General features: G+C 44.5%; 1 long non-coding RNA gene across 1 annotated transcript; it reads right to left on the reverse strand.

Moving 5' to 3' along the window:
* Nucleotides 1-42,679: 42,679 nt before the first annotated feature.
* On the reverse strand, nucleotides 42,680-60,483 carry LOC119434995 (uncharacterized). The gene is made up of 3 exons (XR_005188723.2): nucleotides 60,396-60,483; nucleotides 54,827-54,939; nucleotides 42,680-42,847 (listed from the first exon to the last, which is right to left on the reverse strand). It is a non-coding gene; the product is annotated as an uncharacterized LOC119434995 (long non-coding RNA).
* Between the last annotated feature and the right edge of the window lie 2,692 nt (nucleotides 60,484-63,175).

Consider the following 63,175-nt stretch of genomic DNA (forward strand, 5'->3'; position numbering starts at 1 on the left):
CTATACAGTTGACCCATCCCTTTTCCCCTGCGCCTAACTGCAAGTAGCTCACATCAATAAATAGGTCATCTGCAGAGTGTCCCAGAATTGTGTATTGAGAATTCTTTGCATGTGCTAATGTTTCTCCAGATATTCAGCTTCAGTAAATTAAGAAAACTAGGCTAGAACATAGCACTGCTAACTGTCTAAGTACGCAATAGGTTGTGATGATTGTGACATCTCGATACCTGCAAGCACGTGCGACCTTGCACACTCTCGTTTATCAAAGGGACGTTCCTATACCTCTTACCTCTCACAAGCTTGCGATTTCGTGCAAACTGTGACACACACGTGTACACTCAACCCAGTTCTAAAGTGGGTGAAGTCTGCCCATAATGCTATAAAGCAGTGTGTGATTGTTGGTGGGATCGAATCTGTCTTCCAGCACAGTGGCCCAATGTTCTAACCATTAATCCACAATTGCACGCGTACTTCTCTCATGGCAAAGTCACTCTTGGACAGTGGCGTACCACTTATTTCTTGAGTGGGAGGGGGCAAACTGCAAATGATCTCGCAACTCTCTGTCTCTCTCTCTGTCATTATATATATATATTTGGAATTACTATTACAATAAGTGAAAAAGCCCGGAAATGTATCTGTCAGTTATTTTTAGATTCACCAGACATAGATATATCTACAAATCATACATGGTGAACCATGGCAGCTTGAAATATTATTTAAATTTCGATTTATTTCTTGCAACTATATAAAGTCTCAAGATGATGCAGGTACAAAAGGCAGTGAGCGTCCAGAGGTTCCTGATCCCACCCAGTAGCACCGCAGGGCACGTAAAGAAAATCCCCATTTGTTACAGACAATTTTACTAATTAAACAAGAAATTGTACTTGCTGTTTAGGTCTATAGAACAAATGTATCGCTAGTTAAGGTAGTAGTATTATCGAGGTTATACACAATGAAGTACAATCAACATGAATGACTCTCAATATTCACACAAGAAAAGACAGCAGATGTGTGCGACCTTGGAGAATTACAACCAAATTTCCAGCAAAGCTGTTTCTTTCGAACAGTTGAAATGAAAATTTCAGTTTCCTGTAATTATATCACACTGTTAAAAAGTTGCCTGTATATGACTTTTCTGTTGGAAATCTGGCTTGCATGTAATGCTTTGGAGTACTTCTTTTTGGAAATTTAAAAAACCATTAATTCACTTAACACATTACTTTGTCATAACGTTTATCATAGTGTACTACCTCCCTACTCATTCCCCCCCCCCCCCCTGCCCTCTCAAATTTCTGTAGATTTGATATCGGTTGAGTTCACAGTCCTCCCAGGTCAACGGGATAAATTCTGCTTTGTTCGTAAAACACCTTCAGAAAGCTCCAGATCACTTGCTTGCGTATTTTACTGCGACTATCATAATTAGTCCCCTGTCTGAAGTTTACTGACATAATGCCCATACTGCGCTCTTTATTTTCTCCAAATATAAACAATGTGTCTTTTTTAGTTCACCGAGGACATCGCTGAAACCAAGTAGGAACGTTTTAGGATGCATAAAAAATAGTGCGGAAAAATGATGGCTCAGTAATTATTTGCAACGCTTGTAACTAGACCATGAATGTAAAAATTTTGTCGCACATAGTACTTACTTTAACCCCCTCCCCTTTCGACAAAATATAATTTTGTTGTAACCAACAGCTACGTCGGGACATTGGGAAGAACAGCTGAAAGCGGTCATATTATATGCTCTAACGCTTGAATAATATTTTTTTATGAAGACTGTTTGACCCAACCCCATTTAACTCGCACAGAGAGTTTTCATAGCCTACCACCAATTTTCACTAAATTTGGTCTTGGTGGCGTTTACTGTTCTGTCAGGGCAGTGGGCTCAATTCTGCCCAACTCGTTAGATAGGTTCTAGAGGCTATTGCTACAAGCACTCTAGAGTGCTTGCATACGCAATTCATTGCAACAGTCCCAATTACCCATCTATTGTGAACTTTACCTCCAGATCAAACGTTACCTGGTCTTCAAAGTCACAAAACTGAAAGAAGCTACCTCCTTTAGTTCAATGAGGACACCATGCGAACCCGGTATATCACGCATGAAAAAGTTAAAGGCAAAAAATGAGGGTTAAATAAATATTCGTAACGCTTCTAAATAAGCCAGAAATGTTAAAACTCCGCGAGACATTGTAGTTAAAATGCTGCCTATTCCATAAAAGTATAAAATATCGGAAATGCAGAATTCTCTTGGGGACATTGTGAAACCTAGCATTGTGAAACCTAACAACAGCGTGATATTTCCTAATACTTGCTTACAGACAGTTTTTTAAAGCTGTACTTGATCAACATGCATTTACCATTGCACATAAACTTGGCGTATTATTCCCCCTATGTTCGCACAATTTTACCTCATTTGTAGTTGTAATTATGACAGTGCAGCAGTCTATTCTATCGAAAAAGGCGAATTTAACCCACTCATCATACACATTGCCAATATATTGCCTATAACATGCCCCTAATTTTCCCCAGCTATAAACAAGATGGCATGGTTAGCTCACTGAGGACAACGGAGAAACAAACTACGCCCCTCGTATGATGCACAAAAACACATGAAAAATTGAGGGTTTAATAATTATCTGGAACACTTGCATTTAAAGCAAGAAAGGGAAAGTTTCGCTACTCATTGCGCTCAGAATTCTATTTTCATGGAATTTTAAGTCCGTATCTTGTGCAGTTGTTTTAGAAGTCTGGGAAACTATTAGACTAGCGGCACTATGACACCCTGAAACACTTCAACGAGTAACTTTCTACAAAGGCTGTAATGAACCTAAATAGAATGAACATATATCGCTTGTCACTCAGAACAATGCTTCGTACTTCGAATAAATATAAACACCGTGCTGTTAAATGCCGTGTATAACGCGTAAAAAATTGGGGAAAGAGAGTATTCCGTAACTGTTTTTCGAGCACATAAGCAACCTCCACGGTTAAAGTTTTCGGTACACGTCACCAAAAAGTGGCCATTTCTTCAAAACATCAAATATATGCTGCTCTTGCTCCTGCCAGGAAACAAGTAATAGTGTAGCTCTTATTTACAAAGGACCTGAAAATAAAATCGACAAAATTAGAAGTTGTGCTTCGAAAATTTCCTGCCATAAGGCACACCAAGGATTTCATGCCGCAAGGTACACCAATCGTTGGGGGTGAGTGAGTAAAAAACATTTATTGTGGCTATGTACAAAGAGAACGTTTGGGACCAGCCAGAAGGACCCGCCCCGTACAAATTCTAGGAGGGCTTCCTATTCCAGGACCCCTGTGGCTTTTGCGGCAGCCCGGTCTCAGTCCACCAGGGCACATTGGTCCTGTATGGTCGAGCGGCTGATTACAAATCTTTATCAGGACTTCTCCCCTCGCCCGTGGATTATATATGGCAAGCGGATTGTGTTTTCAAATACGGTTAAGTGGTCCCAAAAAACTGGGCATGATGCGAGTAGCACAAGCGGAAATTTGTTACGGCTAGAACAGTCCAGCTCCAGGCCTTCACAATGTGAGCGCGTATGGCGAATCCCGTGTTTCGCCCGCTACAGCGCATCACAAGGAAGCACAAAAGACAATCCTCGCTGCCTAAGCAGGGTATACATATAGTAAAGAAAAGCATTATCTACATGGCCAGTCTATTGCGAAATAAAATTTAGCTTCAGCTGTAGTTTTGTTGGACTGTCCAGCATGCAGCCGAAAGTGCCCACTATCAAAAGTGAGTGTGTGTGTGGGGGGGGGGGGAGTATGCCATTTGCACACCCCCCACTTTTGACAGTGAGGAGGCAAGTGCTCCCCCCGGTAGATACGCCTATGCTCTTGGAAACATCTGGCACGTGCAAAACGTGCCAGTTCTTTCATTCTTCCCTCTTGACAGCTAGTATTTTGAGATTCTGCGCTAAACTGCACTGTCTTTGCGATCAGGCCACATTTTCTGCTAGATCTTTCAAAGTGGTTGAAGTTCACCTATAATGCTGTCGCATTCAAAGTAATAAACTAACATCAGCCCAATAAGATTAGTGGGTCCTTGCAGCTGTTATGTGTTAACATGTCATGCTCATAATACGTCATGCTAATGTTCTACCTGTAAGTATGTCATGCTATCTCTTAATGTGTCAAGCACCTAGAAGTGACACTACCATGTTCTTTAGTTCCAGCCTGTCTGCATAACCGTTTACCAGTCATGTATGTTGGCATTATGAGATAAGCTCACTCTACTTGCACACCAATCTTAGCCTGCTCAAGCTTGGTGGAGCAAGGTATTCCTAATTCATCAATGTATTAAAAACTCCTTCATCAAAATGTGTTCGAACTAAATCAGGTGTCACACTTTCACAATGGATAGAAGGGCGCGAGTGGAAGAATGGTAGTAGTGCTGTCACGATGCCACTTTGCCCAAGCGAAGTTTCATTAGAGCTAAAACCTAGCTCAAGCATGCCTAGTGCGTGAATTAATGCAGCTTTCACTGGGAAATACATGACAGGGCACTTTGTGCAAGCAGAATAGACAAAAAAGCTGCCGCATCAGGTTGTAGGAAATGGCGTCACTGCGGGCAGGAGGCAGTGGCTTGATACAGAAGAAAATGGTTTAACAAAGGATTACTCGGTTACATGGTGATGGAGCTGAGTAATCTCGTGGAACAACAGAATAGTTGATAATAATAATAGTACAACTATAATGTTAGTTTTAAAGTGAAAGATCTCGGTATTTTGGTGTGATCAATGGAGAGAAGCATTTAGCTTTCTGTCAAGTTAATAACCTATCTCGAAATTTTACCAATTTCTCATGAACCACCACTTGGTCAACCAAATTTTGCTCAGATATATAGCACCTGATATGCATCTCTCATAATGAAGTGGTGAGCGTTGGGTATGTCAATGAAGATAATTGCCGCAGTGCGTAGTGTGTTCATGCACGAGTATGCTTCTCGAAAGGAGTTCAAGTATATCCGTGTCGAATCAGGGTGAGGGACCATCTAGGCTTTTTTTCCTTTCCTTCATCTTTCATGTTGGTCCCAGCCAGCTATGCAATTCAGACCAATTGTGTCCAATTGTGTTAAAAAAATTGGTCCAATTGGAGCTGTTCGATTTTTCCAATGGGTGTCCCAAAACACAATTAGAGCAAAAACAGTGGCCGAGTGCGCCCGCGTCTAGGGCGAGCTGCCTCGTTGTTCTCCGGTTATGGATACTAAGAGCTGAATACGTTGCACCATCTGGGCCGGTATGCCCCATACTATGGAAGAGCAAAACCTTCAGCAAGGGCATAGAGTTTCCCTACTAAACTGAGTACAGGGACATCACTTACACCACGCATCGGCACAAATTTCAGTGCGAAAACCCAACGCGCGTAAATTCGACGTTACTTTGCGGTGGCAGCACCATGCACTCGTTGTTTGCGAGCGCAGCAATAACTATTCGTCATTACATGATTAGTGCAGATTTTCTGGGACGCAGTGCCAAATCCCACACTAGAAGTGCTGTTTGCAAAACGTGCTACTTGTCCATCCAGGCGCTGAACAGTTATAGCAAGCCGAAAGCAGTCGCAATTGTTCAGATACAAACATTTTACAACTCATCGTAACCTCAATGTAAAACTCACCGTCGAACACATCGTCGTTGAAAAGCATTCGGAAGCGATGCTCACGCTTGAAGTTCAAATGACGCGCACAAGAGACGCGAACTCACGAACGTTACGATATGCTAGTACATAAGTGGATTAGATTGACTTGCAATGCTTGCCCGCATCTCTATCTTACTTGAACAATGTGGTGTTTTACCGCTGTATTTAGTATATTTGATTTGTTTATTACTACGCGCCGGTTCTGCAAGAAGCGGTGTCAAAGCGAAAGTTCTGCGAACGCGCTGCCGACGTTGCATATCCAATGCTCGGTCAGCTACGTACGCGGCGCCGCGCTAACGCCCATCGTACATTACGTTCCCTCTGGGTCAGTCATCGTTCACAGCTCTTCAACACAAATTCCTGCTAAGCGCTTTTCTTGTGAGATAATCACACCAGACTATTTTGTGAAGCGTAAACGTGAACGTACAGAATGAGTTTACAGAAGCATAATAAAACATCCGAAAAAGCGCCGGCTATGGCTGATGACTGGCGCTGCACGCTTCACAGCATGACTACCATTCATGCTGTAAAGGCTGCCATCAAAAGAAACATGAACAGTATTATTATTGACCCCAAAAAATCACCTATGCCTGTCAAGCTGCGAGTTCAGTATGAAGTTTCATTGCCTCTCTGCACAAAATTAACGCTTTAGTGCATGAAATTCTATCAGACCATGTGATCTTATTACAACTTTATGAAGCTTCACAGCCCTACACGAGCGTTGCGGTAAAGCCCTCGACAGGAGTAAGGCATCATGAAATCATATGAATGCATGCACAGTGCGCCTGTGCTTAAGGTGAACGTAACCATTTGCTACCGCTCCGCTCAAGTTTTAAGTCTCAAAGCGTGAAATTCGGTCATATCGTGCGACATCATTAAAAATTTGTCACACTTCACCGCACTACCTAAGCATTGCGGCAAAGCCCTCAATAGAAGTAACACATCGCGAAATCAAACGAATGCATGCACAGTGCGCTTGTGCTTAAGGTAAATGTAAGCATTTGCTACCGCTCCGCTCAAAGTTAAGTCTCAAAGCGTGAAATTCGGTGATATGGTGCGACATCATTAAAATTTTGTCAAACTTCACCGCACTGCCCAAGCATTACGGTAAAGCCCGCGGCAAAAGTAGGGCTGCATGAAATCGCATGAACGCACAGGCGGCGCTCTTGCGCGTGATGTTAAGTGAAAACATTCTCTGCCGCGCTGCACTAATATGCATCTCAATGATTTCATGTACTCACGCGCAACACTGCTGCAGGTGTCGACGGTATCATAGCATCTCCTATAAAATATGTGTATCATCTCTAATGTCTTCGCTCACATTATCAATAAAATACTTGAATCCGGAATTTTCCCTAGCAAACTTAAAATAGTCAGAGTTTGACCGATTCATAAAGGTGGCGCCGACCATAGTGTAAACAATTTCCGACCTATATCAATACTACCTCTCCTGTCGAAACTTTTGTAAACTGTTCTAAATTCATGGCTGGAGGGTTTCTTAAGGAAACATGCTATTATCGGTACGGCAAACTATTGATTTCAGAAAAATCATGTGAGGATGCGCTTCTAAACATAAAACATAAAATACTGCAAAATATTGACAAACGTTTATACGCGGTAGGTTTATTTCTGGACCTGCGTAAGGAGTTGACAGTGTAAATGATGTTATGCTTCTGTCCAAACTTTATGACTGCAGTATACGTGGTATGGCATTAGATCTGATGAGGAGTTCCTTAACTGATTATTAGCAGTGTGTTTCAATTAATCAGGCGACTTCCTCACTTCTCAAAATACAGACTGGCGTACCACAAGCATCCATACTTGGTCCTGGATTATTTAACCTTTATACTAATGACCTTCCAAGCATTTCTTCCTCACCTAATATCATAATGTATGCAGATGACCCCAATCGTTTCTTTGCAAATTATTCCCTGCAATGCATAGAAAAAGAAATGAATGATTACTTGAATTTATTATCTGAATGGCTGTACATAAACAAACTTCAATTGAACGTCAACAAAACTAAATATATATCATATTTAAACCAATAAATAAGCCATTGCCTGTTAATATCAATGTTATATTTCAAGCAAAGAGGCTTGAACAAGTAAAAACACAAAAGTTTTTGGGGGTGTGGTTTCAGGAGAACTTCGTCTGGGGCAATAATGTCAACAAGCTGAGCAACGATCTTAGTAAAGTAGTAGGCTGTATGCATAAAATTATTGATATAATACCATTATGGCTAAAGAAAGCAATGTATTATGCCCTTTGTTACTCGAAGCAAACTTATTGTACCTTGATATGGGGAACGAGAGCAAAAAAGTATGAGAAGTTACTAAACTTGCAAAAATGAGTAGTCCGAATTTTTGAAAACTACCATGGTGAGCTGCGAGACTTACCCACACCAAATATTTTTAACAAACATTCATTGATCCAAGCAAATCAAGTTTTCTATTATAGATTACTCTTACATATAAAAAAACACAGACTCCATGTTGTCAGCCTACCCATTTCTCCTCCTCTATACCCATTACACAATAAAATCAGAACACCATTTACACGTACAAACTATGGATGTCAGGATCTGAACTATCAAATACCTAAGCTACTAAACATCATTGAACAAAGAATTGATTTTTATGCACCCCATTTTAAAGAATGTATAAAAACCTTTCTCTTACATTCTCAAATTCATTATAAATAAAATGCTATTGCACTAACATTTTGTTATGCACTGTATGCACATGTTTCTATCTGCACTGTAATGTGAAAGTACATACCAATAATTTTTTTTCAAGCATAGAATGTATATTCATGTAATAATTGTATAAATCTATCTTGTTTATTTTGTATTTTCTACGTTGTACTCACTAATTTTTTGTGCTGTATTTGCTTTGAATATGTTTGCCGAACGCGCTTAGGAGCAAGAGCCTCTGTCAGGCCACATGGCCTTTACCTCTTGTTCCTCCTTCTGTAACAAAGAAAGAAATAAACTTCAACTTCAAGCTTCAACTTCAACGTGTCTTTTTCGGGAAGACCATGTGATGTCGTTACAACTCTGTCAAGCTTCACAACACTACGCAAGCGTTACCATAAATCTTGCAGCAGAAGTAGCTAAGGTGTTAGTAAATTTAATAAAAACATCAGCAGCACCCCAAGCGCAGTTGGTGAACACAAACATTCATTCTCTCTTTGCACAAAAGTCTGTGCATAGCTGTTTGGAACGAAAGAATTGCTGAGCAGTGCGATATTACGTATATCAACATTTACACACTTCGCTGCAGCACTGAAGGGTTCTAAAGACAGTGTGCTATAGTTAAAATACAAAAAGAAATAGTGAATCAATAAAAAATTATTTTATTCATGAGACGAATGAAAATATTCTATGCCTTACTGCACACAATTCACAGCACTGCATAAAAAAAAAAAAAAACGGGAAATTTCAAGGAGCCCCTAGTAGATATATGCAACTTGCAGATAATAGCATGTATGCTAAAGACAGCACCAGCTGTCAAAATTAAGACATATCCCTCAACTCCTTACGGTCTGTCGCTCCCTTTGTTCCCAAGTATGCAAAGCACTGCGAGCTCTCTCTGCTGCAGCCTTCTTGGCGCAACGCCCCTCTGTCACTTCACCGGAGCCATTGCGGAGAAAAAAATAAGACACAAACAGTTTTATACCCAAGCTTGATGTCAGAAATCACCATCATCTGGGTGCCCCCAATGCTGATGTCAAGCAAGCTCCACCTCTCCAACTGCTCCCTGCCTCCAAGCAGTCCTACTGCACATTTTTTGCTTATAATATAAGCAGAGAAGTTATGCACATAGTTCATAAGCCCCATTCAATGATGATAAGTGACAGTGTACTCATGCACTGAAACCTAAGCTTTTCATTGTTGCAGTTTCAATATTAAATATACAGGCTTGAATAGTGAAATTTTCTATCGAATTGATACAAATATTCAAGAAAAATTAGCTCTGAATATCGAATCAAATAGTGAATATTCCCTATTTATAAAATTGTGAAATGAAAAATGCAGTACAGTCTGTTCGGCAAGAAAAGGCTTGGTAGCATTATTGGATGCGTGTAATGCCATTAACAACTAGATGTCAGGTCAACTAATAAGCTTGTAAATGAGAAACAAGGGAAAGTATGATCATATCAGGTGCACGGTGACACTAATAAAAAAATTAACAGCATGTCCCAAACACATGTAGTAGACTATAGCAGAGTATATAGCTCATTGAAGGAGCTAAGGACAATACTGCAGTCCCGCATATCATTTTGAAGGAATCCAAGCATATGGTGAGATTGACCAAACAATAAATTGTTTGTATAATTAGACACATCAAATGCAAAGTCTGCCCAAGGCAAGATATGCTTACACAACTATATAGCACAAATGACCTCCTTCATATCTTTGTTCACAAACTGGATCATCTCCACAACAACCACCGTTCTTCTGCACCAGAATCATTCAACGAGTCTCCATTTATATCAGTCCTTCTCCTTCAAGAACTGTTGTTATCCCTTATAGTATTTGAAGAAAACAAATGCACTACTCGACAACTTCAAGTAGTGAATTAATTCTCGAATCGAATACAAATTGAATAACTAAGACTATTTGATTTATAATCGAAATTTTGGATATTCGCACACTTTATTATGAAATCTAAGATTGGCTGTATATGTGAGGTTATGTGACTAAATTTACAGTTTCCATTGATTTCTCTCGACCGGGCGGTCAGCTTATCCTTTGGTAGCTGCTTTCCATGGCCCTCAGGAGTGTGTTCTAGACAAGTGTGTTGACCTTTGTACTTAGGCACAGAGGATGGCCTGTCTGTCATGCCAGATGGTGCCCTGCTTGTCTTCCCTCACAGTCACTAGTTGTGGACGGTGGTGGCAATTGATACAACTACAGCATACAATAATGCGGAACATAATCTAGGTAATTTTTGAAACATGAAAGACTTTTGTCTACCACAGCATATAACAAAAGTGGTACGCATATTTTTGTGTCTGAGAGTTAACAATTTCTGCACATGTGGATTGTTTTCATATTGGATCCTAACTGTACTTTAAACCACAGTGTGCCTCGTGGCTCTGTTCTTGCCCCGTTGCTGTTCATCATTCGTCCTGCATGGAGGCTACATCACAAGCACCAAGTTTTTGATCTAAGCTGATGACATGACAATCTGACCAACGTATGAGAATCTTGATATGCAATGTAAACAGCTACAAAATGCTCTTGTTGTACTCACTGAATATGTACACACTGTTGGTTCCCAACTATCAATAGGAAAGTCCTGCTAAATTCATGTTACTAACAATTAAGACAGGGCAAACTAAGGTCAGTCTTTGAAATTGACTTTGAGCTAGGAATCAACCCATCAGTCATAATAAAAACAAAAAAGTTACCTCTCTTTAGCCTTGAAATACATCATTCAGGTTCAGGCTCGAACTGGCCTAAGCCAGTCTTGACGTCATCGGCCTTGATTCTGCACTTAGTATGCAGAATTGAGCCAAACAGTGGTGGAGCTCGCATTGAGGTGACACACCAAATCGCAACTTTTGTCATTTGGCCATATGTATCGCCTACCAAGCACAGTTTCAGTGACTGTGTGCTCAGCAATGGGCTAGACTGGATGTCACCATCCGAGAAGTGAGGGCAATAATGGACTGAATCCTGCCTTATCTCAATCCAGATACTTAAATTGCATGCTCAGCTTAACACAAATATGGAACTTAAAAATTATTTTTCCTTTTTCTGCGCACACCCGTCCATTTGACACAAAGAAAAGGCATAATGCAAAACTGAGAGACACTAATTATGCAGACTATGAGATCCTGCCACACTAAATTACCTAGGAAAGTTGGCAAATATTCTAAACAGCATAGAAAAGAAGAAAAATTAAGACAAGAAAATTATGGGCAGGCTGGTGTGTACTTTTGGGCTCTCTTTCTTACTGTAAGAATATTCTAGGTTCATATGTGATGTCATTGTGATGAGAAAAGAAAGAAGTTAGGCAAGGTTATCACTGTAGGGTGTGCTTTATTAGAAAGTATAGGCTGCATTAGTACCTGTGCAGGTAAACCAGTGTGTTCCCTGAACAGTGAAGCTATTTTCGCATACAATAGCTCCTTGAGACTGCTTATTTTGCTTCAGTTGTTGGGCGGAAGGTATCTTGCTTTCTTAAAACAATTTTCACAGGGAAGTGCTGCATACTTATAAGGTGCATATGATATCTAAGGCAACATGTAAAGCTTTATTTTAATAGTAACGCCTTAGCCACTATATCACTAACATCTACGCTGTGTACTGATATGGCAGTACCACGCTTACACTTTTACACGTTGTTTGCAGCTAAGCATGCCAGAATGCAGACAATTTTTTTTCTTTCTTTGAAAATCTTGGTCGCAAACATGTCTCATGTACTGGTGAAGTTAAAATTGTTATTGTCCAACATCTCCATGCTACTAAGACTTCAGCTCCATGTGCCAGGTGGCACGTGTGGTACCTGAGCACTAAAGAAAGGAAACTCAGGGCTGCCTTAATAATCACCAAAAATCTCTTGCGTATTCTTCTAGTGAACTATTCAAACATTAGGTTACGTTCACATACTTCTCCATAGCTTTTGACTGACAACATTCCTTCTACTTTACAACATATGGTTTCAGGAAAGACCTTTCGGCTATCACACAACTAGCCATGGAACTTCATAGCTTTGAAGAGTTGTGAATAAATCAGGGTTATTATTTCTGATGTTTAATAGTACAAGGGCCTGGAATGACAAAAGAGTGCCATGAATGTTTCATGATACATACAGTAATTAAATATGGATTGCTGTGAATAATAAATATTGGCTGTATACAGGCCTAAAATTACTAGCTGTATAGGAGCCTAAAAGATATATACTGACAAAATTACAATCCTATAAGTGATGTTTGTGTTTACTAAAATGCATGAGGAGATGAGAAAAAACATTTGAACTGGTGTGGTCTTTTACCAAGCACTCTGGGCCTTGCCATAGTCCTTATGCACAAGGGTCTGGAAGCCAGTGCTCCATGTGCACTGCAGCATTGCAGCTTAAGCCTCCAACTGGAGGCAATGCTATGATTTGAGACTTTGAAGACACGATATATATCTGGCATACCTACATCATTGAAAAAAGTACATGACACTTTTGTTATTGAAAAGCAGATTGTTGCCGAGGAAAAGGGCTGTGTACACAGGTACACTTTATATCCCACTTCCTGTCACAGCCTATGCTAGGCTGACAGCATTTGTGAAATAAATAAATAAAAACAAAAATATAATGTCTGCAATAGAAAAAATACATTGTTGTTATGTTGTTTTATGGATAGACCTTCTATGAACACATGGAGAACAGGTAGTCCCTCCACACTTGTTGCATATGTTAATGGCTCACTGCTCATCAGAAGGTAAGAATGTGTACATGCCACCTATTTTTCATCTACACATTCCAAATTCCAGCTACCTTGCTTGTCTTTCCAATGGGATGAGGCTGCACTAAGCATAAAAGGTAAAAAAAAGCACAGTATGGTTGCCAAACAAAACACGCGCCCAAGTGTATATGCTGCTTACTAGACGTGGTATGCCTGATCGTGTTATCTTGTGGTGAGGTCTAACATGAGAGTGCAGGAGCACCACCGCTCCTTCTCTTCAGCTCAACCACCTTAACATTTGGCCAGTTACTGTCACTCAAGTGGCTGTAACCCCATGCTCAATCACACACTTTTGCTTTCCCGTTGTTGGAGATTTATATGAAAAAGACTAATGCTCCTCGCGCATGCCTTTCTTCTTCTTCAGTCCTTTACTGTTCCTATAAACACCGAATGTGCTATAGACGGTTCCGTGACTCCTTTCATTCCTAAAACCGGTCATTGTAACAAATTAATGAGCGAAATAAACAAATGTATTAGTCAGGCTTATTCTGCAACCTTCGTGACCAAGGAATGTGATTATCTAGAGGACGTGTGTGCGAGAGTGAAATGATTGTTTGTTACTTTTTTACTTTTGTCCCTTCTGTGGTTTTTACAAGTCTATTCTACCATGCTCTGTCATTGTTTTGTTATCATGTGGCTTTGTGAATATACTTTTTAAATTTGTTTTTCTTCTTGTTTACTGTTGCCTTGGGAAAAGGAAAAGGGAACTCCTATAGGAATTGTCTTATACATAAGACAATGTATATATATGTATGTATATGTATATATATATATATATACGCACACGGGATGTTCCACATTAAGTTTTAAGGAATTTTTAAAGATCACATGAGGCAGGTAGCATCATTCTTATCATTGAGCTGGGTTATTTGAAGAGGCAGACATAATTAGTAGCATGAGAAATTGAAACACATATTCAACTAATTAACAAAAATTGACTAATGAAGTTCTTAGTTAAATACTTTACGACACATATTGCAATTTACGAATGGTAGCCGGTGAGGTTGCAAGACGCATCCACTTGAAATGAATAACCAGGATGACACAAGTTTCGAGATATTATTTCCCAAAGTGTGGGATGAAATACATGGGCATTCCAGTTACTTTAGTGCTTCAATGTATGAAACAGCATCTTGGTAAAAAAATAAGTGGAACAACAGTGATTTTTAGGGCGAGTTTAAAATAATAATAACTTTATTTCCATCAACTTGGTGGAGGAGGCTGCAAGTAAAAGCTGCTGCAGTAGAGGCAGCTTGACGAGGCCCGCAGCCCCCTTACAGAATATTCGGCAACAACAATTCATACATGTATACACATGCGCATTATACATATATATATACCCACATGTACTCACACACACGCATAATCATCATCATCATCATCAGCAGCAGCAGCCTAAATATCCACTGCAGGAGGAAGGCCTCTCCCTGCGATCTCCAATTATCCCTGTCTTGCGCTAGCGTATTCCAACTTGCGCCTGCAAATTTCCTGACTTCGTCAACCCATCTGGTTTTCTGCCGACCTTGACTGTGCTTCCCTTCTCTTGGTATCCATTCTGTAACCCTAATGGTCCACCGGTTATCCATCCTACGCATTACATGGCCTGCCCAGCTCCATTTCTTGCGCTTAATGTCAACTAGAATATCGGCTATCCCTGTTTATTCTCTGATATGGGGCAGAAACTTGGAGGTTAACAAAGAAGCTCGAGAACAATTTAAGGACCGCACAAAGGGCGATGGAACGAAAAATCTTAGGACTAACGTTAAGAGGCAGGAAGAGAGCGGTGTGGATCAGAGAATAAACAGGGATAGCTGATATTCTAGTTGACATTAAGCGCAAGAAATGGAGCTGAGCAGGCCATGCTGAAATTATGTTGGCTTCCAGAAATAAGTTTATAGTATGGGAGTTGTAGGGGACATTAAAGAGCAGCCGAACAAACTTCTTTTGCAAGACAAGTAATTTATGTAAATTAACAAAAGTAGTTGTACCCCATATCAATAAGCAATAATAGAGGTATGAATAAAAAAGAGAATTATAAATTAGAAGTTTAACTTTAAACGGCAACAGTGATTTACATTTCCACGTCATGCCAATGACTCTAGATAACTGGATTGTAAGGGCGTCAATATGCTCGTCCCAAAGCAATGTTACTCGAAAACGTTATGCCGAGAGTTTTCATACTAGTAACCATTTCTATTGTTTTGTCCCCATACATAATGTTAACATTTGAATTCACTGGCTTATTTTTAGACCTAAAGAGCACAGCTGTGTTTTTTTTATTTATTTATTTCTAATTGGTTCATTATTGACCAGTCCCTCAGCTTAGAGAGCATATGAGGTTCGTTTCAGACTCTATATCTGTACAGTTTGTTCCTGAAACAAATATACTGGCGTCATCAGCATACAGGACATATTTCGCACGTAGGTAAATGTTCATTAAACCATTGATATAAGCATTAAAAAGAATGGGCCCCAAAACACTTCCCTGCAGAACTCCTTTTGAATACTTGAGCAATGCATATCTATCTGAACAAATTGCTGTCTGCTTGCTAGGTAAGATTTAATTAGTGCTAAACAATGACCTTGAATGCCATAGCTGTCAAGTTTTTCAAGCAATGTTAAATAGCGAATATTATCGAATGCTTTGCTAAAATCCACATAGATGCCAAGCACAAGTCTTCTTTCTTTAAACTGGTATAAAATGAATTCCTTTTGTTACAACAGTGCATGTTCGGTAGATTTAAGCTTTCTGAAGCCGAATTGGGCTTCAGAAATTTGATGGCGCATATCTCCAAACAGGTGCTATTCTGGAAATTCATTCCAAGTGGATATGCCTCACAAGCTCACTGGCAACAATTCGTAAATTGCAATGTGTCGTAAAGGAATTATAACTAAGAAACTAATTAGTGAATTTTTGTTAGTTGAATATGTGTTTTGATTTCTCGTGCTACTAATTAAGTCTGCCTCTTCGAATAACCCAGCTCAACGATAAGAATTATGCTACCTGCCACAGGCGCCTTTTTTAATTCCTTAAGACTTAATGTGGAACATCCGGTGTGTGTATATATATACACATATATACGAGCGTTTTCCTTCAATACAGGAATTTCTTGTGAATACGGTCCATCTGTTTATTTTCTTCACCTTTCTTTCATCTGTGTTGCATTGTGCTGCCAAGGCATTGCTCTAAATCTGCACCAACTTGCCCACCTTTCAGTCATTCTGCCCTAAGTGTAATTAATTCATTACTGACTTTTCTATATTCCATGTATCTTGCCAATAGCTTCTGATCATACTACACAAGAATAGCTTTAGGCCCATGATTGAAACAGGAGCTCCACTTTCATGGTCTCTATAACTGATCGACAGTGGTGCACCGAAGGGGTGGGGGGGTTCGGGTGTTCTATCCCCCCCTCCCCCCCCTCTGCGTCCAGCCCCACCAGTCCAACATGTACCTTCAGTGCTCTGTTGACATTGTCATTACAATTGAGGAAGTGGCTCAAGGTCGAATTTTCCTGATTAACCCAAACAATCTATCACTATCTTGTATTTATTCATTCACTCTTAAATTAATTTGAGTAAAACGCTGAAGAAATCAACATTGTCATCATCCTTGGTGTCATTATATTATTATAATTATTAGGCATTTTATTTGTTGTTGGATTCCTCTCGCTAAAGCAAGCAAATTGCATATTATGCAAAGTGCTTGCTTCCCCCCCCCCTCCCCCCACCACAAGAATTTAACCCCCCCTGGCAGAGATCCTGGGTGCGCTACTGGTGATGGATGCCGCTTCCTGATCCGCAGGCCAGAGGTGGAACCTGGGCAGCCTTCATGGGGGGGGGGGGGGGGCCTCATCAAAATATGCAGAAGAGAAGGGGGGACCTCACTGCATACTATGAGGGCTAAAATGCCTACATTCTAAGGGGATGCCTGGGCCCCCAGGGCTCAGAATCTGCCAGTGCCGCAAGCTCATATCATTGTAAGCTTTGGCGAGCAGGCACCGAACACAATTAAGCCATGCACAGATACTTGTGCAACTAGCTTAGTACCATGTTTTTGTGGTTTTTGTATGTTTCCACTTACTTTCACTGTGCTAAAGCAGTCAGTGTGTAGTAATAGAGCTTTATGAATGCTTACGCCTATAATATATTTTATGGTGAAAGTAACTGATAGTGCTTCAGTTGTAAGAATGCTTGTTTGCAGATTAACAGCCTCACATGAAATAAAAGAAAGTCCCAGTGCTGCAAACAACACTCTTGCTTGTGAGTTTGAGGCGCCAGTGAAAAACTCTGAGCATGCATACTTATATTTCAGTTCTAGATAGTGCAGTCGTATAAATGCAAACCTAGCACATGCTTGGAAGTTTAAGAAATTAGGTGTCACACTCTTTGCACTGCCACTGTCAAGGTGGCAAATGTTTAGCAGGGGTCATTAAACTATTTTTAAGAATCGATATGTCTAAGATCTGGCAGCAATGGTCCTAACATGCATTGTGAATGGCAGTCTGCACGTCAGATCAGAGTATTCGACATATCCTCTACTACAGTGTGGCAGCGGTGTTCAGGATCTGAGTGAAGAAGAAGTAGTTTAATGATTTGAAAATGTAGAGAGGTCGGCCGGAAAATGGAACATCTGGCCTGCTACTCTACGTAAGGGAAGGGGAAGAGGGGAAGAAAGAGGGTCACAATGGGGGATGACAATGGGAGGAACGAGGTGAAAGGACACATTGCATAAATGTTATCACAATCGTGAGTCCAGGCCCGTGTCGCCTAAGAAACGTGAAAGAGCACGCATTGTCTCTATCGTCTGCCAACTCTGTGGCCATGCGCCCAGCAAGAGGTCCTCCGACAGTGGTCCGTTGTATAAATGCCTCAAGGATCTGAGTGAACTATAGCATAAGTCTACGAAGTGACACACTTGACTGGGGACTGGGAGGTGGGGGAGGGGTGGAATGGGGCTTTGCCAACCACAAACATACACAGACATTTCAGGGAGGGGACGCGTCCATTGTGCCCCCCCCCCCCTGGCTATATGCAACTGACTTTGCTACAGGAGCCGAGCACTTGGAGCACATTTCTTAGTCAATTTTAGGCGATCCCTAACGCCAGTGGATGGATGGTGTAAGGGTCACTCCAGGCCAAAGTTTATAAAGAGATACTTCCTGTGCCCATGTAAGATCACAGGGAACGAAGCAGACATACCGGGGAAGTAAGGCGCATATATATGTGTACCACCAGAGGTTAGATTTCAGTGCGTAGTGGAGAGCATGGCGATCAGATGGAAGGAATACAGCTAGGTGTCACATATGAGGCAGGTGATTGAGCCAATTGGTCTGCCCAAGTGGTTGAACCAATTCCGTCTATGCCCTTGTACTCAGTGCACCTCAATAATGAGATGTGAGGAGTTGTAGAGTCTGTAGATTTATTGACAGATTTGTAGCATTTTTAATTGTAACTTATTTGAGGTGCTTCACTGCAGTAAGTAATTGGGCACGTTAAGGCGCTCGAGCGCGCTTTAGCAAGCAGAGTGCGCTCTTTTAAACTTAACAGCTAAAAAGCGACTTCCAGTGTGTAATTACGGAGTGCGCTCTACGCGCTCCACCCTGGAAATGGTGCGCGAGAGAGCGTGCCTGCACGGCTTCCGTAAAAATGACGTTAAGTTAAGCTTCGAAGACGTTGCACTCGAGCGCACTCGAGCGTGCTCCTTTGGAGTTTGGAGCGTGCTAACTTAACGTGCCCATTGAGTCTTTTGTCGTAAGTGATCAAGGAGTGATTTGCACTATTGTGATGTTGGGTGCTGTACTGATGGACTTGATGGCATCGTGTGAGGTTTGCAATTCAAATAGTAGTGAGTTGGGCGTTTCAGCCTTGTACATGATGGAAAATATAACATCGGGGTGAGATGGGCTCACATAGTTTTGCTATGATCAGCATGTCACAGATGCCCATTTCTGGTAATTCTCACAAGATGCCACAGCGCAAAGTTGGGTCACGTACAAGCTTTTTCCATATCTCGGAATGTAGATAGAGAGAATCTGATGGGCTCAGTGTATACCAATTGTGGTTGATCGTCAACTTGCCCTCCCTAACGCCGCACTGATTAAGGATTAAGTAGCTTAATTTCTAGAAATGCATAGACAGCTATAGTAAGTACCACAGCCATGTAGCTAGCTGCCGAAGATGGATCCCTTGCTTCCTTGAGAAGAGGAATTACAATGGCTTTTTTTTTATGCAGTACGAAGATGCCCGCAATGACAGATTTTGTTATAATTTCAAGGATAATTATAGTGTTTCAGGGTTCAATTAAGTGTTTTAATATCTTGTGTATATATAATTAGATCAAGTTCGATCCAGATCCCGGGCAGACCTATTACAGAAATTTAAGAAAGCTTTAAGCTCAGAATGATAATGGCATTGTGGAACATACTTGCAGTTGAGTTGTTTTTGTTCAGCCATTTCATATAAAAGAATCTTATAATGTGCATTACTAGGAAACATGTTCAAAATTTGCAGCTCCCACCCTCCCAGGTGAATTCTTTGCCTGGCCTCATAATGTGTTCCCTTAATTGATAATTAGCCAATGGCAAAGCGCGGCTTCGCTTTCGTTTTAGCCTTTCAAGACCACCAAACAAGACCCACGACTGAGTCACCTTTCAGTACAGTTTTGAATGCATTTTCAAGATCTCCGGGATCGGCCCAATTTACTATTACTCTATCGAGAATCGGCTCATTTTACTGAACGATACGCACGAGGACGCGGCTAATCCCGGGGACGCGGGAAAATAAAGCTTCTGAGCTGTGGTGCAGTGCGTGCGCAATGGTGGCTGCCGCATCGGTTTCTCCGCGGTCCGAGTCAGTAATGTTTGCGTAGCTATGATGGCAATAAGACGCACAGCGCTGCAGCAAACGCGGTGTCAGGAGGCCAGTGGATGATCATACTACACAAGAATAGCTTCACTGGTTGCTTCGATCTCGCAAACGCCTCGCGGTGACAGACTTAGTTTTCCTAAGGTAGACAGCTAGCCAATATGGACCCGACCCTTTGAGGTAACATTCGAGTGACAGTGCAAGGGCTGCAGTTTCACGTATCCGTCACACTGTATGTAAGTCTATATTGCGGCGTTCGGTGAATGCTGTAAACACAGCATGCGGCTGTGTAAACGTCGACATGTAGTGTACGCTTGCAGCGCTTGTTGTCGTCTGCTGCACACACGGTCGCCAAGTGACTTGCGCCTGAGAGAAAACGGGGGAAAAGCGTGCCTGTTCCCTAGGGCTCTCGGGTGCCGCGCGGGGAATACAGCGCGCAAGATGGTCAATAAAATTGCTTTCTTTCTCTGCAGGCACCTAATAGCTAATATAATATTTTGCTGTCTTGTAATACTGAACGCTAACTATTATTATACAGGAACCCATGACTAGTATGGTTGAAAACGTTTTGCGATGATGTCCTTAATCAAAATGTGTATATTAATTAACGCGTAAGACAACTTTCTTTCATATCGATGTAAGTTCAACGCATTGTCTAGTAAGATTTTATATATTTCGCTTGTTTTTAGTTTAATTTATTAAAGTGACGTCACTTCCGTGCGTTGCTGGAGCCGTGTCCGTGTGGACTCGTCTAGAGTGCACTGCGGCACAGGAGACGCTGCCATTTTATGTCCACTGCAGGACGAAGGCCTCTCCCTGCGATCTCCAATTACCCCTGTCTTGTTTCTATATGCTTGGTTAAGTGCAGTGTAGCCTAGTAAAAACGCCAAAATATTTTTTTCCTTGAAACGAGAAAGAAGCAAGAAAAAATTGATAGGCAATAATAAATTGCACAAGTAATGGTGTTAGGTGTGTATAGGCGATAGCTATGCGCGTGAGAAGAATCAAGACACGAAAAAAAAAAAAAAAAAAAACTAGAAAAACTCGTCATTTTAACCCTGCGAAAGTGGATGTCCAGCGAAGCTGTTGAAACCCACCATTACAACTGTTGAGGGGGGTATGCAGTGCTTTATGGCTTTAGACTAATGGTAGTAGTGGTATTTTATAGTAATGGTAGGAATGCGAGCAATGGTAATTTTCACAGTACGCCGTCGTCTATAGCGGTGCTGCAGCAACGAAATCAGTTGCTAGGCTGGTTATTTTAAATACGAAAGGCTAGGGGACGCCACAGCGCACGTCGCAAGCTAGGGTAGGCGCGGCAGCTTGCGCGACGGTAATCTTTGCCGGGAAACGTATGCGGGGAGCGCTACGTGCTTCGCATTGCTATCTCGAGCGCCTTATCATCAATGATGTGGTTCGGATGCTTGTTTTAAACTTGCTCTTTATTGAAACGTATGCCGTTCTGTATGTTGTATGCGTGATTCCAAAGAATGCATGCACTGTTCGCTTCACTTTGCTGAGTGCTTGTAGCCTCTGGCTTATGGGGGTATGAGTCATTGCATTTTTTGCTTCCTTACGGGGGTATGAGCCATTGAGGATGACAGTTTTCTGTCGACGGATGCGAAAAATCCCAGGATTATAGCCATAGCCAGCTTCGCTGTAAAAGAATAAAACTAAAGCGAGAAACTCATGGAAGCAAACGCTATATAAGACAAAGAAAGTAAAAAGGAGGGGAATAACACAAAACTAAAACAAAAAGAACTGGCAACTCATGTGAATGGAAAGGAGGATTCGAGAGGAGAGAGAAACAATACCGAGAAAACCAGCAAACTCCAAGAAAGATTTTCTGGTAGAGGACACGTTTGTAAAATCTAGGAGACTACAAAGCCTCAAATAATGACTATATTCTTCAACCTTCTTAACTACCTTAATAATGATGTGCACGTTGTGCGTTCTTGAATGTTGCACTCTGAAGGCAGCCTGATTAAGGGATCTGGCTTGAATCCAAGGGACACTGCAAAGATGCGTATTCAATATTGAATCAGGTGTCATCTGTGGGCAACCAAAATATATTTTTTAAAAACTTCTAAATAGCCTTCTTAGGTAGCCAAAGAAGGCATTTAGCGCTATAACGGCAATAGTTATAATGGCGTTGTTTGAATATCTTGAACGATTTCAGAGGCGCCGTAATTCCTTACAGGAACAGCAGGAAAGCAGAAGGCAACAATGATGCCAGAAAACGGCAGACATTTCCAATGTTACTGCTACTTGGCCAGAAGCTGCTACGCGGCCAGAAGGCGAATAAGTCGGGAACGGAAATAAATATATTAATTTGTGCGCTACTGAATTGACTGCTTAAACGGTGATCATAAAAACCGTCATAGACTGAATAACAATGTTTTGCATGGCTTGTTCAAAAATTCTGCCGGTTCCCATGAATACTTTTCTTTAAAAATAGGCGATGGGCGGTTCCAATGGATCTGCGTGTTAGACTATCTTCGCACTGAACGCTTTCGTGGTGCGGAAGATTTCATGAGTCATGCTTACCATGTAATTTTGAACACGCGTGACTTTAAGAATTCAGGGCTTAAGCTTTCTTAGGAGCATTCTTGCAAAGTTCCTGTCGCTAAGAACAAACATTTAATGGCACCTCTTCAGTATCGTAGCAGTGGATCCTGCTTTCGGCTAAAGGTACAGCCCCATGCGACTAATCGTACACTCCTGGCACGCATCACGCGTCTCAGCATGTTAGCGCTTCTACGTGTCTAGAGAGGGAAGACGTGCGGGCGACACACCCCATAGACAGTGCTTGATTTTGAGCTACTGCTGCTTCTCCTTCTCTTCCCTTCCTCACATCTTTATCTCGCACTTCCCCTGACGCTGCGCCGTGCTCCCTAATGGGCAGCAGAAATAGGCATCATTTTCCTTAATAAACCGCTACTACTACTGATTTTGAGCATACGCGACGGAAGTGGCCTCTTGTGCGCCGACATCACGTGGCCGGTATGTAAACTTCTAGCGCGGGTTTTGAAACAGGCTCTTGCGGTTTCGGAATCGTGATGAGACGCTGGGAGTCACCGCTGGTTTCTTGTCGCACAAAGACGATGGACGCTATAAATAATAAAAGGCTGGTTGCCTACGTTAATAAGGCTCGGCCTTCACTTTGGCCGGTGAAGCGCAAGCACTGTAAGAATAAGTACTTGACGAGGTGCATGTGGGCCGAGGTGGCGAGAAATGTGATGTCCAACGGTGCCATAACAGGCAAGTGCTCTGAATTTTATGCGGCTGTCATACGGGGTACATTGAATCGCGATTGAGAGCCTGATGGGGATCAGATTTCTCGATCGCGCTTGCCTAGCACTACCCCCCCCCCCCCCCCCCCCCCCTACGCAAGTTAAGAATAAACTTTCCTCAAACCCAAACACGCACGTTTCCGTCGAAGGTGGTCTAGCAGCACTGTGCTACGCGGTGCTCACAGTGTTCACTAGTGCGCGCATAGTGTGGCGCCCTTCCCTTCGTCACATGCGTACAGACTCGTAGACACGTGTGCCCATGTACTCTCTCAGCGAGACGCGTATCGAGCCCATGCTTCGTGTGGTCGGGCTTTAAGGTTGACCACGTTTTGAGTCGATATTGCGCTCTAGCAGTTGAGCGAGGCCTCTAGTTATCTTCTTTAACCCCACAAAGCCAAAACACTATTCCAAAACATAGCGATACTGAACAGCTTGTAAATTTCATAGCTAGCCATGAAGAAAACCATTGTAAAAAATATATTGAAGTGCTACTTTAGCTAAAAATTATTTCATGTAGTAATTAATTATTACTTGGTTTAGTGAGGCATGCATAAGTGAAACTTCGCTTCAGCGTGTTAGAAACACTATTATGGGTTTTGTGGTATGTTTCCTAAGCGCTATATCCAGCTTTTGCACTTGGTGTGTCTGTACTCACTGCAGTCTTGTCCATTCGTTGTCATTGTGCGAAAATTATAGTTTGTTAAATCAATGTTTTGAGGTATTGAACCCTGAGTGCCCAAATGATGCTTGGTTATTCTTTGATAAAATCGCGAAGTAAAAATGGTGAAATGAAATTGCCTGAGTGAAATAAAAGGAATTTGAATTTGAATCCTCGCGTCCCTCCTACTCCAGCACTGTGCTTGCCGTGCTCAACAGCATGTTGCCTGTTTCCACAAACCTGCGTTACTCTTTCTGTTTTAAACATCATGGCTAGAAGTGTAGCCCGTAGGCTACCGCGTGTTGTGATGGACGGAGGACGCCAATATGCCTTGATATTATCTCCGTAGAGCTATTTTCAATATTTCTAGTGAGTGGTCTAGCAATCGAGTGCATAAGAAGTTATCAAATTGCGTATATGAAATAATTGAGAGCGAGATTGCATATAACTGTCCTAAAAAAGACAGAAAGCAATTTACGGGTGGACAATGCAGAAAAATATTTCACTTCTCTGAACGAAACCCGTATCAGAATCTTTTGCTCACAACAACGCAGCGCATGCTTGCCGGTAGTTAATGTCCCTCCACCACTGCTGTGCAGAAAAATGTGATAGGGTCTTTAACGGAACTTACGCCAATGCAACGGCGACTGTAAAGAAAGCAAACATGAGAGCTTTGTGCATATACATTACATACATATACGCCGGTCAAATTCGTGGCAAAAAATTGCTTGCATGAGATTTTTCCTGTGCATGTACTCGAACCAAGACTGAAGCAGTAGAGGCGTGTGCGCGAGGAAATCTTATTTTCAGTGGTTGCTACATCTGTGGCATAGATATTGTTCAAGCCTAATGTCAAGAACAGTTGTCGTCATACAAGTATGAGAATAGCGTATCAATTGTTTCGCAGAGCAGCCTGCACAGCTGGCACATGCAAAAATATTAGGCCAAGGAAAATACGCTTGACCCTTTTGTGGCCAGAAAGATATCGCTTTCTTAAACAAAATATCACAGTTTCGCCATAAGGGCGAAGCAATGAATGCGACAGAAACATGTTAGAATGTTATACGAAGTGTGAGACTCGTAGCTATAGTGGCAGTATGAAATGAAGTAAACATAAGCCAAGTAAAAACGAGCTGTTGTGCTAGGGCTCCTCTGTTTGAATCCTGCCATCGGACAATTTAGTTTACGTTCACTAATGAGAGCCAACGTATTTCTTAGTGACTTTACCACCACTTTTCCGTATCGGCTATGTTTCAGACTTCTTTCTTTGGCCAATCCCAGATGTACTGCACAGCCACGCCAATAAAATAACATCATTTTCAGGTTTGAGCTCTGTTATTTTTTCGCATTGTTAATAGTTAGGTCTGAGAAGATTTAACATAAAAGACATGCACTGTCAGTGTTTTGTTTCATGACAATTGTTTGTGGGCTGCCATTCTCAAATTTCCAAGGAATAATTTTGTCAAGGGTCTAAGACCTGGTGTGAGCAACATTGGTGATAGAATGGTGTGCCAATATAACGCGCATATATACCTCATGTCATATAGCAAGTCGTGGCATCCAGCATACATATACCTAAATGTATACGGAGCCTCGTAGAGACGCCGATGTCGACGAAAAAAATTCGCTTGGAGTGTCCATATAATTGCTATTGCAATAAAAAGAACACTGGCTAAAAGCACAACCAGGGTCTCCTTTCGGCTTTTTCACTGGTACTTTAAACGGATCCGGTAGTGTTATTATGGAAGTACGTACAGCGTATTTCCATTGTTTTACAGCGTAAGCTGTTATGGGCTCATTCCAATAGCTGTTTCGGTTCGCGATGGTGTCCGCCACCGCCGCCGGAGGCTCAGACGACCCGAGCCTCCGCCAGTATGGTGCATTTAGGTAAGGCGCCTGCAAACGCAGCGTGCGCAGGCGCATACGACGAGATGCGATTCAGATGAGGCACGCAATCAACACGATTCCGAGCTGCCCGAGCCTCTGCCAGTGTGGTGGCACCATCTAGTTAAGGTGCCTGCAAACGCAGCCTGCCAGACATGTAAGTTACAGTGGTGAGGCTTGATCGGGCTCAGCAGACTGCTGTGCAGACAGCATTACAAGCCACAGCTCGCCGTCGACACCGGGCGGACAGTTCAGATCGTTCTCATCAAAACGAGGCCAAGAGACTTTGCCGAGAAGACCCTGTTGTGCGTGGTGCCGAAATTGGAGCTACTCTTGAGCCGCTCCACCAGCTTACGCTGTGACTGTGCTGCGTGGGCCACACAGGCCTGTGACTTTTTTGCATGCTTTACGTTGAGATAAGTCGGGCATAAGCACGATGAACAGCTAACTTTATGCTTCGGGCATGTCAAGGCTCATTTTGTATGTGTCGCGGTGTAGTGTGCCCGAGTTTGCGCCGATCAACGTGCTCATCATTGCTGCAACAACTGCCGCATCTTCTTCCAGAGCGTTCATGCACGCTTTCACAAGAAAAAAAAAACACGCATTCCGTTCGGTGTACCTCGACGCGATACGTGTGGTTCACGCAAATAGAGCAATAATGGAATTATGGCCTGCTACCAGTACACTAAAGCGATAGGTGTAAATGCGTCTGTGTCGCAGCATTTTGCAATTACAAAAATGTCGAAGTCCAGAACTGTGATCCACATGTGAACACAAATTTTAACTAACCGAAGCCTACAAACAAAGCTCTACCTTGAACAGTTCGCTTTCAGTTTTCTTTCGTAAACAGGCCCGAGTGACCGTTGTTGTACAATTTGATTTGTCACTCAAGGCAGCTTTTTCTTGACTTTTCTTCGACAGGCTGCTTTAATCATACCGATATGAAGATCACTAATATTAAAAAAAAGTTTCTTTTTTATTTGGTAATCAAGATATTGCCCTCACCTATGTCCCTTCCATGTTATGATACTCTAGATATACGCATACATATATATAGTTAACGGGAGAAGAGAGAAGCATATTTACAGGCTAGTTACAGTGGTTGAGCGGCGTACAAGATGGCGGGTGAAATGCGCTTGATCAGACTTCTTAGTCATCTTCGGCACTATCCTTAATTTCTTCTTTGGCAGCGGCCTGTTTAGAGACCCGCGCCAGCGGACACGCAATCACGGTGCTTGCTTCTGCTGAGCGACATGGCCTGCGGCGGGCAACGTTTACTACGTCATAGGAAGGCTGAACCGTGGCGGGTTCAAGAGGCGCGATTTCATGCGTGACATGAGTCAGTTGCTTCAATACACGGTATGGGCCACAGTAGACGAAATCAGCTATATCTGTTAGCTAAATCTCCAGTATATCTATCAGTCGTTGCGCCTTGTTCGGTGGCGATGGAAGTGGACCGCTACAGGGCGTCTGCCGGAACCGGCGGCGTCAGCGACGGCCGCCTCCAGGAAGCGGATCGCGCTACAGAATGACAGTGACAGCGAAGGCACCCATGTCTACTCTCGAGGACCCTTCCGACGACGACGACTTCTAACTTTTGCAGAGCCACAAGGCGAAGAGAAGGAATAACAGGTCCTCTTCAACCTCCAGTACATAAACGTACTGTTGAGCACACGCGCAACCCTGACACCAACACCATCCTGTTTATGCCTGCGATACCCAACGGTAACATGAAGTGACTTAATAGGCAATCGGTCTTGATGCATCTGGAGACCGTGGTGCCAAACGAAATCACGGGCATTAGAGTGAACACCCGCAAAAATGTACTGGTGGTTGATGTTATGAGTGCGGGTGCTCTTAGCGTCCTACGCAGAGTAAGAGATCTTGATGAAATGCAGGTGCGCTCTCACATACCGCTAGGCTCTGATTTCATCACCGGTGTCATATAGGACGCAGACTTGGCCATCCTCAGCAATGACTTGCCAATTTGGTTAAAGCAGCGAGGGATTGTGACGTCATTGTTGAAATCTACCACCTGGGCAATTCACGTTGTGTCAAGATTGTATTCAAGGGCAACTGTCTCCCGTCGCACGTTAAGGTAGGACACTTTCGTCATCCCCCCTTCTCCCGCCCTTTCATTCCAAAGCATCTGCAGTGCCGCAACTGCATGAAAATAGGACACGTGAGCAGCGTCTGTGAGAACGAAACAGGGTGCTCCCACTGTGCTGAGCTACAAGCAGCGAGTAAATGTGCCGCCACTGTCATGAAATGTACAAACTGCCACGGATCTCATGAGGCTTCGTCAAAAGACTGCCCCACAATAAAAAAGGAAATGGCTATCTTAAAAGCGATGGCAAGGGATCATTCCTCTCATCGAGGAGCCACCACTAAAATAAGGAAGTGACGCTCCTGTCGCCGATGTTCTTCAAGGAAGGCTTCTGCGTCGGTGACGAGTGTGCCACATCCAGTCACCTCCTCCACTGCCACCCAAACCAGTATATCTGCAGAGCTCACTGCATCAGCAGGGGCGGATCCAGGTTTTTTCTGAGGGGGGTCAGCTTCTGTCAATGGTAGTGATCATAGTCGCCTTTCTTATTTACCGAAATTCACCGTTCTGCTCACGATACACGCCCCTCTTATACAGCTAGTGCAACACCTGTGGCCAAGCCTAGTATGGGTTTCTCCAAACTTACAGGAAAAGGACGTTGCTCAACACAGCCATGTGCGTGGCGGCTGTGCCTGATAATTTATCTGAATCTCTAAGTTTAGTTGGTTCATATTCCTAAGTCTTAGACTCAGGAACATGAATGAAAATAAATGGGTAGTCAAAGTGCACAAGTATCTGTACTTGAAAAGGGTGGACACAAAATGGAGGAAGAGGTCAAGAAAGTTGGCAACAAAGTACAGGGTAATTGAAACTGTAAATAGACAACCAGGAGTCATCAGAAAGAAAGTGAGTGAAACAGAGACAGGTAATTAGATGTTAATTGAAGAAAGAAATTAGAAGACAAAATCTTTACGATAACACAAAGGGCAGTGCCTTGCTATTTGAGGCTCGAGCCGGTTGCCTAAGGACAAGAACATACCGGAGCAAAAATTCGGAACTAGATTAGGCATGGATGCTGCAACCAAAATCTGGAGATCACTCAGCACATCCAAATGGAATGCGAAGGGATTCACCCAGTGAGAACCATAGCTAACGTACACCTTCCAGAAGAGCTTGGGTTTTAAGTGGACGGAACCATCAACTGGCCAGCTGTCGAGATAAGCAAGAGACGTTAATAGTACACGTGGAAAAAAAGCAGAGAAGAAATTGATGCAACCGGATCTCTTGCAGTTATAAGTAGCGGTACAAGGTCGATTTCTAAGGAAAAAAAATATTAAGGATGTGTATACAATAATGCTAGATAAAAAAATCACTAGCCCGTCCCTTGTCGAGAAAATGGGGGTAAGCGAAGCTTGTGGCAAGACGATGCTGTCGCAAGCGTTCCGCTTCGTTTGCCCTAAACTCAGGGTCGGCGACTCTTCACTGACGTTTCGCCTCAGCATCGCGCTTCCGCAACTCGAGGTCCGCGGCTCTTCGCTGACGTTTCGCCTGGGCTTCGGAAGCCCTTACGCAAGAATAGGATGACAAGCTACGCTTACCCCCATTTTCTCGACAGGGGAAGGGCTGATGATTTTGTCTCCTTGGGTTACACATGTGACAAGGGTAGTTCAAGGGCACATTACAGGTCCCTGAGCACCCCGGGGTATGTGTCACTGAGCTTGGATTCTTTCTGCACTATCACCAGGATTGGCCCATTTTTCAGTGTGACACCACCACCACAACCACCGCCGATACTTGCGAGCCTATAAAGCTTCGCTCAAAAAAACGGTCAACCCTTACATCCCATGGAGATGGCTGACCAGCAAAGCTGAAAAGGGGCGGCTGCGGTGTTTATCTTAAGGTTTATCACGCGGGTATATTCAAGTGTTTCTGAACAAAGTTAGAAAATTATGTGTCACTTATGCGCCCCTTTATGCCGTGCAATGAAGACACGGACACGTTTGGCGTTGGCGGCACGGCGGCGGCGGGTGGGCTCCCGGCACTGTCCTTTGTACGCGAGCTGCTCCTTGGGAGAACGTACGACACGTGGCTGTACCATTGCGATGTCGGAGAGAGAATGAACCCCACGCGCACCGCTGTGATAGAGGAACGATGTCACCAACCGCACAGCCAATTGCGTGCCAGATGTTCCTTCCCCCCTTGCTCCCCGACACTTGGCGCGTGCGCACTCCCCTCAGGCTGCGCTATGTCACGCCCACACTACGAAAGAACAAGACGTTCCCTTTCCTCTTGCTCCCTCACATTTGACGCGTGTGCACTCCATGCCAACGCTGCCAGCTAGGGTGTATGTACGTACGTCACCAACATGTGTTACTTCTAGCTAAAAGACTCAGACATTCCCTCACCTCTTGCTCCTAACTCCTTTCCAAATAGTTTTTTTTGTGCATGTGCACTCGCTCCTGCGGAGGGCCCTCCTGGGCACGGACAGACGTCTTGCATAGGCTTATACAGCTGCGCTGTAAAACATGCAGAGCATACCTGATTAAATCAAGCAGGCTAGGTGACCATTTGTCAACAGCCCTTTTCAGAGGGGATGCCATTAAATCATCATCATCTGAAGTTTCTCCAGCGGGAGCGACTGCAGACGGTGGTCCGATTGCTCTCATGTGGTCTTGCGATGCAAAAGTTCTCAGCTTTTGCACAGTCCCGCTTTCGCTGTCTGTGTTCACGTTGTCTGTGTTCACATTGCTGCTGTCAACGCCTCTTGGCTTTGTTAGCTTTCTTTCTCTGGCATGAACGCGCTACGCCGCACCTCTGTCTTTTCCAGGTAATGGTAAGAGGCAACCGAAACACCTCGAAGGGATCTAGGCACGAAAGCGCTTGTGCGGACATGGGCTTGCTTGAAAAAAAATTGGAGGACGCTTTAAGAGTAGAATGCGATAGCGTTACTGAGACCCGTTCGCATCGCATCATTCGCATCCGGCAAGTAGGCTTCATTCACTGCAACACAGAACGTGGAAAAGCCAGCTTAGAAAAACCAAGCTTACACTGATCCCCTTAAAGTCGGCTTCACTGTTAAACAGAAATGAGTTGCTGGGAAGACGTTCGTCCAGGGGCAATGCAAGTCGTCTTGTATTAAAATGTGAAGGCCCTAGGATCTTTTTTCATTATTTTATTATTTGTTTGCTATTGCCCCAACGCGCGCGCGTATCTTAAACGTATTTGGCAGGGCAAGTCCCAATTTGATGGATGGATGAGGCTGAACCCTTTAAATCGGGCGGTGGCACACGCCACCTAGCTGTGACTATTAAAATATTTAGTACTTTGTGGTGGGTGAAATTTCCCCCCTGACTTGATTTTAGCCACCAATAAGATAACCTCTGTTTGGTTACTTCTACCTGCTTAAAGTCTATTTTGCCTTCACTGTCCCTAAACCCCAATGCTTTGAAAAAATCAGCCCGTTGTTTTGCACCTGCCGAGGATGCCAGCGCCATCTGGATAAGCTTTTCGCAAGTAGGCTACCCGAGTGAGCCAGTGTTTTTATGGTAGAAATGCTGGCAAAAAAGGTTTGTGTTCGAGTTTCCTCGTAACAGAATTATCTTTTCTCGTACATTGAAATAACAGGCCGACGCCACCATGTCTGTAGGTTGTGCTTAAGTGGTACTTTACCATTTTTCTGACTGATTTCACTGTGAGAAATTTAATTTTTTTTCTCAAATACCTTGCACAACAACAAAGGGCCTACGTGGTCGGGGTGGTTTGGAATGATTTTCTCCTGCACTAATGCATTGCGGTAGGGTTTTCACTTGGGCTTGTTGGTTTTCCATTAAGAACGTGTAGATTGCGTGCAAACAACATGGAAAAAAGAGGGAACACGTATCAGACACACAAACTGCAAGCTATCAACAGTTTATTGCGAGAACGTGACCATATTTATACCTTGCCACAGGCAGTACAGCGCATGACACCAAGGGTGGAACCACACCGACAAAAAAAAAATGTCAACACGCGCGTGACATGCTATTCAAATACGCTATTTCCTTAGCTGATAAGGTAATAGAGGCCGTGCTAATACACTTATCTTTTAAAGTTGTGATGCAGTGGGCCTCAATAATGAGGCATCTCATCTCATTGTTCGACTTTTCAATGATCATGCACTCTTTGAACCTTGGTCTGCAGCCGCATTCATCACAATGAAGCGCCAGTCACCCTCCCGTCTTGTTATTTACATTGTTTACATGCTCGCGGAGCCGGTTGTTGATGCGACGGCCCGTTTGTCCAACATAAAAATGCTTACATGATAAAGGTATATTATATACTATGCCTACATTGCATTTCACCAATTCGTTTTTGTTGTGGTGGTTCTTGCCACATGCTTTCTTTTCGTGCCTGTTCGGGTTAGTAAATAAATTTCCCAAGCTTATTCGGTGCAGAAAACATGACTCGAACGTTAGCTTTTTGGACGATCTTCTTAATGTTGTGCGATACTTTATGAATGTATGGTATTACAGTGAACTTTCTTTTTTCTTTCTCCATCTCTTGGGAGGTGGGGCGCACGGTGGAGCCAGATGCCCTGATATTCTTAAGTAGCTTTTCTGCTACGGACACTGACAGGTGCCTCGGGTAACCTGCTTCTAAAAGACATGAAGTTTGCTGGCCCAAACTTCGGCTCGTCATGTGTGGGCAAGATTTTTTCAGGGCGTTCTTAAGGCTCAGATTGGCGATTGCCCCTTTCTATTAGTTTAGAATGGGCTGATTTGAATGCGAGGAGGGGTTTGTTTGCTCGTGGTTCATAGGTCCAGCACACGTGGTTTTCTTTAAAAACGAACCTGACATCAAGAAAACGTATGTTGTCTTCACTGGGAAGTTCATGAGCGATTTTCAATGGGTACAGGCATTTCTCAGTGAGAGCAAGAACTTTTGCGGATTCTCGGCTACAATCTGTCGGGTTACACTCTAAAACAAATAAGAAATCATCTATGATTGCAAACCTTTTACCACCTTAGTGGGTCGAAGTTCAGCGTCTAGCGACTTGTCAAGCTGTGATAAAAATAAATTGCTCAGGTCTGGTGCTATGCAGAAAGCTATGCAGATGCGTTTTTTCTGTAGGAAGTATCTGTCCTCCCATTTGATGAAGGTGGATTTGAGATAAAACTGGAGAAGTTACAGAAACTGTCCATTTGAAATACCAGACTTATTCTGAAAAGCAACCCCTCCAAATTCGTCAATACGCACCACGCACCTTAAGAAACCTTTATGTGGTAAACTGCTGTATAGGTCAGTAATATCAATAGAAAAACATTTAAGATTTTTTGCTGGTTGTCAGAGTTCTTAATGAGTAACGGGTCGTCAACTAGTAAAAGTTCCAGTTCTACATACATTTTAAACTGCCTGCACAACATGTCGGTCTACATCCGAGACCTGTTCGATCTTTGGACGTATCTCAGCTGAGAGAAAGTTCTCAAGACGTTACAGCTTCCATTAGCTAGACACAACAATGTCAGTGCAACAATGTCAGTCAGTTACTAACTCCGTGTTAGGTACGCTCGTTGGGCGGTTGGTTATGAGCCGTGTAGCGTCCACAGTGCTGTGATTCTCCTGAAACATGTTCGGGGTGTAAAAATCGGGTAAAATTGGGTTTTCCCCTAAAACGAACAACCCTAAGTATGCTGTGACGTGCGACGTGACGTGTGAAGCAGACGTGCGGGACCTGTCTGCTGATACACGGGAACGGATACAAGCAAAGGAAGCAGACAACACCGGTGCTGCTTCTGTACGTACAGTATCCAAGGCACGTCACTTCCGGCGACTGGTAATGGCGGCGTTTTACAGAGAAGCTGTATATGGCTAGGTTCTGGTGGATCGCGCCAACGAATAAAACGACGCGTACAACAATTAGAAAAAAAGTGGGCTGATCCTGGTGACAGTGCAGAAAGGGTACAAGCTAAATGGCACATAGTCCTGTTGGCTTGGGGACCTGTAACGCGCCCTTAACTACCCTTGTCACACGTGGGACCCAAAGAGACAAAAACAATGCGCCGGAGCGATGAACGCTGTTGCCCAAACGCTAGTCTATGACGATGCATGTCGAACCGTCAGTGATAGAACGTAATAGTCTACCAACTGTGTCTCATTCTCTCTTGACATCGCCATTTTCCTGGCGACGTCCTCAGTTGCCCCTTGGACTCGGTATGGGTGACCCGTGTCGCTCACTCCAAAAAGGAAGAGCTCCGATGAGCTCCCGAAAAGCAGGCACCTTACAAAGAACTGCAGCGCCGACAGCAGTATCGCGAACTTTATCCCTTGACGCACGACGCGCCTGCATGAATCAGAAGTTTCTCTGATGTTATCGATAGTTTTATCTGTTGGCTGTTGTCACGAAAGCTTTTCGTAATCTGATTGTATGTGCGACGCAAATTGTGTAGTGCTTTTCTGGAAGCCACGCGGGCACCAGCGATTACTCTGGAATCTTCGACGAGTCATGTATAAAAGCGGACGAGCTTGACCCGCAGTTCAGATTTTCGACAATCGCCGACTCTGCTCGCCGCTATTGTTGTGCCTGTTTATAGTCCGACATTATCAGCGCGCGGGTGAGCGTCGTTTGTGGCCAGTCACGCTAAGCCAGTTGCGCTGCGCCAGCCGAAATGCCATCACATAAAACCTATGCCACCTCCTCCATACTTCAATGCAGGGTGTCAGAACGAAATGTTTTTAGTGCTGGTTTTAGTTTCGTTCCACTGAAAAAAGTTCTGTTCCGGTTGTGCTCCGGAAAGGGGGAAAAAAAGACCCGTAACGGTTCATAACGGTTTTGGTTCGCATGCAAAAATTTTCGAAGCAAAGTAACGATAAAAACAGTATTATTTATCTCAATAAGTGCATTCTGAATTCTGAGATCATGCACAGTGCCTTGAGTCAAGGCACTGACAAGGAGGTTTAAAAAAAAAACTCCTTGGGCACTGAGCATGATCTCAGAAGCAGCACGTCATCGAGCTGAACTTATTTAAGCTCGCTGCAGCGGTAGCTTTTCAGTTCATTGTTTTCGTTTGAAGTTGTGCTCGTGCTTGCTCAAATCGCATGTAATCTACGACGGTTTTATCGGTGTTCGGCTCCGGCTGTTCCTTATCAACAAAGAAGAGCAAGACGGACATGTACTGCTACGCGCCAGGCTGCAAGACCGCCTGCCCTGACCATAGAGAGCATGAAGAACGCACGTTGTCACTCTTTAGAGCCCCGAAGGACAAGAATCTCAGAAATCAATGGGAAAAGAACCTGTGCCGTAAGGACTAGCCTCTCTCAGAGTCGTCGGCGATCTGCGAGAAGCACTTCGAGCCGAACCTAATCTGGTTTTACGTGATTATGTGCACGTAGTTAATGGACAGTTTAACTGGCATTGCTTTTCTTTCTAATGTCTGCATTTAATACAAGCTTTGTCTAAGCACGGCAAAGCTCGTTGCCGCAAGCTATCTCTGAAGCAAAATAAGCTAACATTATTTCGGCGCTACAGCCTTCTCGTTTCCCTTACGCCCTCTTTTTGTGCTCTTTTGTATTAGAAAGAACTAGTCGAGGCTAACAAATTGTCGAATGAAGACATATGAATATGGCTGTAAATGACCGTCGAGCGTGACTGAAAAGCTCGTAGTGGTGAGCGAAGCTGTCACTGCACGTACACAATGGCAATTGCAATTACTGCAATTGACTGCACGAGTAATTTACTTTTTTTCGTTACTCCTAATTCTTACATGCCTTTACCTGCTTACCCATGCGAATAACTGTTTTCATTCTCTCCTTGTGCGCGTGACTTCATTTTGCGCATTTCTACGCACGCACAGCTCCTACATTACCGTTCCTGAACTTAGACATGGGTAAGTTACATGCCATACTACACCATTGAAGTTAAATAGCCTCCAAGTGTCTTGCGTAAGAATTGAATGGAAAAAACTAGAGCGCGTAGCAGACGCCCTACAGAGAGAATAAGTTTTGAGCTTCAACAAACACGCGGAAATTTGTTCAACTATATCTGTGACGGTCGAAAAAACTAGATTGATTTGGTGTGGAATGATGCAACTGTTATTAAAGGTTATATATATATATATATACGTATATATATAATACATCTGAATGGGATTCGGAAAGCTGGTCGGGCCCCAGACCCCCCGGCAAAATGAGAACTTTCCGCTTAGGTACCTAGTAGTCGGTTTAAGCCCAAACCACATGAGAGCAATTTTGTGCGCGACAGCGACGGCTTCGAGCGACGAAATGGGCCGTCGCGCAAACAGATCGGTCATTCTTGTCGCTCGATCGCTCAGTTCTGGAAATCTAGAATTCATCGATCGTCGCCCGGAAGTGCTATGAGCGATTAGCCAATAGCGTGAAGCCGGAACAGGATGTACATCAGTCAATTACTACTGATTGTCGCACGGAACGAGCGAACAACTAAATTTTTATACATGCAAAGATAAGAACCTAGTGCAAGACCTTAAGAAATATTTATGCTGCTCTTTACAGTAAAACACATCAACTTAAATAAATAAAGCACGTGTCGCGCCAGTTTCGGCGCGTATTTGCTGCCCTCATGCTGGCAACACCGGGATTAGTGATGGAAAACTATCGGTAAATTGACTATCGATAGCATCCATAGTTTTTTTTAAACTATGGATAGTGTAAAAAGACTATCGATAGCATTACCATCGATAGTGCAATCGGCGCTACTATCAATAGCACCATCTGTAGTATTACTACCGATAATACTATCAATAGTGCTGTTAATAATCATGCTGTTGTTGGCCGGCAAAATTGCCAAAACATCTGTGATAGCCTACTATCAGCAATGCTCAGTTTGCTTAATTTACGAGCTATTTTTGGGTGAATGAAATAAATTATTTCCACAGTGAAAATGCCGGAATATTTCCATCAATAAATTCATTGTCAAAAGTAACCAATTACACCTTACAAACTAACTTAATTCTTGATATGTTTTCTTTTAAATCACAAAATGCAATATCAATTTGAAGCCGCGCAGTTCCGCCACATGTAACGGCTTTCTTTCCGCTACAGCTGAAATGTTCAACTTAATTATCCTGTGTCAACCAAGATCTGGTGAAGGAACAGAAGCATGTCAACTCTCTTGCCGATCAGCCTGCTCCTCCTATCTGAAATCATCTGTCCAGCCGCTGAGAATACACGTTCTGCGGATACCAACGTTGCTGGAATGCACAAGTACTTCCTATAGCCACTTAAGAGGGCGGCATTGTGGAGCATTGCCAAGACTTCCAGAATTCTAAAACGTTGCTCTTCCTTTCCTGTGGATGTAACTCCAGATACTGGCGAACCATTAGTGCGCCGAATGGTGCGTCCCGGGTCGCTGTTGCCAGCACAAAAAGGACATTTGCAACACTAACACTTTATCCAGCAACTGTACGTAGGATACATCTGCAGAGCCCGCTGACGGGTACACTGTGATAACGAAGAGTCCTGTCATAGTTACCACCACCACCATATACCACGCACTCGGAGAACCAAGTTTATGCTGCAATGAGTTCGCACGGTTGATTTCATGCTATCGATAGTACTATTGAAAGTACAATGGATAGTACGAGTACTATCGAAATTGCTATCGCTAGCGCCATTGAGAGTCTTTTTTTACCACCGATAGTTCGATAGTGACCCAAGTAACAACCGATAGTGACCCGGCAACACATGCCCTGCACTCTTTCACATCTCGTGGGGGGTGCGGGGGCAAACCTCAACACTTCAAGACGCCCAGCACGTCATTTGAGCGGTGGGAGATAGAGCTGATCGGCGATACCCTGGCGGGACAAGAAGCTCTGTCTAGCAAGTACGTCGAGCAGCCATGGCCAGTTGAGTCCTGGAATGAGGACACCACCCACTCGACCTCAAGAGCAATGACCTCGATGGTCCAAATAAATCTCTCTATCTTTATACCGAATTAAATTTTTAAGAGCCAGAACCCTTTCACAGACTTCCAAGGCTATGGTCGGATACCGTCAAATAAGAACTTTACGAAAATGACGCAACATTCGTAATGTCTTTGAACAAATTCGCAAACTTCAACTCACACTCACTGGCACTCACTCGCACTCGCCCTCACTTCCACTCACACTCACTGGCACTCACCTGCACTCACACTCACTGGCACTCGCGCCTTCACTCGCACTCATGCCTTTGAGTGTGAGTGAGTGCGCCGACCTATGGCGCCAACCACTTCCCTCCTCCTCCGTACCACTGTCGCGCTCGGCGCGGCCAGCGCGAGCTCTACAGTGGCGCCGCTCATGTCGACTCTGCCGTAGCAGATGATGGCTAATGCGCTACCAGAGGAAATCCGCGGAAAACTTCAATCGCGCCCTGCAGAGCAGTTTTTGAGGTGCGATTTTGCTTCGTCAGTCAGTAACTGGCTTTAATAATGCCGTTTTGGAAGTAGTAATGCAATGATGCAAGACAGCGCAAATTCCAAGTGTGCAGCAAGCATTTGCGCTCGCCGGATGGTAAACAAAAAAGGCCCTTTGTCCTCGCCTTGTCGGTTGCGGCCACTGAAGGCGCAGCAGCATGCCATCACAACGAAGTTTTTGTTCCTAACACGTTTGATCCGTTTGTGCGTACAGCACTTTTGTCGCACAGGCCTGAGAATGGCAGTCGAAGCACACTGGAACGAAAAAAAAATATACAAAAGCGCAACGCGTGCTTCCCTGTGACACGGATTGGCCAATGGGGCAGCGGAGGAGGCTGAGGCGACAGGAGGCAGCGAGGAGGAAACGCTGGGGTGAGCGCGGTAGTGGCAAGATCTAAGAATGGCGCGACTTTTTATATAGAGGGGTATTAGTCTGCCCGGTCGTCGGCTCCCCTTGCACGCTTTCACTTGCACATACAGTGTACGGCGCGCAGCGACGGCGTTATCGCCCTTGGACTTTATAAAGTACATCTATGAGCAAAAACCAATTTTAGGGCCAGAACGCGTCGTAGACACCATCTTTAAATAGCAAATATGGATCTCAAGGGCTATACTTTTGCTTTACTTTTGAAACCGAAAATATGTCATAGTTGTCGCCCCCGGCACTTTGGGCAATGCCATCGTCAAGCCACTCGTCCAAGCCAAGCGACATGAAAAGTAAAAATGGACGCTCGAGCCGGCGCGGGGTGGCAGTTCGCAACATATAAATGCGGGAACGGTTCCACCGTTGCGACGCAACAGTGGCGTTTACCAATGCATTGAGTTCTATGGGAGCTGTGATGGGACCGGCCGAAAACGACCTAACAGCCGGGAAAATGCAGCACCCGGGAACGTAACAGCGGGGTTCTACTGTAGTACAATAATATTCAAAACTACAAAGCCAACTGTTGCTTTATACAACAACACAAATCCTTAAATACAAAATATGAGTACTGCACATTCATATAAGTTTTCCTGTTAGAATGAACTGTGCAGAATATACAATGATCTTGAATATGAAATGATTGATGCACACCTGAAGGAACGACAGAATACTACCGTATTCGAATCTAGGCCAATAGCTTTTTTCAAATAATCATATACGAAACTCTAGGGTCGACTTAGATTCGAGGATTTTAAAAAACGCGCCAGTTTTAGCTGAAACTGACAAATATAGTGCATAGTTAGCGCCGTCTAGAAAAGTCAGTATTGCAGCCGCTACTAGCCATGCCAGTAGCCAACTGAAGTACACGAGGGACGTCGCCATTTTGACCTGTGTCGTACTGGTATGGTGAAGCATCAGCGCGCGGCGTGGTGTTATCGTAATGGCACCAAACAGGTGATGCCACTATAGTGCCGCTTTCTAACGAATACCGTATTTACTTGAATCGAACGCGCACTTTTAACACGACCCTACATCTGCGTTACCATATAGACCTACACCACGGCGCTACGTCACGAAAATGCGGTGGCGCTGTCGTCGGAATTTAGTTTCGCTTGGTAGGCACTCCGCCGCCGAGCCGCCGCCCGTGTCGCGCCTACCACAGCAGCCGCTGGGTTTCGCGGGTGGTTGTGCGGTTCCATCTGTGAGGTCTTTATTCTACGATTTTACAATGAAAGAAACGCAGTATGTGGATGAGCTGAGTTGCGTCGAAATACGCAAGAGACTAAAGTTTTCATAAGTTTGCTGTTGATGAAAACAGTCGCAAGCAATGGGCCACCGCGGTAAAAAGCGACAGTTGGATTATGATACCAGATCATCCATTATGCGCAAAACATTTCGCAACCATTAAGCTTCTATTTTATTTTGATTGGCCTGCATTAGCCGATCTTAGGATCGTTACGATCTTAGAATCATATACGATCTTAGGATCCTTATTAGCGTGCCATTATAATTGCTTGCAATGCCGCACTGTGGGAAAGCTAGATTAGGATTAGCCTTGAATGTAGGTCGAGCGAGCAGATGCCCCACAAAACACGTCACATTCGAATTTGTTTTCATCTCAAAGAATTGAGCCACCAGCAGTGTAAATATCCTATCACACGTTCACATACGCAGGCAGCAGGGTCACATCTGCGTTTATTGCAGTCTGGAAGTCATAAATGCGCCTAAACATGTCAGTTAAATTTCGAGCGCGAAACAAAATGTACAGTGTTAGTACAGAGTTGGAGCGATCGGACGGCCGCGTACAACAGCTAGCTCACATTGCGCGGGCCTACACATGCGGCGTCGCCGTAGGGCCGGTACCTTGCCGGTCCCATCACCGAGGCGATAGCTTCTATCGCCGCTCACGGCGAAGTAGAAATCGGCTACAGCTTGTTTTTAACATAAAATAGTTCTTAATAGAAAAGCTATCTCGAATTTGCGCGTGTTTCGTAAAGCAGAGCCCAGTACTAAACCACTGGCGCGATCCGGAGCAACGACCCGACGGCATTTCGTCTCGCAGACGGAAACCGAAGCACCGGCCGTTTCAGCGAGGCGGCTCGGCTGGCTTGCAAGTACTACGTTTCGTTTGTTATTCGCACCAACGACACCGACAAAACCGATTCATTTAAGCCCACATTAATCGTGTTGTCGAAAATAAGCGCACAATGATGAGCAGCAGGCCAGGCCGAAAGCGCTGTCGGCCGTCACTGCGGCGGTCAACGAGCTAGGCCTAGCGTCTCGTTCGGCCGTATCACGATGGGGGCGAGACGCAAGAACATGCATTGGGTGCACATTAAAGAGTCTCACGTAGTCAAACTTAATCCGGCGCCCCCATTACTGTGTGCTTCATAATGAAATCGTGGTTTTAGCTCCCCCACCCCATTAAAGCGGTGGCGTTCAAGCGGTGGCGGCGAACGGGGGCGGAGCCAAACGTTGGGCGGAGCCTACGCGACGTCGCTATAGGGCTTAAAATATATCGACGGTGCCTACCGCTGTTTACAAACATGGTGTAGGTCTATAGCCGTCAGCATTTCAAAATGGCCGCCTCGCACGTGCGTCGAGCCTAGCTACTTTCTAACCTAGCTACCGTCCTCCGTGTGCTGCAGTACACGTGCTAGGCAATAGTCTACCGTCTGTCTTCACGTTCTCTGTGTCCACTCTATCAGCATGAAGTACCGAGTTCATCATGATGCCGCATTTAAAAGGAAAGTGATCATGTGTGCGGAGAGGGACAGAAATCGGGCCGAATCACGGGCGTTCAAAGAATCCGAAACTTGCGTGCGGGACGGTGCAAACAGGAGAGGATTTTCGCCAGCAAAGCAATGTGGAACGGTTTCAGTGGACCGAAGCAGGACTTATTCTGCGACGATCCACTTCGGCGATATGATCGCCTTGGCCCTATCTTGAAAGCAATCTGCGATGGGGAAAGTCCGCGGCGCGCCGCGTTTTCGCCGCTTATAGTTCGCGTTGAAGCGAGAGGCATGCTACCACGAAGGTCAATTCGCTCACTGCGCTTCGCCACTCAAGCGTTTTGACAGTTCGTTTCCGCGGTCAACGAGCGAGATGTGTTCATGTTTGCTTGTGCGCGCATGACACCATGCTTGCTAATTTATTTAGTAAGCGAATGTTTGCAAGCTTATACGGCCGATAAAACTGCGATCCTTGCTTCGTATAGCGGTCTACTAATTTGCTATCGCATTCGACGAAACTGCAACTTTTCTTATTCAACGCAACTTAGGGCATCGGGTGGAAATCTGTTTTTCCAAATGACAGAAAGTTGTATTTCTGTTTGAAAGCATGAGGTGTGCGGTACTGTAAAGGATTCTTTTGTTGTCACGAAAACGGGTGCGCGTTACAATCGAGGGCTTGTTAGAATCGAGTAAATACGGTAGTTGTGCAAGCCGTAGAGGCACTGTCAAGCGTTCAAGTCGGGTGGGACTTCGGCATCGATAAAGAAACATCCGTCGTTGGTGGGGGCCATGGCAGATGCTTTCTGCGTGCGCCGCAATGAGGATGGCAAACATTGATCGTGTGCTCCTTCAAAAAGTGCAGCATCTCTAATGCGCTTGATGGTACCGAAAATAGTTCACTGTTTAAGATGCAAGATAGCGACGAGGCTAGCAGCGATGGTGACGTAGAATGAGCTCGGCATGTTCATATTTAAAAATGCTGTTTCATTTTGCGAATGCTGTCCTCGCTTTTTTGTTCGGCCTACATTCGAGGTAAGTTTTTTTTTTTCTGGCTTCGAACGTTTGGGGGGTCGGCTTAGAATCAGTCGGCCTAGATTCGAGTAAATACGGTATGTGCCATATTCCCATATCAGTGTTCATATGCTTTGTGTGACGTGTAGTAAGTGTAGAATAAAGCAACTATGATTTATTGATGCACACTTGCAATAATGACAAAAAAAATTTGCCAAACTCTAACAAACAAAACACGTTTTCACAATTATTGCAGAAGTTTTACATAGCAAAAAGAATAAAGTGACTCAAATCTCGAGCCTTCCATGAAGTGCACTTGCTTTCTGGTTTTGCACCATTGGTCTGCAAGGCAACGGAACCTAAAGTGGCACTGCTAGGTCTTGCGCGGCGGTAGTTTTCCTCCTGCAAACAAAACAACACAAGAAAGTTTCAGTGCTGCAAGTGCATGAATTGCTGTTGCACAGAAGCAGATTCTCACTGCTAGGCTGCAAAGGCCTTCTAGTAATGGCACTTATTACGAAACATTCAAAAGAAAATGTGTACTGCTTTGCTCCTTGACTTTACACAGCATTTTGCAGCGGCTTTCAAGGCTAAACAGCATGTATAATGCTTGACCTTCATGAAATCATGAACGACAAAAGCAAAGGGCAATGAGACAAACTAGTTATTGTAAAATTAGAAACGGCTTGCGAGAAAAAATATTTAAAAAGAATTGGGGCATGGTACACGATTACCTCTGTTTTGACAACATGCAAGACCGCAAACATTAAACGCTGCTATTTATATTCTTGCCATAATGGTCATTCCATGCCAAGTGTCCCCATCACTTTAAAGGAGAAATAAAAATTCATAAAATGTAGATTTTCGCGCATGCAATGTCAACAGTCAGGATGCCAATAAAAGAACAGCCCGCATGATTGTAGTGCAAGCAGTGGCGGTCCAGCCAGTTTAAGAATTGGACCAATTTTTGGAGCAGGAAAAAAGCTGTTTTGTAGCAATTTAGGGGCAGCCACATTAGCATTTTGTAGCAGTTCTGTAGCACAAAATTTTCTGTTTTGGATCAGTTGGAGCAGGAGAAAAGCAAGTGCATGTCATTTGGTGCAGCTTATTACTACTATACAATTTTTAAGTACTTCTTCAGAGGAAATGGACACCAGCAAGACAGACTGACGCAGACATTTAGCTCGCATGCTCAGAGCAGGAAATGTTGCAAACAGTTTATTTGCCTATGTAAATAGCACTTGTTGACTACTGAGAATAGTTTAATGCAATTAGACATAATACAAAGGCGACTAGAAATGCGGAAAAAAAATTTGCTGCCACAATGCAATGATTCGACGCCCGATGCATGAAATGCCTAGCCGCGGGCGCGAGGAGTCAACGCTCGATGTGCTTAGTCACGAATTCAGAAATATCGAGTGCTGAAAGGCTTAACTGTGTGTCCGATCGAGGATTCCATGTGCGAAGCTTGGTCGCGAAGCCCGCGTCACCGATGCTCGGAATGCTTAGCCGTGGGTCTGTCCACAAACGGAGGGATTGGTTACGCTATTGCGATGTCCGCGCAGCGCCTAAGGCAAAGGTGGCGCTTTGGCACACTTGGCGCAAGTTGCACTTTGGTAGGCGCAGCAAGGCACCGACGAGTAGAATTGTAGCAAAATGGCGCACTTGGACCACCACTGTGCAAGGAATATGATAAAATAACAAGACAAGCAATAACTTCAAACTAAGGTTTATTCCCAATGAAAAGTACTTTTCAAAACCATTGACACAAAAACAAATAATGGCCGCATGTGGCCTGAGAATAATAAACCTCTAACATTATTATACAGGTGCACTCTAAAAATATCACGTCAAACAAAAAAGTGCGCCACCGCTCATGTGCCTATAACGAAGTTATAGACAATATCAAGTTTATACTACAAATGACTCAATTGTGACTGATTGGCCCTCATATTTTTCCAATTCTGGCTACACGTGGGCTGCCAGAGATCGCAGCCAGATGTTCCTTTCTTCTGGAGTTGCTTCGGCCGCCGCACTGATTTTGATCTGGTATCCCCCTGGCAGTTGTGGCTAGCAGATGACAAAAAGAGGCGGTGAGCATTCGCTGCAATCTTTGTGGGGACTTCACGGATTACAACGTTGTCGCTTGAGGACTACAACCAACTGGCTACAGTCGCCTTTGGTTTTGATTACTTCCATCATTATCTTCTAACGTTCTAATGCACCGTTCTGCCTTTAGAGACAGTGACATGAGAGGTGGTGAATATTTTGAAGTTTATTTTTTTCCATCCTGTGAAGCTTCTTTTTGTGAACAGCCTGCTGTGCACACATGCGTGCTATCTGCATCGTGTTCCGTGCAGGTCGTACAGCTCGCTTCCACATGTTGCGGTGCCCTTTTGGGTTTAGTTCTCTCTGGTGGTAATTATTGTCACATCTTGCACATATGTAGTGATATGTCCTTTTTCTGCAGTTAGTGAAGGTGGTCACGGAAGCAGCTAGTCAGCATTTCCTGTTGTAAGCTTGGTTGACGTTGAAACCGATGTGTTCTAATCAGGCCATTAATGTTAAAATCCACTGGCTGAATAATGGCCAGCCAGTGTACAGAGTGTTTCATTTTAGCTGCACCAAATTTTTAAAAATTGCCTGTGGCAGATAGCACAATTATAATCCTTGATTTGAACTACTCAATGAGGTGGGGCCATTACTTCCACGAGAAATCAAAACGCCTAATTGAATAATTAACATAATTACACTAACTGTTTAATTATTTTATGGCACATCTTTCAATCTATGAATTATAGCCGCCGAGTTCGCAAGGCGTATCTACTTGGAATGAATTCTCAGGACTGAACCAGTTTCGAGATATTAATTTTCAAGGCGTCAGACGAAATGCATGGGCGTTCCAGTTAACTTTGCGCTTCAATGCATAAAATAGCGTTTTCCACGACTTCAATATGTCTCGCATGCTGCTGCACCGCCGTTATAGCTGAGAACGGCCACTTGGTGCTGTGTGGTTGATCACAGTAATGGCTGTGCAGCGGCATGCCAGCCATATCGAAGCCCAGAAAAACTCATGCCCGCCTGCCAACTTGAACTACTTTAACTGTAAATGTTAATTTATTCGAAAAAAAATGTGATTGTCTGGCTGCTTCCCACAGAGTTGTTAACTTCAAAATTTTATACATCTGCGCCTGAATGCAAGTTTTTTGCCGTGGGGAGATTTGAGGTAATTCCACATGTTCCAAGTGATGTTGACGGCCTCAACAGAACTTATCGACGGTTCTTCAACGGTTTTTTGCAGACGAAAGTGCAGTTCTGACCAATCACACATGGGCAAGTGAATGGAACATTGCACCCCCAAAATAGCACACCAGAAGCTGTGTTACCAGCAAACCTGTCAGCGATAAAATCACTTTCGTTCAATTTAGCGTGACTTGGCACTCGAAGTGTTGGTGTCTATGAGCGATAGCGCTTTCTGAACAGTGCCAAGCACGCTTTCTTGGCACTGTGCCAGGAATGCTGTTGCTCATAAATAGTGATGCGTTTGGTGCCGAGTAATGCAAAATCTATTGAATCCCCAAAAGTGATTGACACAGAAATAGTGCTCCGGAATGCCTGCCTCCCGAGAAACAAGTTTTGAGCCGTGAGTGAGCAAATAGTTGCCTCCATACATCTGATATTGCGTTGAATCTTGTGTTTTCGGTTTCGCTATAGCTGTAGGTTAGCCCAATGAAATTCATGGGACGCCGTGGTGGAACATTGCTGATGCAAACATTGTCCGGGAAATCTTCGCGATGGCGTGGGGGTAAAGCTTGAGACGTACCGAAGCCAGTCAATAAAGCGTCAACTTCACAAGAGAATGTATTTTGCGCCGCTGTTACAGCATTTTTCGTACACTGCGGCCGCCGCCTAACCTAATGCACGTGCCCGGCCAATTGCGAAACACTCGTTTTACGTCACATGCACCGCCGCAATGAACAGGGTGTCTACCAAGTTTACATTTTCAGATTCCCTGAGTTTTCCAGGTTTTCCCTGAGTGATTTTGCTAAATTCCCTGAGTGAAACGGAACTTTCTTTCACATCAAGATGGGCTGACACCATGTTGCCTGATGCTGTCACTCTTTAGTAAGCATGTTAAAAAAAATGCGAAGCATCAATTGCGATAGCAAATTAGTAGAGAGCTATACGGAGTAAGGATAGTAGTTTTATCGATCAGCTGTATAAACTTAGACATGCAGCAGCACCAGCAATGCGCCGAACTGTTGTCGACGCCGTCGACGTTTTGCCCGCGTTCGCACCGAACGCGCACGGCGCTGGTGACTGTTGCCTGTGCCTCTGGGGGAGGCTCGGAAGTTTTCGACGAGATCAGAACGGGACACTCGTCGAGCAGCGTCCGAAGTCTTTACCACCTTCTCGCCTCACCACATTTTTATATAAATACGCATTTGGTGGCGCAGCTAAACGTCGCCTCCCCTCCCTCCCTCCATTACCGCCAACTTTCGTTCCCTTTCAATTAAATTACAGCTAATTTAGGGACGGGCGAATAGTGGATTTGAGGTTCGAAGCGAGTAGTGATTTGGTCAAATAATTTCGAATCGAATAGTTTGAACAGTATATATCACATATTACAGTAAAACCTAGTTAATTCGAATTTCACGGGATTGAAAAAAAAATGTCCGAATTATCAGGGTATGCAGAAAGCAATAAGCAAATGCTTACTACGTCAGCACGATTTTATTAGTATAATGTATGAGCAAATCCTTTCGCTATTTAGCACAAAAGCAGTGCGGAAGCTACAATTCTCGTCATCTCGTGACTGATTGGCTCTCGCAGCGGCGATCGAGGCCTCGCGACTTCCTTCGCAGCACGGCTGCGGCGCGCGCCATCATTTCCAACACGCTTTGCACTACCACGCGCACATCCCGATAATTTTTTCGCCAGTAAGCTCAACACCAACGGATCGCACGTGCATCGTGATGTAGCCGGTGCGCTTCATCCTCGACAGCTTTGCCCCGAGTCAAACCGAAACAACTGCTTGTCGCAACCGCGGCCGTTATCGACACGATTATGAACCTCGACTTTGCGGTGCTTAAGGGTATGGCCACGATAGAGGCAAAAACGCCCGCGTCATGCCGCGAGCGGCAACGCATCATGACGCGCGCTGAAAAAGTGGCAGGAATCGGGGGTTTTATAACTTGCCGAGGGTGCCGAGAGCGACGAGGGTGACGTCACGGAGCCAATGGCAACCGGACCTCCGCCGCTCCGCGCCGGGTTATCAATCGACGATTGTCGTCTTCCGGTTCTATAGAGGGATTTCTGGACGCTGTCCGATCGCACCCTTTTCGCTCACGGTGATTCCGCGTTCCGAGAGCGCGCGAGATCATATCGAGCTGCCGCTCGGCGAGACGCGATTGCCACGGTGGACTTCGCGGCAAGGCGCTGACGCGCGGCAACTTGCCGCTAGTGTGACCGTACCCGGCCGACGCACGCACCGAGTCAGAACGAAACTACCGTTCACTGCAACAACTTCAGACGAAATCGCGGTCGCTATCTATGCGATCAAGGATGGCCACTACGCAGCTCTTTAGGCACGCGGCCGACGTGCGTATTGAGTCAAAACGAAACTAAACGAATCCGCTGCGAAAGAAACCGCGGCAGCTATCGACGCGATGATGGTTGGCGACTATGAAATCCCGTGGCCAACGCGTTGTTATGCGCGGCGGTAAACGCAACAAAGGCACAAATAGGCACGAAGCGTTCCGTCGTTGCTGTCATTCACGTACGATTTCCGCTGCTGACTATGGCTATGCGGACTCCGCCGCTTCGTTTCGGTTGTGCGCTAGCGCCGTTTCTGCTCTTCTGCGTCGCACATTTCAGGCTCTTTAATGCAAAAACATATAGCCTTCGAGATTTATGGTTGATGTATGGCAGCCATGACGTGAACATAGCCTCCGAGATGTGCAGCGACCGTCCGTGGCTTTTGGCTGCCTATTCGGGACCGCTGAATAATTCGAAAATGTTGAATCCATGAATTCGAATCGGAGCGAATAACGAACATAGAATTATTCAATGAAATATTCGACAATACCCTGTATTCGCCCATCCCTATAGTAATTTTCCCTGATAGAGGCACAAATTCCCTGAGTTTTCCCTGAGTTTTTCCAGAATATTCAAAATCCCTGAGAATTCCCTGTTTTCCCGGTTGGTAGACACCCTGATGAAGTGCTTTAGTTTGAATTATCACAATTTCACGGCATATTTTCGTTCTCGAAAAGTTAGTTGAAGCGGAAATACTGAATAAAACGCCGTCGTTATTTCGTATTATCTGACGAGGAATTGGAAAATCTTCATTGTGGCAAAATTTCGTTGTAGCAGGGTTCGACTGTAGAGAATGGCCAACCACATTTTTAATTTACTTTGTTATCACCAATAATTAATTATATCCGTGGTTGCTGTATTGAGGTTCGACTGTAAAACTTGTCTTTAAAGGGACACTAAAGGCAAATATTAAGTCGATGTGATATGTTCAAATACTGTCACGCTGCTGTGTAACTCGCTCGGCGAGCTTCGTCTGCCCCCGGAGAAATTGTTATGCTGCATGGCGCAGCCGAAGGAGAGGAAGTAGAAGTGTGCGCGAGGAGCTGGCCACTGCCTGTTGGGCTTGGATGACCGTCCTGTCCCTTGTGCTACGCTAACCATTCATCATTCTTGTAAATAAATCTATCCCATCCGTTACAATTTGGTGGAGGTGCTGGGTACATCACACTGGACGACCGAGCTCTACTACCCCTTCGACGCAGCAAACGGTTGGCCGGGCTACCACCGGGAGACGACGACATGAGCGATTCGGACGGAGGCGACGTTTGCGAAGAAATCGCGGCAGAAAGCATTCGCCCGAGGCAAGCCGGTTACTGGACACCTCATCGAGAAGCATGCACATTCTCAGGCAAACCGAATAAGGACGTCGAGGACTGGTTGAGACACTATGAGAGGGTGAGCCGCCACGATGAATGGAGCACGGCTGCGAGGCTCTCTAACGTTGTCTTTTTCCTTGCGGGAACTGCCCTCATGTGGTTTGACAAAAATGAGGGCTCACTCACGACTTGGGGCAGCTTCGTCGAAGAGATAAAGAAATGCTTTGGCGATTCGCTTTCGAAAAAGAAAAAGGCTGAGCAGACACTTTCACAACGAGTGCAGTTACCGGGAGAGACATGTACCACCTATATTGAAGAAACCCTGAAGCTTTGCGGAATTGTGAACGCAAACATGTCGGACGAGGACAAGGTCGGACACCTACTCAAATTAATTGCCGAAGATGTGTACAATTTTTTGATTTCTAAGGAAGACCTCACTACCCCGTCCGACTTAAGGCGTCACTGTCGTACGTTCGAGGCTCTGAAAACGCGCCGCATTCTTCCGAAGTTTGGTCGGCTGGACAACGTGACCAACATAGCAAGTGCGGACCTATCTGCCTCTAACGACCTGGCTGCTTTGGTACGGCAAGTTATAAGAGATGAGCTGGCTCATTTTCAAGGCCCAGATGCCAACCGCGTGTGCCACCAATGCTCCGTTGATGAGCGCTACTTGGAGGCGCCGGCGTCCTGGCCGCGACCTGCCTGCGGTGACCGCCCCGTTTCCGACAACGCCATGAGTTTTGAACGTCGACATGACAGACAGCCTCGACGTGGGTCATCTCCCATCTACAATGTGCCTTGGAGGTTTTTACCCAACGTCAACGAAAATCGCAGCCCACCTGTGTGCTACAGCTGCGGGGCTCAGGGACACATCGCGAGGTACTATTGCCGCCGTCGTCCACAGCGTGTTCCGCGAGATCGCGCATATCCGCCTCGCATGCAAGACACTACATCCTGGCAACCATTTGTCCCTTTCCGCCAGCCACATCGAGACTACACGTACATGCCAAGGAATGACTCCTCCGTGTCCGACCGCAGCCTGACTCCACCGCCGACTCGGACACGTCGATCGCCATCTCCACGTCGCCACTCGCCTACGCCGCCCCAGCTGGGAAACTAGCTGGTGCGACCGATGGAGGTGAGGTCGCGGGACGGTGACTTTTTCAAATGTCTCTGTCTGTCGTCATGGTAAAGAACAAAGTGTGTGTTTGTGTCGATGGTGTTAATACTGTGGCTTTAGTAGATACTGGTGCTTCTGTATCTGTGATGTGTCTTGCATTCAAGAATCGCCTCGGACCGAAAGTGATGTTTGCTTGGGATGGAAGTACCACGTTTCGCGGAGTTGGCAGGGAACTGTTACGTCCTGTGATAACCGTTGGTGGAAAGTCATTTCGAACCGAATTTATTGTACTAGCACGCGCCACGCATGACATAATCCTTGGTATTGACTTTTTACGGGAGTGTGGAGCAACATTAGACTGCAAGGCTGGTGAAATTTCAGTCAGCAGCGATACCAGACCACCCGCGCTAGACAACATTCCATCCGATCGTCAAGAAGTATTTTCCGTGTCCACTGATATACCTTTGCCTGCACAGACGGCAATGTTCATTCCTGTGACCTCGTCGCGCGTCCATACTGGTTCCTGCTGTGGAATAATTGAAGCTGAATATGTCAACACTCTAAAGAAAAATGTACTTGTCCCTCGGTCACTGATCGAAGTCATAGAAGGTTGTGCTCACGTTTGGACGGTGAATGTGTCCTCCGAGTCAGTTGTTTTGCTTGCCGGACTGAAGGTAGCACGCTTTGAAGAAGATAGTGTTGCGAGCATACGTGCGGTTGCTATTTCTATGGACGCAAGCCCGCCACTCAGTGACCACTCTTCAAAATTTAGGAGCATGATTAATAAAATGCTCCCCTCTTCCCACCAACAAGCGCTCCAAGAGCTCCTTGCCCGCTATGCGTCAGTGTTTGACTTTGCTCAAGAGCGTCTGCAGTCACCACTGCACTGCCGCGTGCACCACCGCATCAATACTGGAACAGCGGCACCAATACGACAGAAACCGTACCTCGTCTCTCCTGCCGAGCGCAAAGTGATTGCCGAGCAAGTGACAGACATGCTACAGAAAGGCGTCATCCAGGAGACCAATAGTCCCTGGGCGGCTCCAGTCATATTGGTCAAGAAGAAAGACAATTCGTGGCGATTCTGCGTCGACTACAGACGCCTAAACGCAGTAACAAAGAAGGATGTGTACCCTCTGCCACGTATAGATGACGCCATTGACTGTTTACATTCTGCCTCGTACTTCTGTTGATTTGCACTCAGGCTACTGGCAAATACCGATGCACCCGCCAGACAAGGAGAAGACTGCTTTCCTAACGCCGGGCGGACTCTTCGAGTTTAACGTAATGCCTTTCGGTTTGTGTAATGCTCCGGCGACATTAGAACGATTCATGGACACCATCCTGCGGGGACTTCGATGGGAAATCTGTATGTGTTACCTGGACGACGTTGTCATTTATGGCAAGACATTTCACGAGCACAACCAACGACTCGAAGTTGTGCTTGACTGCATACGGCGGGCTGGACTGATACTAAACTCCAAAAAGTGCCACTTTGGCGAACGTCAAACACTTGTTTTGGGTTTCCTCGTCGACAAAGAAGGCATCCGCCCAGACCCTCAGAAGCTTGCGGCCGTTCGTGGCTTCAACCAGCCGAAGACGGTGAAAGACCTCTGCAGCTTCCTTGGACTATGTTCATACTTTCGCCGTTTCATTAAGGACTTTGCACGCCTAGCTCATCCGCTCACGTCACTCCTTCACAAGGACTCACCGTTCAGATGAACTACTGAATGTGAGTCTGCATTCCGTCAACTAAAATTTCTGCTCACCTCAGCTCCAATTTTGTGCCACTTTGACCCAGAGGCCCCAACTGAGCTTCACACCGATGCTAGTGGTCTGGGTGTTGGAGCTGTACTCATACAGATACATAGCGGACGCCAACAGGTCATCGCCTACGCAAGCCGTACTCTTACCAAGGCTGAGCACAATTACATCGTAACAGAAACCTCAAAACGGTTGTTTCGTGCCGAGAAATAACTTCTTTTATGAGACAATTTCGTCTGAAGCATCTGCGTACCTCTAGCGTCATTCAAATCACCCGGCCTCCTGAGCAAGGAGTGGTGACGTCATGGTCTCGTAGTGACGTTGTGCTGCCGGTGAGTAAAGCGCCGCCCGCAGATGGCGCTATGGCTTTTTTGCGGAAAACACAGATACGCGGCCACAAACAGAGCCAAGACAGAGCCGACGGCAGTGCAAAAGCGAAAGGAAAAGTGTGCGCCGAATGGTAAACATGATGATCGTTGACGCTCGTCGCAATGGACATTGTTGACGACACTGATGACACATTGGCTCGCGGTGCTGGGCTCTATTTCAGCGATTTAAGCTCCAATGCGCGTGACATGCTGCTGAAGGCTCGCGCTGCCGGTGCCATTGTGTACTACGACGGCGGCCTCGACACCGGCTCTTCCGAGCGCGAAAGCAGCGAGGACTCCAGCAATGCGATGTGGGCAATGAAGCTGATCACCATCTCGACGTGCCGTCGCGCGGACTGTTCGGGCATCCCGCGTCATCACATAGATGTGGCATTCTCTGCTGCTTGCAATTTCAAGTGCGAGTTTAGCGAGCCAGTAACACCCACCAGCGTAGCATCACGCAATATCAGAACTACTGAAACTCGAAAGTGCGCGGCGCAGAGTCGAGCGAAAACGAAACCTTGACGCTATCCATGTCGTTATCAAGGGTAACGCCAAAAAGTTATTTTTTTCTAAAAATCTAATAGAAGTAGACAAGTTAATCCAAGGAACTTATCTCTTTAATATATGAGTGGTTGAGTACTAGCGAAATTTTTCTGAGGAGTGCCTTCGTCATCGGGTAAGTACCAGAATGTCCCTGGGGAGTCTCTTATCGTGTCCTGCATTTACCTCAATTTCTCGATTACTCAAGCTCTGTTCGCGATTATATGGACGCCTTAGATGTTCTAGAGCATTACTCTATCACTTTAGCTTGACTTTTTATTTGCCTTTGGTGGCCCTTTAAGCTGTCGTGGTGCGTAGAAAATTTTATTGTACCTGCTTCTTTGTCCTCATCTGTTTAGCGCTCCAGCTACTATTCGGTCGAGTACCGGCAAACACAAACTACTAAACTTTTTAATTTTATCTGCGGTATACGTGCGACACGCTTATAAAACAAGCTACACTGAAAACAACTATTTATGTATTAACCTAAGTACCGCTAGACGAATCTTAGAAGCAAAAAAAAAAAAAAAAAACACCGTCAGGTCACGCTGAGCTGACTGATCAATTGCACGTGAACAACACAGTGCAGCACAACACGCATATGCTACTTTAACTGCAAATGTTAATTTATTTGAAAAAAGAAAAGGTATAATTGTCATCTGGTGCAGGGGCTGAGCTAAGTCATAGTGGAAGTAATCAAGTTAAATTAGCTTGTGCAGATCAGCCCTGCAGCACAAACTACGTAACTTTTATTTGTCCATCAATTTTGTCTGCCCTTCTACCAGATGTTAGACATATCATAACCGATGTAAACTAAGTTTAGTGAATGGAATTAAAATGTAGACAGAGCTTTGATGCGCGTTTGGGTAATTCTTTGGGTATTGAAACAAACCCTCAAGTTGAATGAATTGATAATGTACCCTTGTACTCACTTATTTTTTTGACGGAAAGTGTCAAATCTTTCTGTTGTAAGTGAAAGATGCACGAAATGTCAGGCAAACCTGTGGTCTGGCACTCAGCAACACAATTTCTTTTAACAAGCACGGTATGCATTAACACACTCCGGAAACCACTTAATTTCTTGAGAACAGCATCAAACATCTTTTGTGATATGCTTAAAAAGCTGAACGGTAACAAAATTGAAATGTCTGTGGCAAACAGGGCATGTGACTATCCCGCACAGTGCATTAGATGTAGGCCAACACCACACACTATATTACAGTGCAGAGACAGCATACACAAGACCAAACCATGCAGTTTATCACCATAAAAGGAAGGCTGACAAACCACTTTGAGTGCACCAGACAACAGCACAAGCAATCCACACTAAGCATATTTCCAAAGATGACTCTGTTCAATTTCAAAAAGAATAGTGTTCCTGAATTCCGTACATACAGTACTACAAACCTGCAGACTCTCTACATTTCTAAAAAACATAAGCAGGGCAAGTCGACCGACCACGTCAAGCAGCCTTAATGCAGCAAATGCGAGCGATATGGCAATGCAAACTCCACCAGCTGACGTCCTACACGAGTATGTGCCACTCAGTCGTCTCGAGGCTAGCACTAGACATGGAGAGCTAATGAAGCCCCCTTCTAAACACTTATGTGAGAACTTCTCAACTGAAAACCCAACTCAGCAGCCACAGACAAGAAAATAGTTCAGCTCTCACCTTTAGCCAAGATCAGCTTTTCCAGCCTCTCAATGGTTCCTTCAATACGGCCTAAGCGATCAACCTTTTCATGAGTGATTTCGCTGTGAAAGATATTATGGTGCCATTTCTTCCTGCAGCAAGGTAACAATGAAAAACAAAGCAGTTACATTGGCACTGTTATTTCTCATATTAACTTATATGGCAAATTGATAATGCAAGCATTCTTGTATACTTAGATTATAAAGCATGCAGAGGGATTACATATTAAGCACCAAGCTGGGTAACCTCTCCCTGCCTTTCCTTTGCTTCACTCTCTCTCCCCCAATAGAACACAGAATATTTTCTTATTTCTCAAGCTAGCGCGGTATCAATTTGTTAAAAAAAAAAGAACTCAGGAATGACAGACGCATGCGATAGACATACGGACCACTGAGGAGCTTGCACATTATAAAAAAACTGCTCTCAATTACCTGGAGCACCATGACAAATCTTAGGATCATGACGATGACAGTATAAGTAAATGAGGTGCTTAGAAAAAGTTTACAACCGATTTAACTTCTATACACAAAGTCATTTATTTAAAAAAAGTGTGACGTATTCATCCCATTGACATTAAGCGGTCTCAAAAAACAAGACATTTTTCCTGCTGACCCTCAAGATAATTTCTGACTTCCCTCGTGAACCAAAACTGAGTAAATTAAGTGCTCAGGAGTAGTGTCACTTCCATACAACAAGCCATTTATTTTTAAGTGGGATATGTTTGTTCCACTGACCCTCTAGGGTCTCAATGAAAAATTATATCTGACCAGGTTCTTCGGGAAACACACCGAAATATGACGGACAAAGTGACACTGCACAGGCCATTTACAAAAAGTTTATGTGTAATTGTCTGAAGCATGCATAAAACACAAATAGCACCGGCACCTTTTTGAGCATGCACTGACATGGCTGAGTTTTGTGGACTAGCTATCGCCTCAAGATACAAAAATGGGTGCTTATTGCGAGCTAAAGGTGTAAATTAAAAGTGGGAAGGAGGAATAACTTATCGGGCATCTCGAGAGCATCTCGGCTTCGTGTGAGCAAATGTGGGCGAAATCCAGGAAGTGTTCCAACAATGAAAAAATGTTTTCTAGCTCTTGCACCTTGTCGCCTTAGCCCCCACTCCCAAAACTATTCTCTCATGAAGTGTTGGAACCTTTAGATAGAAGGCAGCACCTAACAAATGAGATAAATGTGTCCCTTTGCATCTGAAGACCGTTTCTGTGCACATCACAGAAGTGGGACGTATATGTCGCACTGTCCTACAAAGGGCTACGAAAGGAAATGCAAAATACATGCAGCCTTTACAATGTGCAAGGCATGTGAAAGCAATGAGTGGGCACTAGTTCATAACCTTAATCGAAACAATAAAATGACATCGCTTTGTCACAGTCCCCACTGTAGAATTTGGTTAAGTGGTGGTGCCCGGAGGTGTGCTCAACTTTTTTTGTTACCGAGCCTATAAATATAGATCAATTTGATTAACAGTTTTTCTATGTATCTTTATATACTGCTGTTGGAATTCTACTACCAACATCTGAAATGATGGTTGAACTTAAGCTATTTGTCAGATATGACAATGTTTGGCAGATTGGGGAGTAAGGAAAAATGAAACTTCGACTGGAGGAATTGTTGACATCAGCCTCCAGTGCTCCTTGAACATCTCTTGTAAAATGTCTAAAAATTTCCGCTTTGGTCGACTCTGCAAGATAATTTTTTAATGGCAGCAACAGCGAAGACAAAGAAGCTTTTCTCAGCTCATCATTTTTTCTGATCAGACATATAGGCTGTTTTAACAATGTCTCAAACAATGGTAGATGCTCACGAGTTCCCATTATTTTGATAATTGCGTTCGACTAATATCAACTGAAACTTTATTTTACCCCCCACGAGATGCTTTTATCCAACACCGTTTCGACAGCGTAAGCACGAACTATTACGAGCAATTTTTCCCGTCGTGTAGGGTTTTCACCCACCCAAATGCACGCCGTCGATTACAGACTGACCTTTGATCGAGCTTGACTAGCTGTCCAAGCTCTTTTACATTTTGAATACCACCTGTTCAAGTGCCCTTATTTATTACTGTACAATATTGTGCCACATTTCACATTACTGTACAGCACTGCACAAGAACTGAACAAAGCATGTAGAGGCGCCAGCGCCAGCTGAACACATACTACATCACCTTGCTTCCCTAGAAAGGCTGATCTAACTCAATATTCAAGTATGAGAAGGCCTCTGCATGTTCCCCGAGCTGACAACCATTGCTTGGCGAGCCTGAAGAATGAAGGAAAAAACAAACCAGGTACCTGCTGCAATGAGTAAAAACAAATGCTTCCTGTACAATAGGAACTTACCAGTTTTCACATTTGCGAAGCTACGGCTTTCCTGTATAGCACAGCTAGGCATTACTATGGCTAGTATTCACGCCAACAAATCACAATAATTTTTTTGTGTAATCTGACTTACAAAAAGTTTAACTATACTCCATCTCACAAGCTCATTGCAGCACTGCCGAAGGTACGAGGCACATACAGGCAAAATACTTGCACAGCAGCACATAGTTCCAGGCGTAACTGGCTGATTATTGGCTAACTAGAGTGTTTTATTTTTGCTCACTACATGAGACAGACAGCGATGCGTGACATGTTAGGACCTGTGCGAATGCATGTCGTACACCATGAATTAATGTGGCAGTTACCGCCGGTAACCAAACAGCCACCCTAACCGTGACAACATGGCAGCGCCCATACAGCGCAGACCACCTGCTTCGATACAAATTCGCGCTTTTTACTGGCTCTCCGCCTTCTCAGCATGAAGCAAGTGGCGAAATCTGTCATCGATAAGTCATTTCAAGCTGAGGTCAAATAATTACGTATGTTTTGTCGTAATTATTGAGAACGGCTCATTTTTTTCACGCTGCTAGGACTACAGACACGGGCACCAAGCCGTAAAACTCAGTTGGTTTGATTTCTAGTTAGCAGATGGCACCACACCATTAACACTGGTGATGCATTGACAATATGGAACGCTATAAAAGTGCAATTATTCACTGCATCATTAATCTACTACCCCGTTCTAGCATAGTACGTCATGACGGTAGCGAGAAAACACCAAGTAGATGCCAAATAGACGCTGTGGCGCAGGTGAACATTTGAAAAAAAAAAAAAAAAACGCGGCGGAAATTTCACCCTCTCTCAAATGACAATGTCGCCGATTCTGTGTTGCGCCGGAACATGCGTATATGTGCCGACGTCTCAGTCACGCTACCGTAGCCACGGCTAGAAAATGGCAGTGAACCCTTCTTTCTCCATTATGCTTCCTCTACTTTCTAGTCACGTGTTGACCTTGCACGCTGCGGCTATGGCGCAGAGGGAAGCAGCGGCGCTGTCCCAGGCCGGCCAACTGAACTGCCCACGCTGGCAAACGCCCGCTTCCCGATAACGACAGAAAACGAAACTTCGGGGAGCTGGCACCGGACCGGCTGGAGCGGCGGCTGGCGCGCGCGGTGACAGTCGAAAGTGAGGGAGCTACGAGGGAGGGTGAGGGGAGCCACCGAAGCGGCGGAGTTGCGGAGGCGAAATCGGATTCCCTGCCGCCCTCCTCCCTTACATTCCACAGTCTCCGCGTGCGCCCTTCGCCGTGCCGTGTCGGCGCCGCCCGCTCCCTGAAGTTTCGTTTACTGCCGTTATCGTGAAGCGAGCGTTGGCCGGTGTTGGCAGTTTCGTGGCCCTTGCTCGCTATGCGCGCTGTGATATTTCACGACTCGCACTCAAGATTCTGGTTTCAGCCTCACTGGCTGTTCGTCTCTCTTTCTTCCTTGAGCACTCCTTGGGGCACCCGTTTGAGGGGAGCGTTCGCCGCCTCCGCTGACTTCCGTACTCGCAGGCAGCAGGACTGTAACCGTTATTTCATTTCCCGCAACTGCACCATAAGTGATACGTGTATACATGGAGAGCTATGGGAAAATTAACGGGAGTCTGAAAAGACCGCACTATATCCGGTCCTGCACTATAAGCGGTTATGTTATAAGTGGTCTATACTGTACTTGTTGAGAACTTTCACCATTACCTTGCTTACAGACATCCTTTGAATGAAGCACTCCGTGAAACAAAAAGGTATGTTAAATATACAGCAGAGGGCCGTGTAATTGGCACCCACTCCCATTTTTAAACTGGAATTGTTTATTTGTTCATATCCATGTGATCCCAGCACCAAAATTTACTCTATATTATACAGGTCCTGCAATAATAAAGTTACCTTGACAGACGATTTAATTATAGAATCGGCACATCTATAGCAGTAGTTTGTTTTCAAATTTCAGAAGTTATGATACCTATAGACAACTTTATTTTGTTTGGTTCTTCTAGAGCACATTCTGTTCCCAGTTATTTATCAAATTTGACAAAGGCTGATTTCACATATTATAGTTAGGAGTCTGGACACGGACAAACCCCCATGTGACACGGCTTATTGCAGAGGAAGAGCAGATTTTATCAGCTTCATCCGGCTTCTACACTAACATGCTACAAAGCCGCTTACAACATGTGGTGGGTTCCTCTTTGTCTAGAGACTCCTGCCTGCGACTGTAGAAACAGTGTACAGATTGTTAACATTGTAGATGAATACAGTCCCTGACCAAATTTTGGACAGGCAGGGGGCCACAAGAACACCCAAATAATATTGCAGTGCAGAAAAAAAGAACTTCGGTGGATATGTAAATTTTGGTGCTTTTTGCAATGGTGGTGGTACGGAAAATTTCATTACTTAACTTTGTTCTGTGTTATGCCTCCTTAAAATAATATCTACCATATTTTCGGATGTATGGGCCACGTTTTTTTTTCTGAATTTTTCGTTGGTACGTCTTATGGAATGGTGCAGGGCAACTTGTATACATTATGTGCGCGATTCAGCTCACCGTCACACGCTTTCACTTGCACATACAGCATACGGCGCATGGGGACGATTTTATAGTTTTTGGACCTTATACAGAACATCGCGGTGACCACGATGGCAAAAATACGCCTGGAGTGTCCATATCAGCGCTATCGCAATTATTTAAAAATGGCACCCATACGCTTGTGCGTGACTGATGTTCTTAGTGAGACGTCACTGTATTTTTTAAATCGCTTACCAAATGAATAGGTGCATCTTATACAACAGTGGAACTTATACGCGCCTTTTTTTTTCGGAAAAACTACCGTTTTGAGGGGGGTGCGACGTATAGACCGGAAAATGCGGTACTAGAAATACTGTGGTAGTTCAGTCTTCCAAGGGGGTTCTTTACTTTCGCTTGTTGCAAGCCGTCACAGAAATGCAGGTGCGTGTACGAGACCCTGAAAGTGTGTAACTTTGCAAAACTGCAATAGTATTCAACTGCAACTCTGCAGTTTGAACGCTTGTTTTTGCCATTCTATTTGGCAATCACCCTGTCATCCAGCAGCAAAGGTGTCGATTTTTATCCCGCCTGCACTATAAACACCTAGTAAAAACAGTGATGTATGAATGAGCCATGCTTTTAATTATTGAAGCCTTTCAAGCTGGATACCTTTTTTTACGCAGCCTGTCAAGCTCCTTCACCAGAGTTGAATTTTCATGTGAGTCACTGTCATCAGACACACACTGTAAAAAAGAAAAAAAAAAAATTAAATCCACATATGATCTTTAAACTGGTAACTCAAGGCATATTTACAGCTTCAAGCATGCATTGAAAATGCCCCTTTCAAATCTCTAGCATCCTTAAATGAGAACACCTTTAGCCAACAAACATTCAGAATGTTGCAATTTTGAGGTCCCCTGGAGAAATATTATTTACACCTGTGCTCTAAACAATCAGCATTTCATACATACAAATTAACGCAGATCCATTAACTATTGCATCTTATTGAGTCCAACTGCAAACTACAACTGCACCCAAACTGGCTAAAAAGATGCATATGACCTCAATGCTGTCTAATTGTTTATATCCTTTTTGGCAGCATAATCACATGCAAGTTTCAATAGTCAGCCAGAAGCAAATTTACCGCACATGCTTTGAATGACATTTACTGAAGAGAGCAAGATATCAAGTGCTACTGAAGAGGTTTTTGTTGAATGGGGGCTGAAGTCCAAATAAGACGAGGTCTAAGAAGAGAGACAAAAAAGCGCACCCTCACAACTGATTTACTCTCAGATGCTTCAACACAAAAAAACCAAGATGTGTGCATAACCGCACAAGGAATGACTTAATAAGTTGACAACACATTATCACAGCCAGTCACTGAGGAAATGCAACCAATTCATGTAAAGCAGCAATGCAGGCCTGTTAATGCACCTCTCACCAACTTTTCCGATATAGACGGCCTCCACCAGTTCATGTGCCATAATATCTCTGCTTCCCTGTAAGGTAATCGTGCTCGCCAGCAGTGGCTCACACATTAAAAATTTGCAGTGACCTCATAAATGTTAGCTGGTCCCATTCTTAAATGACAAGGTGTGCTTTTGCAGTCAAGTTTGAATTATCTGGTGAAGACCAATTTCAGGATTGAAATATGATCGCCGGCTGAAAGCTTTGGTTGGAATCAAACTAACCAAAAGATCCAATTAACCAAAGTTGAATTAATGGAAGTCCATAGTAACACCCCACAGCAACAAAAGGAAAGAGCCGCCCCCACCTGACCCCTCACTGATGCAGCTATTAAACACAATAATGCTAACTTTCCCTGTATTATAAATTCGTTTCATATATAAATTATTTCACGGAAATGTAAATCTGAGGTAATGATTGCAAACCTACAGGGTAGAAACACCCCCCAGAAGGAAGCAGAAAGCTTGAAATGACACACCCCTTCTATGAAACCCAACAGCTCAGTACCCCCTCCGTGGCATCGCCGCGTGCCTCGTCACCACAACGAAGACCCCCGGCTAAAAAGAGAACGATCGAAACGGTCAAAGACGCGGAAAGCCTCACCCTAAATGATGCAATTCACCTAATCCAAGACATGAACACCCGACTTGATCGCATGGAGGAGAAGATAGTAGCAACCGAAGACAGAATCAGGGCAGACATGAAGGAACCAATTGGCGCGTTAGCTACGCAGCTAAACGGGCGCATGGATGCCCTAAAGACCAGACTAAGCCAAACAGAGGCTACCGTAGCCACGATACAAACTCAACTCACAGATCATGCCGAGCAACTAGCAGCGATCTCACTATCCAAATCCAGTCTCATAAACGCTCAGGTACAAACAGCAAACCAATATGGAGGAAAATCTTAAGGAAATCAAAATATGGCAGTGGAACTGCAGGGGCTTCCACCCAAAGCGGGAGGACCTACAACTCCACATCCAAAACTTAGACAAGCCGGAAATTCCGGACATCATAGCACTGCAAGAAACGCTAACTAAAGTCAAACTCTGAAATTATTAAACATACGAAAAAACGGGAGCGCAAAACCAGCCTGCGGCCGTCTTGGTCCACAGAAACCTGACCACCGTCGACCACGAAATAGACATGAAGGACGCAGACTGCCTCCTCGTGGAAATAATTCCACAGAGGAGAGGACAAGCGAGCTTATTTATTCTCAACGTATATAGCGCCCCCAGATCGAACCACCCCCCGATAATAGAGGCAGTTAACAAAACACTCAGGCTCTGAGGACACAAGCCGCTATTATTAGTAGGCGACTTTAACGCCAGGAACATGACCTGGGGCTAAAAAATAAACAACAAGAAGGGCACGGCAATATGGAATTACAAAGGCCTAACATCACTGAACGATCTGCTACAACCCGAATAGGAAACAGTGTGCAGACGAACACCAGCCCCGACCTCACGCTCAGTAAGAACGGTGGAGAAGGGAAATGAAGGAACACCGCCTGCAGCCTCAGCAGCGATCATCATATAATCGAAACCACTATCCCGGCCACATCGCTAAAAAAGAAAGGGAGGAAAGAGATCACGATCACCGACTGGGACAAATTTAGACTCATCAGAGCACGAGACGAACTCACCAACATAGATGACCTCGACAAATGGGTTGAACAGCTAGGCAAGGACATCAAAACCGCAACCGCAAGCATACCAGTCACAGCGGAAACACACGCAATAGACAACAGATTACTACACATGTGGCAAACACACGAAAGCCTCCAAAAGAGACAGCTCAAACAAAAACACAACAGAAGACTGAAGCTCAAAATTACTCGCCTAGTTAAAGAAATAGAGCACCACGCACAACAGCTGGTCAAACAAGAATGGGGTCAAACATGCGACCAGATGAGTGGAAAACTGGGCCTAAAAGACGCGTGACACCTACCCAGATACCTCCTAGACCCTGAAAATTGTAAGA

Source organism: Dermacentor silvarum, unplaced genomic scaffold (genome assembly GCF_013339745.2).
Source record: "Dermacentor silvarum isolate Dsil-2018 unplaced genomic scaffold, BIME_Dsil_1.4 Seq366, whole genome shotgun sequence".
Taxonomy (NCBI): domain Eukaryota; kingdom Metazoa; phylum Arthropoda; class Arachnida; order Ixodida; family Ixodidae; genus Dermacentor; species Dermacentor silvarum.